General features: G+C 31.2%; 5 protein-coding genes across 5 annotated transcripts; 4 read left to right on the top strand and 1 right to left on the bottom strand.

The window, feature by feature from the left end:
- The first annotated feature begins 8,987 nt into the window (after positions 1-8,987).
- On the top strand, positions 8,988-12,164 carry LOC115698241 (cationic peroxidase 1). Its single transcript, XM_030625442.2, has 4 exons — positions 8,988-9,264; positions 10,190-10,381; positions 11,337-11,502; positions 11,591-12,164. Exons 1-4 carry the CDS (start codon positions 9,061-9,063, stop codon positions 11,974-11,976), a joined length of 948 nt encoding a protein of 315 aa, XP_030481302.1. The 5' UTR covers positions 8,988-9,060; the 3' UTR covers positions 11,977-12,164.
- A 19,771-nt stretch (positions 12,165-31,935) lies between these two features.
- On the top strand, positions 31,936-34,118 carry LOC115697121 (cationic peroxidase 1). Its single transcript, XM_030624028.2, has 3 exons — positions 31,936-32,345; positions 32,474-32,668; positions 33,281-34,118. Exons 1-3 carry the CDS (start codon positions 32,118-32,120, stop codon positions 33,830-33,832), a joined length of 975 nt encoding a protein of 324 aa, XP_030479888.2. The 5' UTR covers positions 31,936-32,117; the 3' UTR covers positions 33,833-34,118.
- A 7,896-nt stretch (positions 34,119-42,014) lies between these two features.
- On the top strand, positions 42,015-44,428 carry LOC115697956 (peroxidase RIP1). The gene is made up of 3 exons (XM_030625137.2): positions 42,015-42,365; positions 42,503-42,697; positions 43,702-44,428. Exons 1-3 carry the CDS (start codon positions 42,126-42,128, stop codon positions 44,248-44,250), a joined length of 984 nt encoding a protein of 327 aa, XP_030480997.2. The 5' UTR covers positions 42,015-42,125; the 3' UTR covers positions 44,251-44,428.
- A 3,359-nt stretch (positions 44,429-47,787) lies between these two features.
- LOC115696908 (aspartate aminotransferase, mitochondrial) lies at positions 47,788-51,755 on the top strand. Its single transcript, XM_030623808.2, has 10 exons — positions 47,788-48,210; positions 48,287-48,372; positions 49,717-49,923; positions 50,010-50,115; positions 50,212-50,316; positions 50,389-50,561; positions 50,655-50,814; positions 50,900-50,995; positions 51,145-51,239; positions 51,330-51,755. The coding sequence occupies exons 1-10, from the start codon at positions 48,022-48,024 to the stop codon at positions 51,433-51,435; spliced, it is 1,323 nt and encodes a 440-aa protein (XP_030479668.1). The 5' UTR covers positions 47,788-48,021; the 3' UTR covers positions 51,436-51,755.
- A 6,218-nt stretch (positions 51,756-57,973) lies between these two features.
- LOC115696248 (cell wall integrity and stress response component 1) lies at positions 57,974-59,055 on the bottom strand. Its single transcript, XM_030623157.2, has one exon. It carries the CDS (start codon positions 58,917-58,919, stop codon positions 58,269-58,271), a length of 651 nt encoding a protein of 216 aa, XP_030479017.2. The 5' UTR covers positions 58,920-59,055; the 3' UTR covers positions 57,974-58,268.
- Between the last annotated feature and the right edge of the window lie 13,034 nt (positions 59,056-72,089).

Raw genomic sequence — 72,089 nt, 5'->3', positions numbered from 1 at the left:
CTAAAACTCACTGAATTGAACTAAGAAAATCCAAATCCTCAGCAAGCTTAATGGAGAAGGTGACTTGGTTTTCTCTAGGTTTTTCCCCCAAATACCATATATAATTTTTTTTTGACATAAAGCAAAGAATAATAATAAATAAAATCAGATTTTATTAAATATACAACTTTACAAAAAGACAAAAGTCTTAACTAATGAAATTACCATTTAGCCCCCTAGTTGAATTTAAAAGCTAAAAGAGTAACAAGGCTAGTTGGTCTTTTCCAAAACTTAACAATAAAATCTCACTATTGACATACAAAAATATACCGAACAAGACTCTCTAACGGCCCAACGTCACTTTCCACAACTTCCAAACACAAACACAGAAATTGAGATATTTACATAAAATAGCATAATAAACATATATAAATTTAAATATATTTCCACAATATGCATTTTATAAATATTAATTAAATCTCATGCATAAACCTTAATTATTAAATAATCCAAAATATTAATCTTAAGCGGTCTTTACATTTAACCATAGACTTTTTAGTCACAATATAAGAATAATAATTAATAATTAGTCACAATTACTTTTTTATTTTTAGTCACAAGTTTTGTTGTGACTAAAAATAAGATTTTTTGTAGTGTTACATAATAATTGAAAAGACCTAGGTCTTCCTCCTCTCTAGGATTATCAAATTCTACTCTACTTATGTGTGTTCGGTTTTTTTTTTTTTTTTGAAATAATCGAAGACACATAGATTCTCTTTACGTTTTTGGTGTTTTTAGAACTGTATATGTCTTTACCTCAAATGATTTCAGCAGCTAGAATAATAATAATAATAATAAAGAAAAAAAATGCTGGTTGGATCTTGCAATGTAAGAAGAATCTTTTCTAGGTGTATTAATGTCAAACAAGTCTAGCCAAATATAGCCAAATGATTTAATTAATATTGAAAAGAGTTTGGCCGTAATGAATAAGACCATTAACCAATTATATATAACTTTTCTAATTTATTTATCTAGTTTTTTAAAATTTTATTTTTTCAAAAGGAAAAAGAAAAAAAAATGAATCTATTTTATTGTGCATATCAAATTTAAATGTCCTTCAATAAATTTAGTATGCATTTTAATTTATGGTACCGCTATAAAAAATTTTGCGGTTTTATTCACAATAAAATTTGTGATTAATAAAATTAAAAAAGTTGTGACTAATTAATAAATAATAATTTTTATATTATGATTAAAATATTTGTGACTAAAGATATTAGTTACAAAAATCACAATTTGTAGTAATTAAATATATTTTTAGTCGTAATATTTATTGTGACTAAACTAAATTACAACTTATATTTAAATACTATATTTTAGTTACAAATAATATTATGTTAAAACTAAAAGTTATATATTTTAGTTACAAAAAAATTATATTTATAACTAAAAAAATTATCACTTAACTATTAATTTCACATTTACAACTATGTTATATATCTAACAATTAACACTAGAAGTTATAAACTGATCGTATATATATATATATATATATATATATATAAATATATATATACATGTGATGATCATAGTGATTGCTTTATATAATATTTCTCAAAAAAAAAAAAAGAAAGTGATATATGAAATATATATAAATGTACCAAGACATGATTCTATATTGACTATATATATAGATCAGTACGTAATATATTTTAATTTGGAGTTTAATATAGGTGATATTAAAAATGTGTTATATTTCGATATCGATATTAATATTATATATAGAAGAATATATTAGTAGTCTTAACAAAATAACGAAAAAGAAAGAAATCTGTACACTAATTAGTACCATGCAATATGGCTTATCACAATTCACAAATCTCAAACCCTAGCATATATAGTTAATTAGGTATCAAAATATTGACTAATTAATCACAATATTTATTATATTCAAGTATAGATCATTTTTGCTTCTACCAGTAGCACGTAGGATTATATGTTTGTGTTTTCCACTTTGAAAAAATTATAGCATAAATAAATTTTAGAGTAATGTTTAATTTTTGGCGATAATATAATACTTAAGTTATAATTTTGGAATTTCTGTAGGTACTTGACTATTATTAAATGTTAAGTAAATTAATACTACGTGGTAATTCTTGATTGATCCAACTCATGAATTTTTTATTTTTATTTAAAAATTAATTTAAATATACTAATAAAAAAATATCACGTAAATATAATCAATCACTTGACATTTATGGCACATTTACTATACAGTATTCAAAATCGGAATAAATTCATGAAGAAGTGTAACGGAATAAATGAAAAATAACCAGAATCAATATTTGTAATATGTTGTTTACTAAATTTTTTTAGAAATAGAATAGTAGTGGTTTATCTTGATTACTTTATTAGGAAACGTAATCGGAATGTTTAAATTGACTAAATTGCCCTTTTGAGTTAAACTATATTATATGATAGTTATTTTGCAAGGCATATTTTAAAGGATAAAATTGTCATTATATATTTAATATTAAAAAATAAAATAAAAATAATTAAAATTCATTACCCTTAATGACATTCCTTACAAAATTGATGCGGAAAGTTCTCATTTTCTTTTCTCCCTTATTTAATTAAGTTTTCCCTTTCTTAATTTTAATAATGTAAGGGAGTGATTACCTTACCATTGATTTCTATTACTTATTAGTAAACATGCTATTAATGACTAGGTACTTACGTAACTTACAAAAATATAACTTAAGTATTGCATGTACAGTTAAAAATTTAATTTAAGTATTTATTTGCAACCGAAAATTAAACTTAAACATATTTATACCGTAATTTATTATATAATTTCTCTAATTTTTGAAAATAAAGGCATCATATATCAGTAAAATCAAATATAGTACTGGTCGAATCTAGCTATTCCTAAATATTTATATAATTTTTTTTTGTTTGCTTGGTTTAAATATGTAATTTCAAGTCATTAATGATGATTTACTGAATCTATAATAAATAGTGCAACGTACTTTTCACTCTTAATTTGAAATCAAATTCAAATTAGTTAGGTTATCGTTATATGTACATATTAATTAATAGTCGACTATATATGAACTATATATATAGCTTTAAATTTAAGTTGTTCAATATTTGATTTGCTTTTGTTATCTTGATCTAATTATTAATTGATGATGAAAACATATTAGAGTTGAAACTAATTGAAAGTGATAAATTATATATACATATAAATTAGTTATAAGAAAGTGATATTTATACAGTTAAAACATATATAATTATAATATTTAGCCGACATTATATTATTGTGATAAACTATTTTAGTATATATGTCAACATTTTTTTTTTTTTTGAAAAGGGTATATACCAATATGATTAATTAATGCACCCTTTAAAATCAAATTTTTCGTCTTATTAATTTTCTTGAAGTTGAAGATGAAATAATTTCCAACGAAAAATTATGTACATTATATTAGAAAATCATGATTATATTTAAAGCAATATATTAACTATAAGGACAAAAAAACAGGCCAAAATTTTCTGTATAATTGTGGCCATGCACATGCATATAATATATATATATATATATATATTTATACATAATAAATTTAGTACAGCAAGTTGATCAGTTTAATTTCTAATATATAGCAACGAGAAAAATTAAAATTAATGTTGACGTACGTACCTTAAAATTTTCTACAGAATTAATTAATATTCATATATATTATAGAAAAGATTTTGTCAGACTTATATTATATATATATTAACTTCTCTACTCTTATATTATTTAAATGAAAGAAAAAAATTATTTTTACCCTCAACCATGCCACTTATAAATTTTACCTTTCGAATAACTATGAAAATTATTATAAAATTTCTTGGTCCTTCGATATTGATTCGTTTTAGTTTCCTAATGTAAGATTGATAATAATAATCTACTATAATTTGGAAGTGCTTATGCAAATATATATATATATATATATATAGATATATTATAAATAGTACTATAATTAATGTGAAAATTTGAGACTCTGCCTAAATATAATTTTAGAATTAATGTTAATTTGAATGTTTAAGGTGATCACTATACAATTGTTTACAGCTTACCTTTAGTTAAATAGATGTTCTTAAGCTTGTTTGGCACGCCGTATTGTATTATGTTGAATTGTATTATATTGTATTGTATAGTATTATTTAATACAATACTATGTTTCGTATTCACTTTTGTACAAGATTATAATATATTTTCAATAAGCTCGACCCAAACACCGACTACAAGTCAGGTTCGGGTCTCAAGTCTCGATTCAAGTTCGGGTCCCGAGTCTTAGTTCGAGTTCAAATCTTGGATCTGATTCGAGTTCGATTCGAGACCGAATTCTTGATATCCTATAGGTTGGCAACATAATAAATTATCTCAAAAAATCAACTCAAAGCTAAAAAATTCTAATTATTTTCATAATCCTACGAGTGTTATTAAATATGTAAGTAGATAATAAGAAGATTAGGTTGAATATATAGAAAAATCTATAATTAATTTAAGAAAGCGTGTGGGTCACACGTTTTCCTGAGATAGTAATTTATTAATTAGTTTTGGTTTTAATAACAATAAAATTAATTATATAAATAATTAAGTTAAAAAAAAAAAAAAGAAGAAGAAGATTGGGCTTTTTGTGTTCACTTTTTCTTCGATAATTTTGTCAAACAATCCCGCGGCTACCTAATCGACAACAACGTAAATAATTGTTTAATATATATTATATTTTACGATATAATATAATAATTATATATCACTAATATTATTAATAATATTGGGATATAAACAACAAGTTAGTTCAGCACTATATTCATTATTCTAAAATCATTTACATATTATATCCTACGAGCATCCTTAAAAAATAAAGAGAAAATTAATTAGTACAAAAAACATTTATGATATCTTAAAAAAATTAAGGAGGAAATTAATTACAAAATTACTAAGAGTGCTTCAAAATAAGTTGGTATACTACTATAATAATTATTACAAAATAGGTAGAGCACCGAAAATATTGAAAAGCTTAATTAGAAATTTTACCTCTTAGATTTTAACATGTACTAAGTCATACTCCTTAAACTTTTTTGGATGTTGAAAATTTCCCTCAACTATTGAGATTATTAGATTTAAAGACTTTTGCTTAATTTCATTCAATTTTACTATTTCAGTGATTGTTTATGTATTAAACAATGCTCCCCAGACTTTGATATCTAACAAATCATGTCCCTCGAACTTTGACATGTACTAAACCATGCCCCTTGAATTTTCATCCATGTTAAATTTTTTTTTACTAAAATTGGACAAAAGTCCTTAAATTCAACAATCTTAATAGTTCAGGGGACATTTTTAATGACATTAAAAGTTGAGGGGCATGATTTGATACATGTCAAAGTTCAGTGAACAAAAATCTTAATTAGCCATAGTAGATCACTAATTTCATACCCTTAACATATTTTGTAGTGAATGTTAATATTTGATTATTAGTTACATATGACAGATGGAAATTGGAAAATTGATAAGAGAATTGAATATACAAGTGTGTTCTTTAAGAAATTAAAATTAAAGGCATCGATCTATTATTAACAAAAAGAGAAAGGGGACAGTGTGTACTTAAAACAAGACAACATTTTTCGTTTTGTTTTAAAATATTTTCAAACTATGCATAATTATATAATTGGTAGATACTAATTACACATATATATTTATATAGCGACATATATAATATTATTAATATCATTCATATTCATGGAAGGTTTTTTTTATGTATTTATTTTGAAATGAGATCTACATCATCCAAAGTTTATAAATTTATGTTTTGACAATATATAAATAATTAAAATATATGCATAAAACTTTAGATGATGTAGATCGATTTTATTCATATAAAATCTTTGAAATAATTCAAATTTTTATTCATATTCATGGAAGGTTTTTTTTTTTTTTTTTTTTTTTTTTTGCGAGATTTATATAAAGGGACTAAGGTAATAAAATTTCCCACTTTACAAAATCTCTCTATATATACATATATTTAAATATATTTATATATATATGCATACGATTAATTTCATCAATAGTTCATAATTGTTTGTTTTTACCAAACATAATGCACGCACGTTATGGAATATATGACTCCCCACCTAATTAATATAATTTTTCTCATAAATAAATTTTTACATGAATAGACACTCAAACATTATTAAAATTTTCTCCGAATGCATTAAGATTGTTAGGTTAAAAGTTATTTGTCTAATTTTATTCAATTTTAGTAACAGACACTTAATATAAATTATACTTTCCAAACTTCCGTCCACGTTAGATATGCCCGTTATAATAAAATTTAATAAAATTCGACAAAAATTGAATCTTTAATAATCTCAATATAGTTTGGAAAAAAATTTTAACAATCTAAAAATTTTAAAGACACAATTAGTAGATATTAAAATTTGAAAAAAGATCCTAATTATTAACCTTAATAAATCGTTAATTTTTAAATTTATATACATATAACATATTTAAAGATTTAGGACCTATAGTGAAAGTAAATTATGCAAATCCTTATTTTATTAAATACATATTTATATTAATTTTTAATTTAATTTATTTTAATTAAAAAGTACTATATATATAATATTGCAACTTAAAAACACATGAATATATATATATATATATATTTTAATAATAGAAGAAAAATATTTGTTTATAATTATGGGTTGCAAATTAATATAGTACTATATATAGTACTACTCCAAGGTCCATGCATGAGAATAATCCATCCGACAAATAAATTTATAAAATTTGACTTTTTTTTTTTTTTTACATATCCGACATATATATTCATTAAAGATGACTTTAACGTAGGAAAGCATGCAAACCACAATTAAACAAAATAGCAAATTAAATGAATGATATTTATATATATAGGAACTTTTCTACCTCAATACACGTTTTTACGTAATCTAAATATCTATAATAATTACAATAACTTAAACCTTACGATATTCTTTGTTCATATCAATAATTTTCTTTCTTGCATTGCATGATATATATTCTTATCTGGATTATATATGATATGTACCCCAATTTAAAGTTTGTTTATTTATATATATATAAATATATATTTAAGGCGGTGAAAGTGACCACCATACAACCACAACCACAACCTTATTAATTAGGGTAAATATTATTTTGGACTTTGTGTTTTGCAAAAGTTACAGATTGGATCCTGTGTTTTGTTAAATGACAAAATGGACCCTATATTTTCTAATTGATAAAAATAGGACCCTGATCTGAATTTTAGACAATTTTTTTTTAATACAACCAACTTGAAGATAATTCCTAATTCGAACAGATACAAAAAATGTAAACAGTTTTGTCATAGCACTTTTACATCGAATTATAATTAAACTTTAAAAATCAATTCAGGGTCCTATTTGTACTATTTTAAAAAATACAGGGTCCATTTTGTCATTTAACAAAACACAGGGTCCAATTGATAACTTTTGCAAAACACAGAATCCAAAATAGTATTTACCCTATTAATTATTATGTAATAATCAAATGTAATGTTACACATGTATATCACAATAACAATTAAACAGATCATACATATAATTTTCTATGAAATAAACATATATATAGTTACGTAAATTTCAATCATTGTCACACAGGTTTTGATCAAATATATATAACTGGAAAATTCTCATAGTACGTACGTGGAGCTTCACAATGTAATTAAAGTTCTATCTCTATATATATACCTTTTACTTATTCTTTACTCTTTCAAATAGAAATCAACGTTGTCCACAGTGATTCTTTCCCCACTAAGTTTTACTTTTTACTTTATTTGTGTTTTAATTCATTATCTGATTTGATAATTAAGTCATATATAATTAATACTCCTATATATATATATATATGTTTTTTTGGTGGATTTTGTTTTTGTAGGATTTTTAGCAACTTATATTATTAACATGTAGCCTCATGTTCTTATTATTCGGATTCAAAAAAAAAAAACTTGAGAAATTAATTCTTCTTTAGAGGCTTTTTTATAGCACATCTGAGAAGACTCTATCACTCATTTAATGAAGTTATATCAGAGTTAAAGGTATATACAGTGGGGGATATATATAAGTGTGAGAGAAGCCCTCATGAAAAGTGGATAAAATATATTAAAAGGTATAACAGTAAATTTATTCCTATTCAGATCGTAACGTAACAGTGAATAATATTTTATAAATAATGATATTAATAGTAAATTTTAAAAAAAAACTTTAAAATTATTAATAAATTTAAAGCATTTATTATATCATATTTTTATTAGTACGATTCTTTAAATTTTTTAAAATTTATCTGTTGTTGTGTTATTGTTGTGAGTGCTCAAATAAAAGATACTCTAGGGATATATGTATATATATTTATATAAAGCTGACTGAGTGAAAGACTCATTAATCATCTTTCATACACAAAATTCAAATTACAGCTAATGAAACCAATTAAAGTGAGAAAAAAAGAATAAAGTTATTAAATGAGAAATGTTAAGGTTTCTATATGTCGATATTACTATTGGTACAACTAAATATTAAGTCTTATATAATTTAATATAATAGCTTTTAAGAAGTAATGCTAGCCAATCGCAACGCGACATGTCGAGAAAGTGCTAAACACTACTAATACCTAATAACAATGCTCTTGTTAAATCTATTATTATTACCATTCTCCAATATTCCAATATATGTCACCTCAGAATTTTACACAGATAACAATATTACACAAACAAAACGACACATACATTTCTTTAATTATTCCCAAACAAAAAGACAAGAAAGAAAAAAAAAAAAAAAAAAAAAGACACATGATTTCTTACCAATTAATTAATAAATAGTTGACTGGGGTGACAAAGTTGACCGAGAGTGTTAACAAAGGCCAATAACACACTACACTTCTCTACTATAAATACACAACAATCCTAGCTACTCTAATATATCCTCATCAAAACACAAACACATACATATATATATATATATATATATATAATCATGGGTGTTAAGTTAGTGTTATTGTTTTGGATTGTTATGATGATGATGAGAATAGGTTCAGGTCAACTATCATCGACTTTCTACTCTTCTTCATGCCCTAATGTCCTTTCCACCATTAGAGCAGAAGTAAGAAGTGCTGTGTCTAAGGAATCTCGTATGGGAGCTTCACTACTTCGTCTTCATTTCCATGACTGTTTTGTTAATGTAAGTTATTATTAATTAATTCATATATATATATATATAATCTTGTGAAGTGTTACTTATAATATTAATGTTTTTACTACTTGATTACTATATATATATGTTGTTAATTATTTTGAGTTGTTATATTAAGATCTAATTATTATATGTTATTATTTGTGAAGAGAGTATTTATATATATTATATATATAAAATATGTGTATATAATGCCTGGATTATATGTATACCTGGGAGCTAAAATTTTAGAATATTATATATATACATTATTCTATACCAACTATATATATAAATTAATAAATATATAATAATCTTTATTATTGCTTTAAGTTTTAGTTTTTCTAGCATACTTTTTTGCCTTGAACTTTTCTTGTTCAATTACTTGCTAGCGGAAAAAAGTAATAATATTAATTATTATTATTATTATTATTATTATTATTATTAGAATAATCGTATGTTATAAAAAAGAGTCATGAAACTTTGACTTGATATATAATTGGGAATTTTGGATTACATGCGTGAAATATAATACAAGGAAAAATCTCCATCACTATAAATTTATTATTATTATTATTATTATTATTATTATTTCTTTTCAGTTTGTTTTGGGGAGTAAGTAAAATTGAAAAGCATTATACATAATTTGACTTTAAGCTTCAGTCTCCAATGGTAACGCGTTACAAATAAAGGTCCTTTTGTCACAAAAAGATGCTTATAGAAAAGGTTCCTTTTTAAATTAAAATATTAAACATAATAAAAATAAGAAAAAAAATGAAATTACTATGAGAGTTGTCACACTTTTATATATTCTTTTAGATTAATAACAACAATTCTTAACATTGTTATTAACTTTCATTTCTTTGTGTATAATTATATTAAATAAGTATATATACTAATAAGAAATTACATGTCGTTTGTATAATTACAACAGGGATGTGATGGTTCGATATTGTTGGACGACACATCGAGTTTCACCGGAGAGAAAAACGCAGGGCCAAATGCTAATTCTGTGAGGGGATTTGATGTCGTTGACAACATTAAGACAAAAGTCGAGGCTTCGTGCCCTGGCGTGGTTTCTTGTGCTGACATCTTAGCTGTTGCTGCTAGAGATTCTGTTGTTGCGGTAAAAATAAATTTATTATATATTTAAATAATAGATTTCATTTTGTAAGAAATATATTTTGATTATCTCCATGACTATTAGATTACGATTAGGTTAATCTAACAATTATATCAACTACCAAATACTAAAGTACTTCAAATCAAGCCTAACCAATTTTTGAGATATTTTATTAGTATAGTACGATCTTGACCTATTATTAATTATTAATAGTGTTGATTGTGCCCTTAATTATAAGATAATATTTTGTTTTTTGGACTCAAATAATTGATTTGTTTTAGGAAATTTATATATTTTTGGATTGTGTAATTTTCAAGACATGACATTCGAAAACCCGAACCTCACCACCCAAAAACCCGATCCGTGTGCAGCTCTATTGTGTATTATTATTAAGCAGAGGTTCCTGGTAGGAAATTCATTCCTGTTCCTGCTCCATTTAATATTTAGGATAATAAATAATCTCCATTCTCATCCCGTTTTTCATATAGACGGGGAATTTCTACTCCATTAGGAGTGGGTTCCCGAGCAGCCATCCCCATAAAAAAAGTGTGCATCCCTACAACATTCACCGTGACTGTAGCCTATTTATAATTTATAAGATAATAATTTTTTTGAGTTAAGTAATTGATTTATTTTAAGAAATTTATATACTTTTGGAGTGCATTAATATTATTAAAATGATTCGTGTTGAAGTGGGAAGTGTCATTCCCGTCCCCACCTCGTTTAATATTTAGAGATAACAAATGACTTTTATCTCCATCCTATTCTCCATGTAGATGGAGAATCTACGCCCCCATTAGGAATGAGTCCCAGTCATCCCCATAAACAAAAGTGTATCCGATATTGACTTTGATTGTGGCTATTTATAATTTATAAGATAATAATAATATTTTTATTTAGAGTTAAATAATTGATTTATTTTAGGAAATTTATATATTTTGGGATTGTGTATTATTAGTTGGGTGGGCCCAGTTGGACGGTGGCATTGGGTAGAAGAGACTCAACAACAGCAAGTCAAAGCACTGCCAACTCAGACATTCCTGCCCCTACTTTGAATCTAACGGCTCTTATTTCTTCTTTCTCTAACAAAGGTTTATCTACTAAAGATTTGGTAGCTCTCTCAGGTACATAATCATTAATTAATCTCTAAACCCAATTAAGACCTTTAATTATATTTTGGTATAATTAATCCTTTTTCTTTTTTCTACTTAGGTTCCCATACAATAGGTCAAGCAAGGTGCACAACTTTTAGGGCACGACTTTACAACGAAGCCAACATAGATTCATCGTTCGCTACCTCAACAAAAGCAAATTGCCCTAATTCTGGCGGTGACAATACTTTGTCACCGCTCGATGTCACAACCCCCAACACTTTTGACAATGCCTATTTTAAGAACTTGGTTGCCAATAAAGGGTTGCTTCACTCTGATCAGCAACTCTTTAGTGGCGGGTCAACGAATTCCCAAGTCAACACTTATAATAGCAACGCGGCCACTTTCAAATCTGATTTCGCCGCGGCTATGGTGAAGATGGGAAATATAAGCCCTCTTACTGGCTCTCAAGGTCAAATTAGGACCAATTGTAGGAAAGTCAACTAATGAAAGTTCCTATATATATAAATGTGTATTTTTCTTTTGAGTATTGCCTTTCAAATGTACCAAGTATTTCTACTTTGATTTTGGCTATAATGTTTGTCTCTTAATGAGTTGTAAGCTCATTATAGCTATAGCAATTGTATTGTTTTCCGTTTGGGTTTTAATTTTATAAAAAATTTGAATTCCTGCAATTTTATTTTTGTAATTTTTAAGGCACACAAGTTTATAAGATATCTATATATAAGGTAACTAGTTATATCATAAGGGTTAGCTAGTTACAATGAAAAAAATAAATAAATTTGAATATAAATTATTTTATATTTGGAAAATGAATTGCAAAGAAAAATATAAGGAAAATTCAGGAAAAAAAATAGAATATAAGAAAAATATAAATTTTCATGTTTGGTAATTTTCATAACACGATTTTTTAATTTTTTTTTTTCTATTTTTCTTATCTTTTTCTATTCTTATTATTCTAGGGTTAAAGATGCTTTTCCATTTTCCTTTGGGGTAAGTTGAGAAATACCATTTTTATTAATCAATTAATCAAATTTATCTCTAATTTTATATTTAATTGAAACATACCTCTTTTTATATGTATTGTACCCAAAATATCTTGACATAAGAGAGTTACATGGAGAGTATTTTGAAGTGACAAGGGCAAAATTGGTACAATGTTTAAAAAAAAGAGGTAAAAATAATAGACTTTAAAAAAGAGAGTAAAAATAAAAGAGGACAATATAAAAAAAATATAGAGTGTAATTTTCTCTTTTCCTCTAATATTTCAGTCTCAACTTTGGTTGGAAACTGAGTCAAAACACATATTCATGATTTTAGAGTTGGGCTTGTACTTTGTGGGATTCTCAACTATTATGTCTTGAGGGATCTTTATTATAGGATATTTTTGCCGCCTATTACAAAAATATCACAGGCCCCTAATATTTTCAAATTTACCATTTATTTCAATTGAAAAAATTGAGGTTTTATATGGATAGAAATGCCACAAAAATATTATTCTTTTTACTTTTAACTTTTTCATGGATTTCTTTTAGCCATATAGTAGTAACTCGTAACTAGTATCAATTTCTTCTTTTTATTTAGTTAGTGATATGATGGAAATTGGTTACCACCTCATCATATTTTAGAAGAACTAATTCATCATAGGTGACTAATTATTTAAAAATTGTTGATAGTAACCAGTTACCAATACTAATTTCTAAAAGAACCAAAAAACAAAAATGAAAAATGTAAAGAAAAAAAAAAGCTATAAAAATGCATTATAAATCTAAAAATCCCATATTTATCACTTTATTATTTTTTTTATTTATTAAAAAAAAACATATTATATCTAATTTCCTCTTTCAAAAATTTGAATCAGGTTACATAATTTGGTAGTTTCGGAAAGTAACACTTAAAGTAGTATATTTTTAGAAAAAACGTATTGGCAATTTTAAGAATTTTAAGATTAACTTTGTACATTTTTTATGAATTTTAATATTTGTATGAGGTCTTTTTTCATATTTTATTTCTTAAAAATGGATAAGGTACCCTGTTACTACTATGTCAATTTTTTCTTTTAAAAAAAATAGTCAGTTACCAAATGTCGAATTAGTTCTTTTAAAAAATTATCACCAAAATTTATATGTTTTTTTTTTAATTTGATTAGTAATAAGAAAATAATAACCAACTATCACAACATCATCTTTGTTAATTTTTGAAAAATTTACCGTATCAAAAATAAATTTAAAGTTTTTTGAACAAATATGATAAACTTAAATATTAGAAATTCTATTTTTAGTATTGTAAATTATTCAAAAATTTACAAAAATTGAAATAAAAAAATATTTTGGCGTGTAATTTTAGGCGCAAAAATTTACTAAAACACTATAATAAGAGATTATAATTAGCACTACTTTAACTTATCCTCTCTCACACTACACTCACACCCAATTACTTAGCTATCGAATAACACTTATTGTAATAGTTTAGTAATCACTAGCTTTCCTTTTCAAAAAAACCTACCATACATATGTAGTAGAAAAAAATTAGTAAAAAAAAGTGACTATATTACTGTCATAACCAAAAAAAAAAATATATATTATATTATTATTGAGAATTTTGAGTGAGAAGTCAATTTTATTTTATTAATTTATTTTGTTTTAAAAAATCTACCCCAATTTCTATATGAGTAATAATATATGTATATATACAAATTTGATACACACTTTTTTTTATGTGGTGATTAAAATCACACATAATTAACAAAGTAGCAATCTACAATTAGCGGCGACACTTCCTCGAACCAAGATATAGCTCATCGTCTAACCGAAGAACATGTTTTACCAAACAATGTGCAGCAGAATTTGCATCCCGAGCCACATGGGACAAAAGTGCCCCCGAAGTTTAGACAATAAAACTATAACATCCTCAAGTAGCACACCCAGCTCATTAAAGAAGACCCTTCCTTTGTTTACAGCTGTGACCAGAGACAACGAATCAAACCTCTTTCATTGGGATTTCGCATGGAAGAGCCCAATTAAGTCCAACCAAAAGTGCCAAGGTCTTGGCTTGTAAAACAGAAATACGACCTGAAAACACAATAAAACTAAAAAAATACCACAATGAAAAGATATAAGTAGAAAACACAATCACCATTTAATCTTCTGAAAATATAATAGCCCCTAAGCCTACTGAACTTGAATTATTCAATATTGATGCATCAACCATAAGTATTGTGTGGCTCTGTTCTTCTTGAGGAAGTCTAGGTAGAATTTTCGAGCTATTAATCCTATTTCTTTGAAGAGTAAGGCTACTGTGCTTGGCTCCATCACGAGCAGATACAATAATTTCATAATAACTGTCAACCCAATTAACAATCTGTTGTGGTTATCTTGATTGTTAACCATGAGTAATTTTATTTCTCTCCGTCCATATGGTCCAAGCACTAATAATATTTTTTTTAAAACAATTCCCTTTCTACCACCTCAGAAGCATATAGTATCACATTTTTAAAATTAATTACCTCTCTCACTTCATGTAGAAATTTAAAATCTTGGAGTTTCTAAATTTCTTGTGCAAAGTGGGACACCAAAAAATAGCATGAGCATTAGACTCTCCTCCAAAACTACATAGGTCACCAGGGCCGGCCAGAGGGTGGGGCGGCCGGGGCATACGCCCCAGGCCCCACTATTTTTGTAATACCCGGTAAAAATATACATATATTTTAAATTTTATTTGTTATACAATTTGTGTGAGAATAAATATTCATTTATTTCTACTAATAGTGAATAGAGACTATTGCTTAGAATAGTATTGATAGATTTCTAAACATAGTTGAAATTATAGTAAGTGTCAAGGTAAAATTATGGTGTTTTTACGAATTAGGATAATTACTCAATTAAAGCCCAATATGAAAGTCTATTAGAGTTTTATAGATTATTTAGTGGGTTTAATCTATTGTATGAAGTGCATTAAATAACATTATAATGGAATTAATGTCACAAAAATTCGTAGGTTTTGATAAATTCGCAGGATTAAAAACTGTTTTACTAAAATGATCATATCTAGAGTTTTAGAGCTCCGATTGAGGTGATTCCAGTGGCGTTGGAAAGATAATTCAAAGATATATAAATTTTGTAGAAATAGCTATATCATAATTCGGAATTTTTCTAGGTGAAAACTGAGCCTAAAGTTACGAAATAAAGGGCTTACTTTTAAAATTTAAAAATTTAGATATTTGTTGATTTAATAATATTTTAGCATTTTATTATATATTATTATTTTTAGTTAACCTAAACCTATCAGAATACGATATCTCATAATCTTTTTATCAAACCCTAAACTATCATAGTTTTATTTTTCCTCTCCAAACCAATTAGTCAAAGCCTCATTCTTCTTCATGTGTTCTCCTCTCAAACCTTCCACAATTCTTCTTATTTTCTACCTTCATTCTTAAAGTTTTGGATTTATAATCAAGGCTTGCGGGCTTGAGACATCGAATAGAAATATGTGAAGAGGTATGAAATATTTTCTTGCTCAATAATGCTAAATGTTATCTAGGGTTCGGATCTATTATATTTTTTCGTTTTCAGAAAAACAAGTTTCAGTAAAGTGATGATATCTCTCTTGATATTGATCCGTTTTTAGAGATTTTTATATCGTTGGAAAGCTTATTCGATTTCCCATAAGTTTTATGAAGAAACTTTTTGTTAATTCGAAGTCATACTATGTCAAAAAGTTAGTTTAATTCAATATCATGTGATTCGTTTCTTGAATCTTGTTCTTGCAAAACTGTTTTGGTAAAATTGTGATATCTCTTTGAATATAATTCCAATTTCAAAGATTTTGGTATCATTGGAAAGGGAATTTAATTTCCTAAAACTTTGATGAAGACGTTATCTTCTAGTTCTGAACTATTCAATGTCAAAAGTTTGTATTTTTGCTAAGTTGTGTAATTCGTTACTCCATATTCTTTCTCAGAAATAGTTTCAGTAAAACAATCATAAGTCCCTCAGTTTTAATCCATTTTTAATGATCTTTATATCATTGGAAAGATAATGAAATTTTCTATAATTTTTATGAAGACAACTTTCACTGAATTAGTATATTTGTTGGTCAAAAATAGTGATCTTTCTGCTGTACTGTAAGAGTACGAATTTTAATGTTAGGGCCTTGAACCATGTGTTGTTATATGTAGTAGTGACGAGATAACAAGTCTTAAGCAGTGGGATTTGAGGATCTTGTCCTCAACAAGAAAATTTATTCAGGTGCTTGGAGTAGCAAGAAGGTGTTCTTAACAACTGAGGTAAGAAGAGTGGACATCTGTGCACAGGGTGTATGTTGAAACATACAACTGTATTATGGGTTTGTATTTACATGTTTTATTCTATGGTAGATTGTTGTTTTATGCTAATGTTATTAGTGTGTGATAGTGATAAGGCTTTTGACTGTTTGTGTGAGGATAGCACTTATAGGATAGGTTTTCTACTGCTGGTGTCAGCATAGCACTGCAGGATATATTTTTGGCTGCTTGTATGGGTTTACTTGTAGGTTATCCTATCATGGGTGAGTACAACTTGTGATAAGGGATTGCCCTATTGGATGCCGAGTGTGAGAACAGCACAAGGCAGGGCAAGTTACACTTCATGTCTGATCAACATGAGTGGGAGTAGATTATCGTATGTGAGGACAATGTGCGATAAAATACTATGTGTTATGTGTGTGAGTATAGCATGCATTAAGATTACATTGTGATATGATGTTATATTGTATTTGAGAATAGTATGTGATATGATATGTTGGTATATGTATGCAAGTATGGTATGAATTGATTTGATGTTGTGATATTGTTATACTTATGACTATGTTATCTGGTTGGGGGGGGGGTTATGTCCTACATAGCTCTTCTTACTGGGCGTTAGCTCACGGGTACTCTGTGTGCAGGTAAAGGCAAAACTATATAGTGAGGGTGGCGAGCTCGAGGCGTGGATTACATGTTAGGGGATTGTCACGATGTTTTGGTTTAAAAATATTTCATTTAAGATTATGATTCAAATAGTTTTTGTAAAGCTTTATATTTTAAGGTTATGAATAAATAAATGTTTTGTTTTAAAAATAATGAGATCTCATGCTTAGTTATTTTTCATTAAAGAAGTCTTTTATTGTCTTTATCTTAAATGATTTTAAACGGACTAGCTAGTGTGACGTCTCGGGAAATCGGGGCGTTACAATTTTGGAGGCCCCCGAAAAATTAAATTGATATATATACACACAAAAGAGTATATATCTCTTTTAGTTCAACATATATCTAGAGAAAGCTGTAGCACAAGTGGAAAGCATGGAAGCATAAATTTGTAGAGATTGATGAGGTCCTGGGTTCGATTCATTGCTGAGTCCAATTTTGGTTATTTTAAATTTTTTTGTATATTACATAATACATCCATATAAGAACAAATACATAGTGAAGAATTAGTTTAAATTTGTAAGGTTTATTTTATTTATTTATTTCTTTAAAATAAGAATATAATATTTTGGACCAAATATTATATTTTGTATATTTTTTTATGAAATTACTTTAATATATAATGTGCAATAGTATTTTAAGGTACACACTGGTACAAAAATTAGAGAAAATATTAAAGGGAAATTACTCCATATACTATTTTTTTATTTTTTTTTTTCAAATTTACGATTTAGGTTTCTAAAGTGGTTGCAGCGCTAGTTGCAATGCTAGTTGCAATAAGGGTTTCTATGTAGAATTTCGTAAAATGCAACAAAAAAAAAACTATTTTAAAGTGTAAAAATAAAAAAGTCCCAATATTATATTTAGTATATTTTTTTTTTTATGAAATTACTCTAATATATAAAGTACAGTAGCATTTCAAGATACAAACTAGTGACAAAAAATTAAAATAATTTTTGATATACTATTTTTTTTTTATTATATTTTTAACAAAAGTACCAAAATATATAGTACTCTAATAGAGATGTTATTAATAATTAAATATTACATCATCGAGTTAATTTACGTGGCAAGAAAAATTATTTGTTACATGGAGATAAAATAGTTAAAATCGATATTGTGTCAAAATTTAAATAATATTTATTTTAAATTTTTGTAAAAAAAAAAGCCTCATTTCAAAATTCGCCTTAGGCCTCTCAACACCTTGAGACGGCCCTGTAGGTCACATGAATTGTTAGAGGCTATATTTCTTTTGTTCAACCCGTTACGTGTAGGCAAGATTTCATGGAAACCCCTCCACACAAAATGTAAAATTTTCATGGGTATTTTTAAACCCCAAAATTGCTTCCAGCATAATGAGAAAACATGATCACTAGCTGAAAGACTTAAAGCACATTATTAGAGAAACTTTTTATTAAAATATGCTAAAAAAAAAATAACAATATACCACCTATTTAACACTCTATCAGAGATGCTTTTCTATATATATTTTTGAAAAAAAATGATACTCAAAGAGAATTAAAAAAAAAATCATCATAAATGATACTCACATAAATAGTGTGATAGTAAATGCAGGATCGACTTTAAAATATAGTGGGTCATAAAAAAAATATTTTTTGGCCCTTATTTAGAAATAAGGGTATACTATTTTGGACCCTGTGTTTTGCAAAAGTTACCGATTGGACCCTGTGTTTTGTTAAATGACAAAATGGACCTTGTATTTTCTAAAATAGTAAAAATAAGACCTTGAGCTTAATTTTTGACAACTTTTTTTTTTTTAATATAATCAACTTAAAAACAATTCATAATACGAACAAATAAAGAAAATGTAAATGATTTTGTCATAACACTTTTAGATCGGATTATAATTAAATTTTATTTTAACAAAAAATCAATTCAGGGTCCCATTTGTACCATTTTACAAAATACAGGGTCTATTTTGTTATTTAACAAAACAGAAGGTCCAATTCATAATTTTTGCAAAACATAGGGTCCAAAATAGTATTTACTCTAGAAATAATGTGGTATTTTAATTTTTAAAATCAGTATAAAATGTATAATATTAAAAGGAGAAATTTTTTTGGGCCCTAAATTAGGTGGACGTGGGCCCTAAGCACAAGCCTAGCCTGCCTATGCTCAAGGTCAGGCCTGAGTAAATAGAGTTAATAAATACAAAATTAGTAATCGTAAAATAAGTGGTTAAATATCATTTTTTAAAAAGTTGTTAAGTGTGATTATTAATATGTATTACCGCAAGTATTTTCATAAAAATTAATGTCTCATTAATATAATCATTAAAAAGCTTAAAACATGAAGTTTTTTTAATTGTACTAGTCATGATTTTAAAACTTAAATATATATCATATCAGGACGGGTTCGGGATGGTATCTATTCTGCCGTTCCACTCCAATCCTGACTCAGTATGAACATTTAAATCTATACCCACTCTGCCCCCGAAATTCGACCCCTGCTCCCGCCCTATTCGGGACGGGAAGGTATAATTACCATCCCAACCCTGCATAAGACATCATATAGTATTACATCAAATATTTTCTAGCATAAGACATCATATAGTGTTATAGCTTAAAATATAGATTAATAGTAGTAGTAGTGGGGTGAGGTTTGTGAAAGCTAGGGCACATGAGAGATATAAAGTGGAGGAAAGAAAAGTTATGAAGAGGAAATCACACGTGTGAAATTGGCAAGTTTATCATTAAATCACTATATAAATGAAAAAGAATATTATATTTATATGTATGTATATTTCAAAGTTAACAATAAATAATGAAACTCTTGTTTAGTAACATATAAGCATTTCATTTGCTAACAAGTTTTCATTTTGACATAAGTTATTAATAATTAAGAGACGCCCATTGATAATTAGGTGAGACGTCGAAAAAGACCTTGTTAGATGAAAAAGACATGTTAATTAATTAATTAGTTTGTTATTGTAATTAATTCTAAGAGGAAACAATAGTATACATCCATATGATTTTTTTCTAATTATTATTATTTTATTTAAAATATTTGTGTAGTATGGAGATGATGACTTGGTAGTTATATGATTAGTTGATTTGGTTATGATATAGACTTAGTCTCCATACTTTCCAAATGGATTTATGAGAAATGAGATGTGTGTCTTCGAGATAATATAAATAAATACTTATTAATTAATTATGAGCTTTTTATTTGAGCAAATTAAGTATTAGCTATATGTAATGGTAATGAGAACGAAGCATTAATTAATAAATTATATTAATTATATTATGGACCTTATATTATGGTTTAGAAGAAAGTCTAAAGACTTTGTTATGAAAATGAGAGAGAGAGAGATGGAAGATGGAATGTGAATTGAAGCTCTGTTTGAAACAGAGAGAGATGCTGGTATTTATACATGAATATGGTTACAAACAGTGTAACAGAAAGAGTACAAAGGACACACACTTTACCAACTAACTAACCCCTTAACAGAAAGCAAATAACAGAATTAACTGACATTAACTAACTGAGTTTGTTATCTCTAACATCCCCCCTCAAGTTACACTCATTGGCAGTGAGTGTTAACTTGTCCCTGAGATAATTGAATTGAGGATTGTGAAGGGGCTTTGTAAGTATATCAGCAACTTGGTAAATGGAGTCAACATATCGAACATCTAACTTGTTTTCCAGCACTCTGTTTCGAACAAAATGAACATCTATCTCGATGTGTTTTGTGCGGGCGTGGTACACGGGATTGGAAGCCAAGGAACCAGCACCTAAATTGTCACACCATAGAATTGGAGTCTGCACCAAAGGAATGGACAATTCTTGAAGAATGGATTCCAACCAAATTAATTCGGATGTGGCAAGTGCAAGAGCACGATATTCAGACTCGGTGCTTGACCGAGCAACAACAGACTGCTTTTTAGAGCACCAGCTGAGAAGATTGGAGCCTAAGAACATGCAGTATCCAGATGTTGATTTTCTATCATCGCTACACCCAGCCCAGTCAGCATCGGAGTATCCTTGAAGGCTGAAATTGGAGGAGGCAGTGAAGAACAAGCCGATGTTTGACGTGCCTGCTAAGTATCTTAAAATGCGCTTGCAAGCACCCCAATGATCTGTTGTAGGAGCTTTTAAATATTGGCTCAATTTGTTGACAGCAAAGGCAATATCTGGCCGTGTCATGAGGAGATATTGAAGGGCACCAATTACACTTCTATACTGTGTAGCATCAGCAAGAGGTTGACCCGAGTTTAATGTTAACTTGGCAGTGGCACACATGGGAGTTGACATGGGCTTGGCATCAAGCATATTGGTCTTGGCAAGTAAATCATGGATATATTTCCTTTGAGTGAGATAGATGGCATTGGTATCACGATAAACTTCGAAGCCAAGAAAGTAATGTACAGGTCCAAGGATTTTAAGAGAGAATATCTGATGTAGAGCAGATATAAGTTGTTGTATTTGAATGGGACATGCACCTGTAACCAAAATGTCATCCACATATATCAAAATCAAGAGCAGCTTGCCTTCTTTCTTGGTGAAAAAGAGGCTTGTGTCAGATGTAGAATTTTGATATCCCCATTGAAGTAGAGTAGCCTTTAAAGTGTCAAACCAAGCTCTAGGAGCTTGTTTAAGCCCATAGATTGCTTTGTTTAACTTGCATACATGTGTTGGATAATCGGGATCAACAAAACCTTGAGGTTGATACATAAAAACATCTTCTTTGAGTTCTCCATTTAGAAAGGCATTGTTAATGTCAATTTGTTGAATATCCCATCCGTAAGTGGCAGCAAGAGAAAATATTATTCTGATGGTTCATGGTTTAATCACAGGGCTGAATGTCTCCACATAATCCAAACCAGGTGTTTGTTGAAAACCACGGGCCACTAGTCTTGCTTTTAATCTGTCCACCGAGCCATCTGCATTGTATTTGATTCTAAACAACCATTTGTTAGTGATAATTTTCATTTCAGGTGTGGGAGGAACAAGGACCCAGGTTTTCTTTTTCTTGAGAGCATAGAACTCTTGATTCATTGCATTATTCCAGTGACTGTTGGCAAGGGCCTGCTTAACAGTTGTTGGTTCTAACAAGTCATTGATTTGAGTGAAATAGCTTTTTGGTTTAAAAACTCCAGCTTTAGACCGAGTGACCATGGAGTGAGTATTGGTGTTTTGGGGAAGAGGAGAGTGAGGGATACTGGTGTTGGATGAGTCTGTTCTTGTATCATTAATGGGATATGGGAGAGATGAGTCTGTGGACATAATGGGACTCGAGTTTTGTGAACTGGCAGAGGGGTAGTGTGGTGACTGAGGTTCAGGGGTGTTAATATTGGAGGCTTGAACTGAGGTGGAGGGATCAGACTGAGTGGTGTGAGGAGTGATAAAGTGATTACTGTGAGAAGTGGGAATTGTGAAAGAATCTGAGCTAACTATGACAGGTGTGGATTTAGGGACAGATGACACAGAAAATAATTCATCATGGGGAAACTCATGTTCATTAAATTTGACACTCCTAGCAACATAGACTCGGCCACTGGGGTGCAAGCATCAGTAACCTTTTTGAGTATTATTGTACCCCAAGAATAAGCATTTGCTTGATCTGAAGGCAACCTTATGAGTGTTGTAAGGGGTTAACAGAGGAAAACAAGCACAGCCGAAAACCTTTAGGAGAGAGTAATCGGGTTTTCTTTTGTACAGTTTTTCAAAAGGTGAGACATTGTTTAATATAGGTGTGGGGAGTCTATTTATGGTATAGACAGCAGAGGTATATGCTTCCCACCAGAAGCTCAAAGGCATATGAGCTTGAGCCAATAATGTGAGGCCCATATCAACAACATGGCGGTGTTTTCTTTCAACACGACCTTGTTGTTGATGTGTATGGGCGCAAGATTGCCTAAGTTGGATGCCAAGTTCAGTAAACAGATTATATAAGGGTGAGTATTCTTTGCCAAGATCAGTTTGCACGCTCTTTATCTTTGTGTCAAACATTCTTTCCACAAAGTTTTTAAAATGAGTGAACAAAAGTGTGACTTCAGACTTTGATTGCATCGGATAAATCCAAACAAATCTAGTGTAATCATCAATACAACTAAGATAGTATTTATAGCCATCTCGAGAAGTATAAAATGAGGGACCCCAAACATCGGTGTGAATTATTTCAAAGGGAGAACTGGTTTTATTCATTGTGCTTTTGAAAGTGAATTGGTGCATCTTGCCTATTTGGCAAGCATCACAAAATGGAACATCTTTATGTTTAGATGTAGGACAGACTTGAGATAACACTTGAGATAATATGGGCTTGGCTGGATGACCAAGCCGACAATGCCATACAGAAGTCAATTTTGATTTATCAAAAACAGTGTTACTTGCTGTACTACAATTGAAAACAGGAATATTACATTGAACATCAGTGTCAGTATGCTGAGTTCTTGATGAACTTGGGGCAGTTTTAACAGGAATTTGAAGTTGATATAGGCCATTACTGAGGGTACCCGTGAGAAGAACTTGGTTCGTGGTCTTGTCCTTAATAAGACAACACACAGAGTCAAATTGGAGAACAACATTATTATCTTTTGTGAATTGGGAAATACTTAACAAATTCTTTGTGATGCGAGGGACATGAAGAATATCTTTAAGCAGTAAAGATTTGGTGGGAATATTAGTGGGAAAACTGTTAGAACCAACATGAGAAATTGAAATAGTTTGGCCATTACCTACAATCACTTTTGCCTTTCCTTTGTAGTCAACTGTATTGTTGAGTTGTTGTGCATCTGCAGTAAGGTGATTTGTCGCACCAGTGTCAAGAAACCAAGTGCCAGGAGATTCTTCAGTGATGCTTGACTCAGTAACATGAGCTTGGGGATTTTCTGGTGTGGTGTTAGAGGTAGAGGCACCAGTATTTTGTGTTCCTGTGAAGGTGATGTCAAAGCGGTGATAACATTTTTGTGCCGTGTGTCCAGCACGGCCACAGAGCTGACAAATTGGCCTGTTGCCTCGACCCCCACGGTTTGAGGGTTGTCCTCTGCCTCCACGATAAGAACCTCGGTATCCACGGCCACGGTTGGATCCATTGACAGAAAGATTTGCAAGATTGGCTTGCACATTGTGTAGAGCAGATGCTGAAAATTGTTGGAGACGAATTTCATGACTATGAAGCATGAATTGTATTTCTTGAAGGGTCAGTGGTTCAGATCGAGAGGTGAGATTCACCACAATTGATTCATATTCTGAACCAAGACCTCCAAGAATATACAGTCCAAGATCTTCATCAGATAGAGGTTGGCCTGCTGCTGCAAGATTGTCCGCATATCCTTTCATCTTAAGAACATATTCATCAATGGTGGAGGATCCTTTCTTGGTAGATTGGAGAAGACCACGGACTTGAAGGAGCCTCGCGCGAGATGTAGTGGCAAACAATTGCGCATAGATAGTCCAGATCTCCGACGAGGTGCGACAATTTATCACATAACCAAGCATGGGTTCAGTAATTGAATTCATGAGCCAATGCATCAAGAATTGATCAAGACGAAGCCAATTTTGATAGGCAGGATTTGGAGAGTTACCTGTAAGAAATTCAGGTGGAGTTGTAGTTGTGCCAAGGATGAATCCATCAAGGTTATAGGCACGAACAACAGCTAGAACAAGGGAACGCCAGATGGTGTAATTCGATCGATCTAATCGAAGATTCAGGGGAAGGAGGTTGTTGTTTGGAAGGACTTGTGTTATCGCAGCTGCAGCTGGTGGAGCTTCTGGTGTATCACTTCGTGCAGTAGACTCGGTTCCTTTGGACGCCATGGGAGCCTAAGCATCTGATACCATGTTATGAAAATGAGAGAGAGAGAGATGGAAGATGGAATGTGAATTGAAGCTCTGTTTGAAACAGAGAGAGATGCTGGTATTTATACATGAATATGGTTACAAACAGTGTAACAGAAAGAGTACAAAGGACACACACTTTACCAACTAACTAACCCCTTAACAGAAAGCAAATAACAGAATTAACTGACATTAACTAACTGAGTTTGTTATCTCTAACAGACTTGAATAAAAATGAAGTACATCCATTTGGCAAAGGAAATTCAAGTATAGCATCATTCATGTCATATTGTTGAGTTGAGTCATATCATATTGTTGTGACATTCTAAAAATTAGTTAACATGCCTATCAAATCAAAGTTGTGTTTTGTATATGTATTTTTTTTATGAAATTATGTGAGTTTGTGTTAAAAGAAGGAAAAACAACCTCTTGCCACCTTGAAATGAATGCTATGCATATAAGGTATATAAGTTTCTTAGTGTATAAACAAAGGTAGTAACACTTATAATTGTTATATTATATAATTAAGTGTGTGATAAATTATTTGTTGATTTTATTTTTAGTCAACGATGCTAAGTCAATAAAACAAAGATATAAGTGTTTGATAAATGAAAATAATAAAGAACTATAAACGATACAGAAGTTATAGAGGTTTGGCACCTGATTTCAAGTAATGCCACTCTTTTAGACATCTTGAATGACCTATTTTGTAGAGAATAAGGAGTTGGGATGAATCTAGATATTTCCTTGGCGAGGATTAAGTTACACATACTAATTAAATAAGAATTTATATTTTTTTTTTGAAAATTTTGTTTATAAATAAAATTAAAGTTAGATTTTATGGTCATTACTAAAGATATTAACAGGCATAGTAGATATTTCTACCATGCCCGTAATATTGTTGACAAGCACCTATTTGGCCACATTATGGGCCGTATAGTTACAATTTCTAAAAATACAAGAAAAATTACAATTAGTCATAAAAGTAGAGAGGAGCTTGCAATGTTGCAAATAGTTCTCAATCTTCCAAATAGAGTCATCCCCTTTTAGGTTCTTGATAACATTCTCTGAATCACTCTCCACCAACACAAAAGGATGATGATAAGAACTTTTATTGTTTCATTATATATAGGTGACCGAAATATATTGTAGTATTAGTATATATATAGGGACCTAATAATCACTACTACGTATAAATACATATTTCCCCATCAGGGCCGGCCCTGAAAATTTATGGACCCAAGACGAATTAAATTTTGGGGCCCTCAATAATATATCAAAAAAAAGAGTGTCATGGGATTTGAACCCATGACCTTGGACATTATGTCTTCCACCTCAACCAACTAAGCTATAAATATTTGTTGTTTATATTACACTTAAATTTTTCTTAAATAAAAGCCTAATAATTTTTTTTTATTTTTTTATTTTGGGCCCCCGGAAAGTGTGGGCCCTAGGCACGGGCCTAGCCCGCCTATGCCTAGGGCCGGCCCTGTTCCCCATGCACATGATATATAACTGTTCTCAAATACTCACAAAATAACTAGAAATAGCTAGCTTATATAATATAATAGAAATTTTCTCCCCTTTAATTATGACTGTTAGGGCTTCTTTGGTACATTGAGATGTTTTGTACTATAGTATAATATTGTGTTTGTTTGTATTATATTGTATTGTATAGGGTTGTTCAAAAAAAAAAGTACAAATTGTACAATTCGAATAAACTGTTCAAACTAAATCAAATAAACCGACAAAAAATACAACTTGAATAACTTTACAAAAAAATTTAAATTTCCCAATGAATATATTGGGAGGGTTGAATATTATTTTAACCTGTCCAAATAACCCGAATAAACAGATTAAATTGATTTACATATTTTTTTATACTAAAATTATATCATTAATATAATATATAAATTACGCGTTTGATATAGTTAAACTACTTTATATTTTATTGTATTTAATTTAATATTTAAATTTTATAATTGATAATTTTGATTGTATTTGAATATTGAAATTGAAATTTAAAATGTAAATATGAGTATATTTTTTTATTCTATTTTTAAAAAAATGTTATTTGATATTTTAATGTTTGTTCAATTTATATTTACTTTTTAACATTAATTTAAACTATAACCCATTTTAATCTTGAAATGTCTATACTATATATTTATTTTTGAAAATCAATTATTTGAGCATCAAAAACTAATAATAATGAAAAAATAAAAAATAAAGATTTGTTTAAACGGGTTAACCCGACCAAACCGACAAAAATCATTAGGCAGGTTATACTTTTTTTTTTCATTGGGCGGGTTACAATTAAATGTTTGTAGCCCGATATTTATAGTGGGTTGGTAATAAAATACACTACAACCCAACCAAACCTATGTACACCCTCTGTATTGTATTATATTAGTATTATTTAAATTTAATACAATATTATATTTGATATTGACTTACACTAATAGGTAGTATAAAATTATAAATTCTTTATAATAAACTCGATCCCAACCCAATCCATGGCCTGGACTCAGACTTGGACTCAGACCCCAAATTCGCAAAGCCCTAAACTCGGACCCGAACACGGACCCCAACCCTAGACCCCAGACCCCGGCCCCAAACACTAGCCTTGGCCTCAGACTCGACCCGATCCAAGACCGCAAATTGAACCCGAACCTGATCCCCAACCCTGAACCCTGAACCCGGACTTGGACCTTGGACTCGGACCCAAACCGTGACCCAAACCCAAACCAGTATCTAGATCCAAATCTGAACCATGAACCAAACCCGAACTGAGACCCAAACCCCAGACCCAAACTTAGACCTCGACCCGAACCCGAACTTGAATTGGGACTCAAACCCTAGGTTCAAGTTCGAGATCTAAGTTCAGGGTCTGGATTTCGGGGCTTGGGTTCGAGGTCCGCGTCTGGGTCCAAGGTCTAAGGTTGAGTCTGGGGCCAGTTTTGGTTCTAGGTCCTGGGTATTCGGGGTTGGGGCTAGGGTTTGGGGTCTTGATTCGGGTCAGGGGTCGGGGGTCTGAGGTCTGGGTTCGGGTCAAGGTCCAAGTTGAAGTTCCAGTTAGGGTCTGGGTTCAGGGTCGAGATCGGGGTCAGGTCTGTGTTTGGTGTCAAGGTCTGGGGTCCGGGATCCGGGGTTTAGCTAGGTCCATGGTTATAGTATGGGTCCAGGTCCGAGCGCTGGGGTCGAGGTCGGGGTTGACCCTAGACCCTCACGACTCACATTGTATTAAAATGTGTGGTGGTAATAATTGATGTAATATAATGTTTTATCCAAACATAATGTCATTAGTTATTTAGTACAATACGATCTTTATATGACCTTCCGAACAAGCTTTTATAAAATTTGATTTGTAATTTTTTATTTTATTTTATTTTTGGAAAAAATTCCATCCTAACATTAAATCATTGCAAAATCCATATCTATTACATTTTAATTTTTTTTTAAAAACAATAATTATGGGGACCTTAATAATTATATAAAATTTTTTAGGTATCTCATTGCAATAAAAAAGTTTAATTTAGTGAAAAAAGTCTTAATGTTTTGCCTTAAGGTTATGGGTTCGATTCATGGTCTTTTATTTTAATTTTAATAGAGAACACGGTTGCCACTACATTAGCTGAATAATTTGTTTTGCATTATTATTGATTAAGTTGGGAAATTTACATCCTATACAGATTTTTTCCATTTTATTTCTTTTGTACTGTTACACGGCAAACGTAACTTTTTTACTGTGTAACTGTTTTTTTTTAATTTTAAGTCTAATTAATTTAACTTAATAATATATATATATGTGTTTATATATAAAAAAAAAAAAAGAGGTTTGTAAAAGTTGATTGATGTCTTTTACATTACTTTTATGTTAAATTTTTTATTTTATTTTGTTACTTAAATTTGAAATTTAAGTCCAATCACTCACTTGATTTCATTTTTAAAAATTTATATATTTATTTATATATATATAACTATTTATATGCATTTAGTTGATTGATGGGACAACTTTTTTTTTACTTAAATTTGAAATTGAAGATAACCCACCCACGTGATCCCCATTCCCAAGCTTATATATGTATTTTGTTTCTTTCTCTATCTCTTTTTGTGGGTTGATGTCTATAGAAAAATTCTTGCGATTGGTGTCAAGATAAAGACCATCAACTAAGAACTTTACATAAAACCCTTCTCTCCATTCTTCAATGTTTCAAAAACTTACAAAGCTCATTCCTTTCAGTCATTTTTTTACTTAAGTTTTGAGAGAGAAAAGTAAGATATATATATATAGAGAAAGAAATTTTTTGCGGGTGTGCTGAGAGAAAAAACTTGAAACGATGATGAAGGAGTGTGGAGGCTCTCTTGATGAAGAGAACATATCTCAGTGAGAATTTCTTTAAGAAGAACAATACAGAGGAAAAAGAAGAACAGCAGACAAGTTTTCTAAGTAAAAAAAATCTCTTTTTTTCTTTATTTATTTTTTCTAGAACGACATAAATTTTACTGGGTTTTTGTTTCTTTGACTAATTATGTTTTTTTTTTTCTTTTTTGGGGTTATAGTTAGCTCTTGTTTTGTGAGTGGTGGTATTATATCTTTTGATGGCTATGGCTTATTTTGTTATTGTTTTTTATATTCTTTATTTTTTTTTAGTAGTGTTTTCTTATGTTTTTTTTATAGGATTGGGAATCCAAGTACACCCGATCGGAATACTACCACTCCAGAGTTTTTTTATACTTGTTTTTATGTTCTTTATTTTTTTGTGTTGTTTTAGTAGTGTTTTCTTATATTTTTTATAGAATTGAAAATCTATGTACACCCGATCGGAATACTACCATTCCAGAGTTATAAACTCTGATTATTACTTAGTTATTGAACATATTAAGAAACTTCTTACTGAAACCCAATTAAATATATTTTCAAAAATTGTATTGGAAGTTGTTTTTGATTGCGTAGTAGCTGTAAACATTCTTCAGTGTTTCCTTGTCTTTGTATGCCTAACTTTTTTCAACTTCTAGTTGGTGTTTGTCTATTATTAGCTTCGCGTTGTTGATGTTGATTTCTGGATCTAGTTTTTTACTGTTGTTTTTAAGTTTTTCTACCATTTTTTTAGCAACCACCTTCGCTTAGTCAACTATGTCAAATTTGTCGTTTTCAAATTCTCTTGTTTTTGACTCTACTCCTTCTTCTAATTCACAATATTTCATTTACGTGACATTTTTTTCATATTAAAACAACAGTAAAATAACACTACAAAACAGTAATTTGTTGTTGATTTAGTAATTTTTTCTCTTTTCCATATTTTATGGTTTTTTCCTGGTGTTTCTATGATTCCGATGTTGATTTATCCGTCCCCAACCACGAAGGAGAGGTGCCATTTGTGTTTTGTTACTGTTTACAGTATAAAAGTAAATATATTGGGTCTGAGCAGTATAAAAGAAATAAAAATAGGCTTGGACAGTAAAAATGTAAAGTTTGCCGTATCCCAGTATTTTTGAAAACATTTGGTAAAAAAACAGTATTTTTATAAGTTTCCCATTAAGTTTTATCATGTAAATATGAATTAACTTATTTTTAAGGCCCTGCTGGTAGAGCGGGGGCCCTAGGCACATGCTTACTTTGCCTACCCATAAACCGACCCTAATTAAAAGTACATTTGCAGTGATACCAATATTTAAGTTAGCTTAAATTTAATATATTTACATTAAATATAAAATATTATTAACTCTCAAAGAATATATATATATGTAAAAAATATATATATATGTAAAAAATATATATATTCATAGAATTCGTTATTAGACTACTAATTATTTATATACCTCTTTTTGTTGGATTCTTAATCATGCGTTAAAGATTAATGTTACATTTTTACTACATCAACCAATTTTATTTTAAATGATAATGTAATTTAATGGGGATATTAATTATTTGTAACATTTTTTTAAAGTTAAATATGATTGTTTGTCCCGAATTTTGACATGTATTAAATTATACCATTTGAATTTTTTAAACCGTTAAAAAATTCTCTTTAAACTATTAAAATTGTTGGATTTAATGACATTTATCCATGTACTAAATTATTCTCCATAAATTTTGATATCTACTAAATTATGTCTTTCTAACTTTAATTGCACCAAATCAATCCCCATGAACTTTCATCCATATATGTTAGACTTTCTTTATTATAAAATTGAAAAAAAAAATCCTTAAAATTCAACAATCTCAATAGTTCATGGGAGATTTTTAACGGCTTCAAAAGTTCAGAGAACATAATTTGATACATGTTAAAGTTTAAGAGACAAAAATCCTAAATATTTTTTTTTAAACAGTAAGGGACTTTTTCAAAAGAAAAAAAAAAATAAGGGGCAAATCTCTACCATTATAGTTCGGAGGAACAAATCTTATCTATGCATAAATTAATTGATATATTATAGCGATTACTTTGGTGGTGATGGTGTGAAATAAATATGAAAAATTATAAAACATTATGGTGATAGATAATTAATTAATACATTTGCTTCTGACAAACAATTTAATAATCAATTAGTTTAACTTGATTGACTTCTTCTTAATTAAAGATTTCTTGCAATTTGAATTAGCTTACTTAATTAATTAATTAATATATATATCCAGGAATTTCTATACATTTGCCTTGATCAATATATATAGTACTATAGTATTAAAAGTTTGTCCAAGTCCAAAAGAGTGACAAATTAATTTACATATTAATTAATTCTCTCCAATCTCTTAATTAGTCTCACCATCTATACTATAAATATGCTAAACATAATGTTTTAGGATCATATCATCACTAAAAACTATAAGCAGTTCCTTATACAAATAAAGATCTTACTCAAAATTAATTAATTATTAAGAAAAATGGGTTCAAAGAGAGGAATAATTTTGTATGTGGTGGGATTAGTACTCACAATAATTTTGGCTTATGAAACAACAAGTTCCTCAGCTCAACTCTCTACAAACTTCTATGATTATTCATGTCCAGCTGCCTTACCAGCTATCAAGAAAGTTGTTGAGGCTGCCGTTATGAAGGAACGTCGTATGGGAGCTTCCCTATTACGTCTTCACTTTCATGATTGTTTCGTCCAAGTATGTCACTTGAACGATATATGCTAACTATATAAAGGGTCGGCTCTAAATAAAAACGGGTTTGATTCTGAATATACTTGTACTTATTATATATTATCTAATTTTATAACTTGTGTCATGATATGTAGGGTTGTGATGGATCGATACTTCTTGATTCGACTGACACGATTGATAGTGAGAAGCTAGCGAATCCTAATGTGAACTCCATTAGGGGATTCGAGGTCATTGATGACATCAAGGCTGAGGTCGATCGTGTTTGTGGTGGCCCAGTTGTTTCTTGTGCTGATATTTTGGCTGTTGCTGCTCGTGATTCTGTAGCTGCGGTGAGTATATATATATATATATATATGTTAATTTACTATAAAATGACTACTTAATTAAGATATATTATGAATATATGCTTTTTTTTCTTAAATGATTAATGATCAATCAAAGTATGACTATAATACTTGGTTCTTGTTTTGAATTTATCAGACCATTGTGAAAATTGTGATACATATATCTCGAAAAAAATTACAATAATAATTTATGTACACATCAATTTTCGGTAAAAAAAAAAAATCATCTTTTATAAAATGCTAATCTCAAGACAAATAAATTTTAAAAGTTCATTTTCACTTCATATTATTACTCTTATTTGTCATATGATGATAATCGATATAATAATCAAATTAAATCAATGTAGAATTATATAAAACAAACTTTCCATTTTATTTTATTTTTTATTCTTCATGAAAAATAGTCTTTTTAAATTGAATATATTAATCTTTATTTATATTTATAAGCTAGCTATAATATGTGACACACGCATATCTTATATTATATATATAAAAAAAACCCTATTAATTTTCTCATTTATTCTCAAAGTGATCAAAATATATACTCAAATGTTTTAAAAAAAAATTAATATATAATTTGTCTAATTATTTAAACAGCTAGCAGGCCCCTCTTGGGAGGTGCCACTAGGAAGAAAAGACTCAACCACAGCCAACAAAAACCTAGCGAACAACGACATCCCACCGCCCTTCCTAGACCTTCCGGCACTCATAACAAACTTCAAAAACCAAGGCCTCGACGAGAGGGACCTCGTCCTCCTCTCCGGGGCCCACACTCTAGGGTTTGCTCAGTGTGTAACCTTCAGGGCTCGCTTGTACAACGAGGCCAACATTGACCCAGCTTTCGCAGAAATGCTCAAAAAAGCATGCCCTAACACCGGAGGTGACTCAAATCTCTCTCCCTTGGACCCTTCACCGTCCGAGTTTGACAATAGGTATTTCTCCCAATTGACTTCCTACAAAGGAGTTCTCCACTCCGATCAAGAACTCTTTAAAGGCGGTTCCACGGATGAATTGGTCAGTCATTACAGCCGCAATGGCGAAGCTTTCACCTCGGATTTCGCTAGGTCTATGATTAAGATGGGAAATATTAAGCCTTTGACTGGATCTCAAGGTCAAGTCCGTGTCAATTGTAGGAAAGTCAACCAATAATTTCTTCAATTGTTTTTCATTCAATTTGTGATGTAAGTGTTTTATATGAATTTGTTAAGGTGTGACAAATAAGAGGGTATACAAATAATGATTCAAAGTTATAATTATGTTATATATAGAGAGTATTTTATATAGATAATTAAATTAATTACCCTCATGAAGATAATAACGATGAATTGTTCAATTTGTAATTTTATATAGGCACATGCATGCATGCACGCTAGCTAGTCGTGACTTGGTGTGATCTTTTCAATTTGAGTAAAAAGTCTTTGTCTTGTCTAATTAATTTTATATGTTCCGTAATTAAGAGAATAAACCATGCTTATATTTATATTTCTTAATTAATTTATATATATATATATTTATATATATGGGTGCACTTTTAATGAATATCCATGAATAAATAATATTAGAAAATTTTAAGTTTTTATGATTAATTTTTCTATTTAATTAGAAAAATTTCTCATTTTTATATTATATGGGCTGAGATTGGTCCATCAACTGAAAAAAAATAATAAAAAAAAAGTTTTCGACAAAAAGTAATAAAAAAAGTTGAATTTGACTTAAATATTTTTTCATGTAAACATATTTTTGATATAGTGTAAAAAGAGGTATTTTTTGATATTTTCTTTAATTAAGTAGCTAAATTAAGCACAGAAATTCAAATTTCTCTTATCGGACCCAAATCTAATGGTTTAATATTTTTAAAATTAATATTTATAGTTAAATTTGTTTATTACTCATTAATAGGTAATACCCATCTAGTATTCCATATATATATGATCTGCTATGTTTTTTTAGCATCTAAAAGGGCATCCTAATGTTCTTTGGATTAAAAAAATAAATAAGTCTTTTTTATTTTTATTTTTATTTTAAATTTAAAAATCTTTTTGGAAAAAGTTATGATTTGTACGTAGTTTTTTTCAAAAGGATTTTTGAGAAGCTATTTTTAAAATTAAAATAATTTACATAATTATTTTTAATTTACTCACAAAAAACCTTTTTTAATGGTATTCAAACACTTTATAAAGTATTTTTCATTAAAAAAAAATCATCATACAACAGTTATCCAATAGGTAAAAATGAGTCAAAACTTATATATATTTCTAGCTATAAATAAAAGTAAAATTTTAGCCAAACAAGGCATATAATAGTTTAAAGGTGTCAAAAAAATGTATTCATTGGCCAATTTTTATCGGTCAATTTACCAGCAGAAATTACTACTAGTAAAGGCTTAATGACGTTTAGACGAAAATTTTTATTGGGCAAACCTTCATTAGCACATCAGAACTCAAATTTATTCTATTGTAAGTGTGCTTAATTGGATAAAAATGAGCCAAAAGAGTAAATTTGGGAGAGCTAGGTACATTTGGAGAAAACAAAATTAATGGGATATTGTGGAATTAGGAAGTTTGCATTGTTAATTAATCATAAGGGTATCATGTTGTTACGATTTGACCTATGGTTTTTTCTCTAGGTATTGCTTCTATCGCCACCTAATTTATTCTCTTTCCCTCTCCAGCCAGGGTTTGTCGACCTCTTTTTGGGCTTGGTTTGTGGCTAGGTTGGGGGGATGGTGTGTTCACACTTTGATATTAGGTTCAATGTTGGCTATTGTCAAGGTTTTCTTCTTCGTTTCTTGCGATGTTCTTGTTTGGTTCTGATTTTTCTTTGGCTGGTTTGTGTTGATTCTTGGGCAGTGGGTTTTCGTCAACTATCGCCGAAATTTTATTGGATGTCATTTTTGGGATGGATCATTCGTTGAAGGGTTTTTCTTCTATGATGGTCCAACTCAGGACTGGTTTGTCTAAGTGGTTTTAGTTGGCCTCTTGCAGTTTAGTCAATGGTGGTGGTTATTGGTTTAGTGGTTCCTTGGCTTGGATTTTATGGGTCGCGGTTTAGTTTTGGGGATCTCTCGAGCTTTGTTTAAAGAGGTTTGGGGTGTATGCAATGAGACAAGGGTCGTTAACGAGGTCCCTTTGGTGATTAGTTCATTTGTTTTTTGTTCTTGTGTCTTATTTTTCTTTATGTAAGGGTCTTTGTTCTATATTTTTTAATAACAGTACTGTATTTACACTCCTTTTTTATCTCAATTTATTTGAGACATGACTTGATAGATCATTGAATTAGGTTTGAAACTCATGTTGAATCGCGTCAATCAGATCAATTGAGTGAGTTATGACCGTTTTACTGAAGGTTGTTCACAACCCAATGCCCAGGTTGACATCTAACACCACAGTACACCCAAGTTGACATATGACGTCAATCTGGATGCTAGGTAAGTGGAAAAACGTTTGAGGGATGTACTTTATGATACATAAGTGATATTTTGACAGCACTTAGTTTGTTTCTATGTTATGGTAGAGCTGGTCACCAGTTCTCGAAGATGTTGTTGTTTTGCGGAAATGAGAGACTTGGAACTCTTCATTTCCGAGTGAGTTTCTCATGTTGAAAATAAGAAATAGAAAGTTGTGAATTTAACTTCTCTAACTTCATGGATTTAGTTATTATGAAAAACTAGACGGACAATCGAATTGGAATCAAAATCGCATAAGCAAAACCCAACGCACCAGGCCATTTGTCAACCTGGGCATTATGTACTTCATTTTCGGGCTCCCAATTTTTCATTTTCATACTTCCAAAGTTCTCGAATTTAAGTGCGAGGTCTCCTACCCCATTTTGGACCATTCTGGATTCAATGGTTGAATTAGATTTGGTATTTGAATGATTATTGAAACCAGCATATCAGGTTGATTGTTAACTTGGGCACTGGGTTCTTGTAATACCCTAAGGTTTATGAAATTAGATTAGCAACCCTAACTAGTTTAATTATGTATTAATTTGGAATTATATTATTATATAATTTAATAAGTGAAACTATGCTGATAAATTGCATTTTAAGACCTTATTACTATGGGCTTTTTTCGTAATTTTGACCCGAGAAGGGTAAAATTGTAATTTTTATGATATATCGTGCTTGTGGACTATATTATTATATAGTTTATTTATTCTATTTTTCTGCAGGTATTTTTCGACAAACTGGTGCGGTATAGTCATAATTGGGTATTTTGGGCCAAACCGGGTTTGGGGCCCAAAATACATTTCGAGATTTGTTTATAGCCTTATTTGATAAATATGAAAACCTAAAAATTATGTATTATGTGTTGTTTGACAAATGTGTCATTACTTATATATGTGGATATAATTGCTTATGGGGATATTTCGGTCCTTTGACCATTTAGTGTATTATTCATCAAGAAAATCATTTTTTGGAAAGTGAGAAAAAACATTTCTGGTGTGAACCTCTCTTGTTTGAACCCCCTCTCTCCCCTTAACCTCTTCATTTTGTTGAATTCTTCAGAATTGAAAGAAAGCTTTGAGTTTGGAGTGGATTTTGGGTGAATTTTTGCTTGAACTTGTGGAGATTGTGGTAAAGCTCTCCAATTTCTCTTGTATAAATTAAATTCTAATTTTAGCAACTATGAAACTTGTCTTGATGTTCTTTTAGTTTTCAAATGCATGTATATGAGAATTGAATAATTTGTGTTGTTTTATGCATGATTATGTGGGTAGGATTGTAAGGTATGCATGTGGGTTGTTTTGATTGTTTTTAGGGCTAAAAAAAGAAGGTTTGATTTCTGGGTATGGCCATGAAAATTTTGGGTTTCCTTGGCAGTTTTGAGCTTGGATTTTTTTTAAGCTTGTGAGTTATGTGTACCCATAGCAATTGTGGTATATCATGAGTTAGCTGTTGTTAATTTTGATGTGGAACTTTGTTTTAAATTTCTAATCATGATTGTTGATGAATATGTTTGGCATGTATTGAAATATGAGATTATGTTTAGTTTTGGGTGAGTTTTGGCAAGGTTGGTATTGATTTTCAATGGTTTTGAAAATGGAAATTTTTGGGTTACAGGGCCCCTCGTCGCAGCCACGGCTAGGCCTTTTGCGGCGAGAGCAACCTACAGTTGCTTGTCGTGGCCGTGGCCATGCTCGCCGCGGTGAGGCCCTGTTTTCTCAGGAATTTTTTGAGTTTTGTTTTCGCCATAATTTTTGACTTGGGACTCTATTTGAGACGTTCTTTATATCGTTGGAAATCTTGTTTCGAGCTCTATGTGCTTATCTATAATTGGAATTCAAATTATGTGACTATATGGAATTGAATTTTGAGATTAATCCTATATGTGAAATCTCAAGAATTGTGACTAGGATCACCAGCGCTTGCTCAGGAACACCTGGAGGTTTGGAATCTCCACATACTTGGGATACTAGGTAAGACAGTAATTTATACGTAGAGTTAAGTGCGACGGCACTCATGTTAATTATGATTTTTTTCCCCCTAACCTTTGACATGTACCGAATCATGCCCCCTAAACTTTTCTGAACGTTAAAAATTCCTCCTGAACTATTGAGATGATCGAATCTAATGACTTTTGTCTAATTTCATTCAATTTTACTAATTTAGTGATTGTTTATATACAAAATCATGCTCCCCAGACTTTAACATCTATCAAATCATGCTCCTCGTACTTTGACATGTGTCAAATCATGCCTCCTGAACTTTCATCCATGTTAGACTTTCCTTACTAAAATTGGACAAAAGTCCTTAAATCTAACAATCTCAATAGTTCAGGGGAATTTTTGATGACCAGAAAAGTTCAGGGGACATGATTTGGTACATGTTAAAGTTCTGGGGGCGAAAATCCTAATTAGCCTTGATATTATGATTGTGATTAAGTGAAAAACCGGGATTAGGATTATTACCCTAAAGTGAGCGGTTATATGGTCTGGGGTTATTACTCTAGTAATTAAATGATTTTGAATGCAATGTCATGCTATATATGTTGATATAAAGAATTATGCAGGTAAGGCATAATTAGGTTAGACTTGGTAATCAGAACCGAGATAAACCAATCTAAGGCCTTATTGTATATAGACGAGTGAGCGCAACACGTAGGTCTATGCTAAATAGACAATAGGTGTGGTGACATCAATATTTATTTGAATTGAGAATATATATATTACATATTGATATTTATACTGTCTTGTTGGGCTTAGCTCATAGGTGCTCTACTGTGTAGGAAAGGGTAAATCTATTTGTGATCAACCATGAGTTCGAGGGCTTGGCGATGGATTTTACATGTTCGGGGCATACTAGACAAACGTGGATTGGGTTTACAAGCTGATGTATTTTGTATTCTCAGTTTTGTCGCTTAGGTCGGCATGTAAAAATGACTTGTAATATTTTGTGAAAATTTTTATAGGATCCCAAAACATGAGAAATCTTTTTGGAATGGTTTGTAAAGTTTAAATAATTACAAGTTATATTTTTATTTCGTACATAATTTAAAGTTTAAATTTTATTCTTATTTCTAGTAATCCCAGTTTAACGGGATTAGGTTATGTTTATTGGAAATCGTAACGTTTGTTAGGACATTACAATTTGGTATCAGAGCACTAAGGTTTTTAAATTTCTTGTAGATCAGTTGGAAATGTACAATCATCATTAGAGACAAGCTCGACTCGTGGTGCAGTAAATGTTGAGAGTAAATGCTTATAATTACTTATGTGATTATTCATTTACCGCTTTCTATTTTAGGAAGTATATAAGCATCTAGAATGAAGGTTATATGGAAAGCATGATTAGTATTTTAATTGATAAATGTTTATTTAATTAGAGAAATAGAATGTATGAGTTAGGGTTTAAGGCAATAAGTGTGTAAGTGTAGTGTTGGTGCCTAACTCACAAGGTTGTTGATTTTAGGGCTATTTGTGAAAATGGACCCTCCACAATCATCTAGACCACAGGGCAAGCACGTAGAGCCTGATAATGACCAAGCCAATCTATCGGCACCGCCTGCGCCTCCACATAATTTGGGGAATAATGCGAGGGTTAATAATACTAATCCACCTGCCAATTGGCAGTAAATTTTCCTTGAAATGCGAAGCAGTACTTCATCAAGAAGATAAATTGCGTCGGTTTAGGCAACCAACACTGGAAGCTCCAGCAGAACAAGTGTTACCACCAGTTCCTATTCTAGTGGTGGGTAACCTGGGATCTATTCTACCACATCAAGATTCTGTGTTCGAATGTTTTGTGAAGCTGCAACCTCCAACATTTATGGGAGGTACTGATATTATCAAGGCTGAACAGTGGATGAGCACTATTACCCACATCCTAGATAACATGGGGTGACGGGGACGGAACGAGTTAATTGTGTTGCATTTATGTTATAAGATAATGCCTGCGTCTGGTAGGATATTGTGGGTCAAACCCGAGACGTTAGTACCATGTCTTGGGAAGAGTTTAAGACCCTGTTTGAAGAAAATTTTTATAACATTGCTGCAAGAACTTCACATATGGAAGATTTTGTGAAGTTGACCCAAGGGATAGACGATCGAATTCTAGGGTATACTCGGCCACTATCTTCTTCCCTTGGGTCAACTTCACAAAATCTTCCATATGTGAAGTTGACCCAAGGGAAGAAGATAGTGGCCGAGTATACCCTAGAATTCGATCGTCTATCCAAGTTCGTTGGTGATCTGGTACCAACAGATTTCACCTGGAAACAAAATTATGTAAGGGGACTGAATGCTGCTATCAGTCGGGACTTGAAAATTACCACCGATCACGACACATTTTACATGATTTGGACTTCTTTTGGCTTTTTTAGAGAGGGCATTTCGAGTGCTTTTATTTTTTCAGGATCGGCCTCTATTTCCCATATATTAACTATAAATCTCAAGAACTTTCCCGATGACACCCCTAATGAGCATTTATTCGGATTGAGCCTCATCTTGTATTTCCTCAAAATTGAAAAACACTCAACAAGGTGAGCAACATGATTATTAAATATAGAATACGCATTGTTAAGAAGATTTGACAAACTGGAAATTAAAGAGTAGTTTAAACTACTTTTGTTTCGGTAACATATCTTTTGAAATTGAGTTTGCATATACACCAATCAGGCCAATGAAGGTGTTGTTTAGTTTGTAACAAAAAAGTTTTAGTAAAACACAATTTTCGTAATTTTTTTTTTAAAAAAAAAGTGTGATTAATATGTATCAAATCACGTTTTTTGAATTTTGATAAGAATCAAATCATGTCTTCGTCGAATTTTTTCAGACGGTTGAAAAATTCTCTCTAAACTATTGATATTGTTAGATTTAAGAATTTTTGTCCAATTCCATTTAATTTTACTAGTGTGACGTTTGTTCATGCACTAAATCATGCCCTTTGAAACTTTGATATCTATAAAATTGTGTTCACTAAACTTTAACATGTATCAAATCATGTCACTTGAATTTTCATTTACCTTTTGTTCATAAAATATAACAAAAAGTTCTAAATCTCAATGAGGAAATTTTTAGACAAAAATCTAATTATTCTATAAAAACAAAAATGTAAACGGAAAACTATATGAATAATTAACTACAACGGCCGTCTGTCATATTGAATATATTCCACTATTTGTTAATCTGTTGATTAATTTTCTTTTTTATTATTAATATACTTATTCAATATAAGTGATTATGAAGATGAACTCCTACCGGTCACATTTAGTTAATTAATTAAAAAAAACCATTTACTTGGCCAGAGTCAAAACATTTTTTTTTTATATTATCATTTCTACATTATTAAATATTAATTAAAAAAACTAACCAAATTAATCAGGAAAATTAAGTACTATAACAATTGTAGTACTCTTCAATCTAATTCCTTGATATTCAAGCTATATATCTCTGTTATTAAACAATTTAGTAACATAACATACATATGAAATAACTATCAAAAGTTGTTAAAAATGATAACAATATATTCTTCTTATTATTAATTTCAAGTAATATATAATTCTATGAAAAATGTGATGTGTTGTCATTCAATATTATATATATGATCCTTAAATTAAGTGAAAAAAAAAAATAATATAAAATCGTCTTGGATTAATTTCTAGGGATTATCATCATAAAGTTAATTTAATTTTGTTGTATATATAATATTAATTCATAAGTGGTGAGATCACTATTTTGACTAGTATTTTATTTCAATAACTTGACTAGTTCTAATTTATATATATGATTTCTTGTAAACATGGCTATTGAGTCTGTGATAAGTTATTAATTATAATCCAATATAATATAATGTAATTTATCAAAGGAATAAGCTAATTGGGTCTTGTAGAATTTCTCTCCCTTGATCTCTACCTATAAATACAATAAAAAATGTCATGTAATATCGATCAAATTATTAGGTATATATTGATTAAAGAAAAATCTCATTTAATTCTAAGAAATGGGTTCAAAGAGGCCAATATTGTTGAATAATATGGTAGCTCTACTAGTGTTGATCTTATTAGCTCTTGAAATTACAAGTACTAAATCCTTAGCCGAAGAACTTTCTCCAAACTTCTACGACCACTCGTGCCCCGCCGCCTTACCGGTGATCAAACGGGTTGTGGAGGCGGCCGTTGAGAAGGAACGCCGAATGGGAGCCTCTTTACTTCGTTTACACTTTCATGATTGTTTTGTAAATGTAAGCAAAACGACATGTCGTTTCTCCCTTTTCTATAACTATATATATGCATGTATATGAATTATATTAAGCTAATTAGACAATTAAAACTTTTCTTTTTTTGGTAATTAATGTTGTCAAAAATTATTTATAACTAGGGTTGTGATGGTTCCCTACTTCTTGACTCATCGGAGATGATCGATAGCGAAAAGCTAGCGCTTCCAAATGTGAACTCAGTTCGGGGATTTGAGGTCATAGACAACATCAAGGCGGAGGTGGATCACTGTTGCGGTCGCCCAGTTGTCTCATGCGCTGATATCTTAGCTGTTGCTGCTCGTGATTCTGCTGTTGCGGTGAGTATATATATTCACAATTTGTTCAAAGAGCAAATACAAAATTTCTGAAATAAAACACCGTATAGGCGTACCATGTTTATAATCAACTTTAAAAGAAATTAACATCATAGTATAGATATAGACTGCAATTAAAAATTTAAAACAATAATAATTAATGTTCAACAAATACTAGCGAATCAACTTCTCATGAGACTAAATACTCTTAATGCATGCATATATATCATTTTTACAAATCAAGGTAAAAAAAAACCATTTAATTAGTACCATGTGTTTATAAAAATATAAATTTAATATAATATGGTGGCGTTTGGTAATACTTTTGTTTTTAAATTTTTTAATCATAAAATTAAAAGTAAAATTTTTGTTATTAAAATTTTGTTTTTGAAAAACAAAAATGTGTTCTATAACCATTTTATTTTTCAATTTTAAAAATAAAAAACAAAAATGGGGTCTGTAAATTTTATTTTTATTTTTATTTATTGATTTTATTTAAGTTGGATTCGAAGTTGGGTCTGAGGTCGAGACCAGGGGCGATTCCAAGTCTGGGGCTGGGTCCAAGTTTGATTTTCAAGTTCTAAGTTAGGGTTGGAGTCTAAACTATTGCTTAAAAAAAATTTGAAAGTGATTTTTTTTTTGTTTTTACAATTTAGATTCTTAATTAAAAAATTGAAAAGTAAACACAATTTTATAGAACATGATTTGAAAAATATTCAATTTTTTAATTTTAAAAACAAAAAATAGATTAAAAAAGTGTTACCAAAAGTACCATATATTTTAACAAATCACAAACTAAAGAAATCAATTACAAATATGTTTTATGATAAAAGAATTAATTTGACTTTTTTTTTTCTAATAAACAATTTAGTTTGGCAAAATAATCAACTCTCTTTTATAATTATATATTATTATCTTAATACATTTTGATCCAATTTAGTTTTTACTTTCTAAACATGGTGAGATTAAGTAATAAATATTTTCTTTTTATATATAAATATAAATAGTTAGGAGGCCCCTCATGGGAGGTTCAACTAGGAAGAAGAGACTCAACCACTGCAAGTAAAGACGATGCCAATCTCAACATTCCACCTTCATTCCTTAACCTAACACAACTCATCCAAAACTTCAAGGACCACGGCCTTGATGAGAAAGACCTCGTCTTGCTTTCGGCTGCTCACACTCTAGGGTTTGCTCAATGCTCCACCTTCAGAGATCGCATATACAATGACACAAATATTAATCCAATTTTTACTAAAAAGATCAAAATGTTATGCCCTAGGGTTGGTAGGGACACGAAGCTCGCCCCTTTGGACCCAACTCCAGCTAAATTCGACGGAAAGTACTTTGACAAATTGATTAAATACAAAGGACTTCTTCACTCTGATCAAGAACTCTTCAATGGCGGATCTACTGATGAGTTGGTCAAACATTATAACCGAAATTTGGAAGATTTTTTGTATGATTTTGGTGTTTCGATGATTAAAATGGGAAATATCAAACCTTTGGTTGGACATGAAGGTGAAATTCGTATCAATTGTAGGAAAATAAACTAAGTTATTATTTTCTTGTTTATTGATGTGTGCTTAATTTTATATATTTTTTTATTTGGATTAGTGTGTTTAATTAACTTATCTATTGAATAAATCAATAATTATGCAATGCATAATTATGTTTCCATTTGTATATGTTATGTGTGATGATGAATTGAAATCTTTCATTCCCATTGTTAAATTTTTTACAGGTTAATTATCATTTTTAAAAATAATAATATGTCTGCATAGGTTTTCAATTTGCCTTCAAATATGTATGCAAAAGCCTTTCGTTATAACACAAATATAATATTTATGACTACAATATAATGAGGAAAAAAATTATTTCTGTGCAAATTACCAAATTAATAAAGAATAATTGTAATTTTTATATGTCAATTGGGGTTTTTTAGGAATGCATATTTTCTTTATGAGGATGGCCTCACGGGACCCGCCCCTAATGGGGTAGGGATTACCCGTCTAAATCGGGAATGCATGGGGCAGGGTGAGAATTATTTATTGTTCCCGAATAGTAAACGGGGCAGGAACAGGGATTACATTCCTCGTACGTCCCGATGGGGACCCACTTAATATATTAGTTATCTTTTTATTAATATTTTATAATATGTATTTGTATTTTTTTTTTGTTATATTATGTCATTTTTATTATTTTTAAAGTTGTGCTTTGTATAAGAAGTAGTATATTGAACAATAATAATGTGTCATATTTTAATTTTTATGTAATTTAATATTTTGGTACATTTTAATTTGTAAAATAAATTTTATTTTTATATTAGGGAATTTCTTGCTCCGTCCTCGCCCCATTAGAAAATTCTCCACCCCATCCCTAATGTGGAATAAGCCGTGATAGGGCGGGGATGGGGACAGGGGACCACTCCCTGTCAATTCTTTACCCGTGTGCATCCCTAAGTTTTACTCATCATTTGAAATCCTAATAAAATTAGGGAAATTTGACTTTTTATGCTTACAAATACTTAATATTTTTTCCCTAAACACATAACATGTAATATTTGTGGGATATTGTTGTGATAAATCCAACACGCAAGTATACGTATCGTTTTCAACAAGTAATACTCAGGTAAGTGAGATCGTTCCCACGAGGACTGCAGTTAAGTACCAATTAATTAAATTCTTGTTTCTATTTGGCAATCGAATAAATAAACTTTGAACAAAATAAACTAAGCAAAATTAAATAAAACAAACAAATAAAAGGTTTAACAATGGATGTGAAATTAGAGATATGATTTCAATTGCTTTGATTACCAAATTATTAACACTAATTAATCATTCTTCTTCCTCCTATGTGATGACAGATTATAAATTAACCTAAACTCTTTTCAGATCATAAGGGTCCTAAATTTTATGCCAACTACTGCATCTCTGAGATAGAACAACATACAATTTGCATTAAGCAATAATCTAAAAGTCACATAAGCTATGTGAATACTCTCGTTTCACATCAAAACCTATGTCTATTCATTTAGAGCATTCTCAATACTCACTTTTAAGATTTTGTATTGAGATCATAGAACATGCAAAAGGTGATCAAGCTTAAACATGAAATAAGCACAAATATGAATAAATCACAATAATATAGGAAGAAAGAACAATCAAATAACATTAATCCATAGAATAATCTCAGTCAATATCCATCAAATCCCTAAATAGAGAGTTTAGCTCATAATCGAATCCATAATTAAACTAAACACAAATAAAAACATAAAAAAGTCAAGAGAAGAGAAAGAAACTAGATGGAGGATTGTTGCAGATCGCCCATGCTCGCTCCAAGAGCCTTCTTCTTGTGTTTTTAGGGTTCCATATGGTCTCCCCTTTTTAATTTGCGACCCTCTTTCCTTTAAATAGAGTTTTTCAGCCCAAAAACGAGAAAAGACGAAGTTATCCTTGACCTGTACGAAGTCGGAGCCGCGGCGGGCAATATCCTCGCCGCGGCGGCTGTAGAAAAGTGAAAAAACGGGCTTTCTGTAGTCCCCCGCCGCGGCCAAAAGTGGTCTCGCCGCGGCCACTGGACCCAATTTTTTCTGCTTTGACCTCTTTCAGTAAAATTAGCATAACTTTCTCATACGAACTCCAAATGAGTTGATTCAAGATGCGTTGGAAAGGAAAAAAAAGAGATCTAAAACTTTTATGTTTTGACTTTATCCAAAATTTGATTAGAATATAGTCGAATTTAGGCTTGAAATTTTAGCTTTTTTTCTCTTTCAAAATTTCCTCTATTTTATAGATCACTGTTTTCCAAAATTTGTCCAATTTATACATTCCAAGTGTAGAAACCTGAAATCAAAGAAAACAAGCGTAATTCTATTCCAAAAATAATAATAAAGAAGAAAAACAACTATAAAATGTGACCCGAAACTTAGGCTAAAAATAGCCTAACAGATATGACATTTTATAATATCCCTAAAATAACCCCATTTACATTATCCCATATCCCCTCTCTTCTTCTCTCTTTCTTCATACCCATCGGACCCGTTGGACCCAAATTTTTTTTTACCCAACACATGCATCGGACCCCAATCAGGGTCCCCATCGGACCCGTCGGACCCAAAAGTTTTTCCAGCACATGCATCAGACCCCCATCGAACCCGTCGGACCCAAAAATATAATTTTTTCGCACATGCATCAGATCCCATCGGGCCATCGTCTTCCCCAAACTGCGATTTCCCCAAATCGCAGATCTGAACCTTGGACATTATTGGGCATCGTTCGGGTCTCCTCCGTGTCGAAGTAGGTCTCCTCCGTGACGCGGTGATGAGGGTCGGAATGGTGGGTGTGGGTCTCGGTCGGAGTGGTCAGTCGGAGTGGGTTGTGTGGGGGGGTTGTGCGATGTGGGTTCAAGCGAAGGGCGGTGATGAGGGTCGGAATGGTGGGTGTGGGTCTCAGTCGGAGTGGGTTGTGTGGGGCGTTGTGCAATGTGGGTTCGGGCGAAGGGGAAGAGGCAGAGAGAGTTTGAGGGAAGGAGAGAGATAGGGTTTGAGTTTTTGAGAGGGGTATTATTGGGATTTTGGAAAAGTGGTCGTATATTTTCAATGTTGAAAAGTATTAGTTTAGGCATATAATATTAAGGTATTTTATGCATATTTTTTCAAATTTTCCTAAAATTATAAGAAGTGTGGGGCACACAAAAATATCATATCTTCATATGAAGTACAACATTAATTGAGCCACTTCAAATAATTTTTTAAGGAAAAATTGCAGCAAAAGTCTTTAAAAAGTTCACTTTGATGTAGATATAAGTCTCCAATCTCGAAAAATAGCGGCAATACTCCACAAGCTCGATATTCTTATAAATCTGCTGGTCCTCTTTTTAATAGATTCGTTAATTCCACTTGTTGATATTAAACTAAAAATAGGTACTATTTTGAATCTTATTTTTGAGATGTTAAATTTTTTAAAATTTTATAGGATATCTTAAATAATTAAGACAATCGTAAAAACAAAAAAAAAAAAAACAAAAATATTTTGACATAAGAGTACATTTTTCAAATATATATAGAAGTAAAGGGTCAAATGAATTCATTTGACGACATGTAGATAGTCAAACCTATTTTGTATTGGTTAATAGTAATATATTAAGCCTTTTTGAAACTAGGTGCTTCACTTTACTCGACAAAAATCCAATACTATGAAACCAGCCCACTGGAACATCAACACAACAAACCATATTATATATAAAGCTTAACAAGAAGAAATTGATGATGTTATCACTGATTAATTATGTATAGTTAAATCTAAATTAATCAAAGTAATATTACGATGATGATGATGATGATGATGATGAAGTTGACAAAACGGTGCGTTTCTACTTCAACCAGAGGCAGAGCAGCAGCAGCAGCAGTTGGTGATTGGTGGGACCATGTTAAGCCTTCTCCTAAGGACCCCATTGTTGGTGTCACTGAAGCTTTTCTTCAAGACCCAACTCTTAAAAAGATCAATCTTGGAGTGGTATTGCTTCCTATTCAATCTTTTTTCTGTTTTAATTGTTTAACCATTTTTTGATTTGATTGGTTTGGTTGGTCAGGGGGCTTACAGGGATGATCAGGGTAAACCTGTGGTTCTACAATGTGTTAGAGATGCTGAGACCAAGATTGCCGGTTCTGATTTCTTGTGAGTGTTTTTTCAGCTTCTTTGATTGTTGAATTAACATTAATTAATTTGTTTTGTAAAAATTGCTTTTATCAAATTTTTTATTAGCAAAATAATTTTGTATGGTCACAAAAACGATCATAAATGACCATTATGGTCGCAAAACAACTATAAACGGTCGTATGGAATAAATTAAGTGAGTTTATTTTGACAAATTTCACTTAAAGAAATTTTGGTTTTTGGGAAATATATTTGTTTCTTATTTGGTATTAAATGCTTCTCTTTCTGTATATGCACATTTATAACATATGCAAATTGTTTAAATTATTGGAGTAGTTAAGTATCGGGTTTATTTAGTTTTGTTTTGATTGGTCACCTTGCACACTTGCTGTAAATATATATATGTGTGTGTGTTTATGGGCATGGGTATTCTCTCACTCTGACATGAATCAAAGTTATTTGATTAGTAATTGAATTGATTGTACAGTTGTTAATTATTAGAAATCTAATCTTTTGGGTTTTGTCCTGGAGTTGGGAAAAATTCAATTATGTATTTTGAGCTTAGTTTTATGCATTAACAACTGTTCAATTGGATTATGTATCAATTTGATTAACCTTAATCTTCCATTATTTTTTCTAAACTACTAACACAAAGTGTGTGTGTGTGTATGCTTTTTATATCTAATTAAGCCAATACCAATAATTAAGATGTCTAATTCTTTAGTAGCTTGCAAACTGAATTGCTCTGAATTGTTGGTATATGGTCTAAGTCCCTTAGTCAATTTACAGATGGCATTCTCTCTTTGGCTCTCCCCTTGAGTTAGTTAATTCAGTTAAGCCTAACCTACAACTATAAAAACTAACTTAGAGTTCAAACACTAGAAGGGATCAGATTTAGAGTTCATTTTCTTGGACATGTGTATTTTGATCATGCTCTTCTCAGTGTGATGAATCATTGTAAGGAGTTCAATTTCCATTGATGAGTGATCTAGCTACCTTTAATTGTGTAATTGAATTCTTGAGTGATTAATGAAGACGATGAATACCATGAAGGCTGTTTTTCTGCAAGTTCAAAAACAAAACCGTGAGGGCTTATATTGAAGTAGTCTACTTGATATCGGTGTTAGGACCTGTGTCGAAATTCTTCTTAATAAAGATCCCAAGTTCTACATCAGAAAAATAAGCAAGAGTTGTCTTGAATATATGTGCAGATTGAGGCCTAACAAATCCCTATCGAGCAAATTCTTCTCTACTTGTCTCTTTGATTTCTTGTCTTGCTGAAATTTTGTGTTCTTGAATTCTGTTTTTGATCTCATTAGTGTGATTGTTTAATCACAACAGTGTTAAAATAATTTCTATTGGCAGGGAGTCAATTTCTGCTGCAGCCACTTCAAAATTCATTCAAGGAAGTTTAGAATTGGTGTATGGCAAGGATTCAAATGTTATAACTGAAGGTACATTTGCTGGAATCCAAGCTCTTTCGGGTACTGGAGCATGTCGCCTCTTTGCTGAGTTCCAGAAGCGATTTTACCCCGAATCACGAATGTACTTATCCAATCCAACTTGGTCTAAGTAAGTCCCTCTGTAACATAACATGTCTTCCAATATTTCTTGTATTTGATACATTATCAGTAGAATGATCATATGCATTTGTACAGCCACCAAAATATTTGGAGAGATGCTCATGTTCCTCAAAGAACATTCAATTACTATGATCCAGATACTAAAGGTTTGAACTTTGCTGCACTTATGGATGATATCAAGGTATGAAGAATCTAAATTAATGCCATGATTTGAGATAGAGTACATAGAAGCTCCCTACATTGAAACTTAAGACATTTACAAACCTTTTTTCTGTAGAACGCGCCTGAAAAATCATTTTTCTTACTCCATCCTTGCGCGCATAATCCAACCGGGGTTGACCCTACTGAGGAACAATGGAGAGAAATCTCTTATCTGTTTAAGGTACTCAATGTAAAAAGGTTCTTTAGCCAAAATCTCTGAACATGCATTAATCTATAACTCAATGAATTTCAGGTAAAAAACCATTTCCCCTTCTTTGATATGGCTTATCAAGGTTTTGCAAGTGGGGATCTTGACAATGATGCCAAAGCTATTCGGATTTTTCATGAAGATGGACATTTGATTGGTTGTGCTCAATCTTATGCAAAGAATATGGGATTGTATGCACATAGAGTTGGTTGTCTCAGGCAAGTAATTTCTATTAAACTTTGTTTGCATGGTTAAAAGTTCTATCATTTGATGTATCTTATGTTTCCACTTAATGTTTGAGTCTTTTTTAGTGTTCTTTGTTCCAATGCAAAGCAAGCAATTGCAGTCAAAAGCCAACTACAGCAAATTGCCAGAGCAATGTACAGCAGTCCTCCTATTCATGGCCTATTACTAGTCTCAACAATCTTAGGCGATTCGGATATAAAATCACTATGGATCAAAGAGTTAAAGGTAGAAAATTATAATAACTTCTAACTACTTTCCTTGCACTTGCTGTGATTTTCAAAAAAAATATACACTTTTCTTTCCATACCAGATCATGGCAGATCGCATAAAAAAGAAACGGTCTGCACTACGCGATAGCCTTGAAAAGTTAGGCTCTCCTTTCAACTGGGAACACATTACAAACCAGGTAACAACAACAATTCAATCATGTTGGACTGAAAACTCATTTTAACTCCCACATTAGTATATGATATTGTCCGTTCTTCTGATATGGAACTTGGGTTGATACCCCGAACAAACCATGAAACAACTTAACATGTATGTAAAAAACTACAGGTTGGAATGTTCTGCTTTTCTGGTTTGTCACCTGATCAAGTTGATCAGCTAGCTAGAGAATTTCATGTATACATGACTCGGGACGGTCGCATCAGGTAAGATTGTTGTACTGATATCTGCATTAGCTTTGCTCTTTGATTATGTTGTGTATGTATGGATGGTGAATATGGTGATGTTGTTGGCAGCATGGCTGGTGTGACCTCAGGCAATGTGAATTACTTGGCAAATGCTATACATCAAGTCACATGTTGTGATCAAGAATCCATGAATAGTGTCTATAATATTCTTTAATCACTCATTGAAGTGCTTGGCAAAATGGTCTCTACTCACTTTGCCCAGTAATCTTCTTTGGATAATTCTTTGTAAAATAGTTTTTTCTGTTTGGAAAAAGCTATTTTGCAAAAGTTAAAAGAAATTCATTTTGCAAATTAACATTTAGAAAAATGTCAATCTTTACCCTGTATAATATATACCAAGTGATATATTTACTATTTAGATAGTAACTATATAGTACGTGTGTCACTTTTGTCACTACCAATAAAAGTATTTCGGGATTGGAAAAGTTATAACTCAATTTTTTTATATGACGATTCACATTATATTTATAGTAATCATCTCACTTGTTTTTTTCTTTTAATATATTAAACTGAAAATAAATTTCAAAGCCTATTTAGAATTTTTGTACTCATTGAATTTTTTTAGCCCGTTAAAAGTAGTTTATGAACTATTTACAATATTGTAAAGTGAATTTTCTATCATGTTTGGTCTCACATGACAAATATAATGATGACATAGATATTTATATCAAATAAAATATTTATTTTTTATAAATTATTAAGCAAACAAATCAATTAATGATTTTTAAAAAAAATTAAGTAAAATTAAATTAAAAATAAATTATTCTTTTCAAATTAATTACACACGTGGCGTCGGCATGGCATTAGTCTAAACCACCACATCATCATTATATTTGTTACATGTAACAAAATTTGATAAAAGGACCACTTTACGATACTATGAAATTGTTTAGGGAATCATTTTTAATGGGCTAAAAAATTCAAGGAGCACAATCAAACATAAGTCATAGTTCAAAGGGCAAAACTTTAAATAAACAAACTTTAAAATAGTTAATTACAGACATTCATAAAAGGCTAATTAGTAATTTTTTCCTCCCGAACTTTGACATGTACTAAATCATGCTCCCTGAACTTTTTTAGCCGTTAAAAATTCCCCCTGAACTATTAAGATTGTTAGATTGTTAAAAATTCTAACATGGATGAAAATTCAGGGGGCATGATTTAGTACATATCAAAGTTTAAGGGGCATGATTTGGTAGATATCAAAGTCTGGGGAGCATAGTTTAGTACATAAACAATCACTGAAATAGTAAAATTGAATGAAATTAGACAAAAGTCCTTAAATCTAACAATCTCAATAGTTAAAGGGAAATTTTTAACTGCCAAAAAAGTTCAGGGGGCATGATTTGGTATATATCAAAATTCGGGGAGAAAAATTGATAATTAAGATTCAAAAAAAAAAAAAAAAAACTTATGCAACTGAATATTTGAACCCTATTCGCAAAACAAATAAATTATTTCAAATATTTCATAAACAAGTAAAATGTTTGTTATAACTACAATGTGTACAATTTGAGTTATAATTTTTCAAATTTAAAGTGATTTACCTTAACAATTAAAGGGAAGAGTAGTAATAATTCTATTTTGTATTTCTTATGTTGTCTCTCTCAAATATTAATTATGTAAATGGAATCTTAAAGAAAAGAGTATACAAAGGAATTCTCATACTCAATCTTAGTGACTAGACTAGAGTCTATAAAGTCTTTAGAGGTCAATTTAGAGAAACAAGAGAGTGTTTTTGTTGATGAAATGAACATATCATGTGAGTCATGGCTTAAATGAGATAAGTCATACCAAACTAGAAGACCCCACAAAACACAACACAATGGTTTTTGCCCATTGACAGGTTGCTTCCACTACCAATACACACTCATACAAAACACTCTTCTCTTCACTTCTTATTAGTGCTGCCGACAGTTGAAACTTTGAAGTGTTTTTTGTGAGTTGATGAAAAGATGTAAGAACTACTATTATGACCACCTTAATTAGAATAGACCTATCTTATTCAAGCTATTGGTGAAAAATCATTGAAACTTTGAAAAGCAATTAGAGTTTTCTTTTTGTTTTGTCTCCAAGCTATTTGGCTTTGCTACCTAAAAACATTCTAGTACTGTTTTTGAACAGTTAAATTTTGATTTGAGTTAAGTCATTTTCAGCTTAACTTAGTAACTGATCCATTCATTCTCATCATTTGATTTGATATATAATATTTTTTAATTGAGTGTTAAATATGTAGTCTATTGCTATATTTTAATATTATTTTAGTAAAAAAATTTACTAATTGGAGTGCTATCAGGGCCGGCTCAAGCGTGGGGCAGCAGGACCTGCCCAAGACCCACGCTCAAGGCTAAAAAAATATTTAATGAAAAGATTATAAATTAATTTTTAAAAATACCATATTTTGTATTTTAACTTTTATTTATTAAAAAATATAACTATTTTCTAAAAAAAATACCTAGTTTATTTTTTAAAATTTTTTTGAGTGTAGAGTAATAGTATTTTTATAATCAAATAATAACTTAATAGCTCAAAAGTCCGAGGTTTGATCCCATGATCTCTTCTTTTTTCCTATTCCTCCCTCGCCACTAAGCTAGCCTTAGTAGCTTTTATTTTTTAAAATAATACATTTAATATTTTATCAAGATAAAATATTCAATTATGTTTCCAAAATATTATATTTTTAAATTTTTACTACTATATATATAAAAAAAAAAGCTCAATTAAGGGGTTGTTTTTGTGCTTTGAGTATCCCTAATGGAGATTAAATTTGGTAATCTATTGCTAAAATATAGTTCATTTTACAAAAAGTTGCTCTAATAGTATGTCAAAAGTTGATTTAAATTTAGATCCCAATATAGCAAATGCAAAATTTGTATTGCATTAAATTATAAACTATTTACATTTATTTTTAATTTTTTTTATATAATAAAATTAATGATAAAGTTATTACTTTCAATATTTTTAATAAAAATATTAATTACACATTAAATTTTGCAATTATATATTAGAGTAATATTTTAAAATCTGATATAAATATATCACAAATACATTTTCTGTATCAAATATAGCATAAATTTTACATATTCCATTGAAGTTTGTTGTACTAAATTTGGCACATATTTAAAATTAGACTAAATTTGATACATACTGAACATTATCATAAATTTGGCACACAATAATTATTATTTTTTTTATTACATTTCACTTTTAATCATTACTGACACTATAATGCATATTTTTTAATTACAATATTACTATTAATAATTTTTTTAATATTTAATTTAGGAGTTTTTACAAAAATATTAGATTTTGGACAAAAGTTTACAATTTTACTCTCACACGGATTTTTTTTACAAAAATACTATTTTTTTATAAAACAATCGTAAAACAACAAAACAAAATAATTAAAACAACAGTGGAATAATTAAAAACAACCGCAGAATAACAATGAAAATTTAACATAGTACACAATATAAAATTTACACAATTTTTTTGATAAAAATACAGTATATTTGGAGAAAAAAAAAACACCGTCCTACAGTTAAAAAATTAAAAAATTAAAAATTTCAGTATGTAGTGTAAAAACTCTTTGATTTATTGATATTTATTTTTAGACCAATTGGCATGTTAAAATATTATGGGTAAATACTATTGTGGACCCTGTATTTTGTAAAAGCTATCAATTAGACCTTCTATTTTGTTAAATGATAAAATGGACCCTGTATTTTCTAAAATGGTACAAATAGGACCCTGAATTAATTTTTTGTCAAAATAAAATTTAATTATAATCCGATCTAAAAGTATTATGACAAAATTATTTACATTTTCTGTATCTGTTCGTATTAAGAATTGTTTTCAAATTGATTATATTAAAAAAAAAAATTGTCAAAAATTAAGCTCAGGGTCCTATTTTTACTATTTTGGAAAATACATGATCTATTTTGTCATTTAACAAAACACAGGGTCCAATCAGTAACTTTTGCAAAATACAAGGCCAAAATAATATTTACCCAAATATTATTGAGGATGGTATCACAATTGTAAATGTTTTGTTAAAGTATAATATTTATTTATTTCTTGTGTTAGATGTCAAATTTAACTAATTGTCATGTTATCTTTTTTCTTTTCTTTTATTTTTTTATTAATAGGGTACAAGATAGAAGTGTTCATAAATGTTTTATTTTTTTTATTTCTTTTTAGGGTCCCAATTATTGGTAAAATAAAATAATTTTTCTCATTCTATCATATTTTATATTTAATACACATTAAGGCTCCATCCCATCCTTCTTCCCAACAAATTTTGTTTTGTTATAATAAATTGCAGCAATTATTTCATCAATTTAAGTTTTTCCAGTTATCCATATATAATTTTAATTAAGCTCTTAAACTCACTTAGTTTCAGTAATATTTATTAATGTGTTAAGCCTTATTAGGCTAAGACAAACTATAGCTTTTTTCCTTTGACTAATTCAAAATTTGATAATCTTTTTTGAGATTATGTTAATAATAAGGACAAATCAGACAGAACTGTCCCAAAAACCAATAGAAGCCAAGAAGATCTGACTTCCATGATGGAAACCTTTATTTTCTATATAAATATTTATAATATTAATGAAAAATTTTAAAATGCACCCATTTAAAATAGATACACTAATACATTTATTTATTTTAGTATCTGAAATAATTTTTTAATTTTATCATGATCTGTACGTTATAGTTATTTAAGATATTTTATAAAATTTTGAGAAATCGAAAAAATTTCACACTAAAAATTAGGTTCAAGCAGAGTATTGCATGCGTGACTATTTTATTTTATATGCGTGTGAAGTAGACTGTTTGAACACTACTTTCTATCTTATAAGTTATTCCAAATTTTTTAAAATTTTATAGGATATCTTAAATAACTATAACGTACACGAATATGAAAAAAAAAAAAAAAAAACCTTAGACTAAAAAATTTTTCTAGATACTAAAATAAATAAAATATGTATCAGTGTATTCCTTTTAAGGGCTGTATTATAAAATCACCCTATATTAATATATTACAATTTGATTAACTACCCACTTCAAGACCAACCAATTCATAAAGAAATATAAGATAATATTGTTAGCCAAAACTTCTAATCTCAAATCTCCTTCTAGAAATTCGAATTAACTACCCATTAAACAATTTGAAATGTGTAACACACTTGTTTTTATTTATAAAAAGTTTAGTGAGACATAATTGTAATTTGCCTTTGAAATATTTTGTTAGAGGCAGTTAATAATGTTGATTTAAAAAGGTAATGAATTGAATAAAATTGTTTGTGGGGCTAAAAAAGAAGTTATTAAAACTCATACAATACATTACAATATAGACCACTTTTAATAAATTGAAATGAAATTGAGGCCACCTTTTCTACATTTGTCTCTCTTTGTCATCAACTCTATTTATGACACAAAATATAACTCTGCTATGCTTTTAGCATCAATAAATATGGCTCTTAATTATCTCACAACTGGTCTAAGAATACCACTCATCCACTCAACACAAATTTTAACTTGTTACCATGAGAAAATATATAACACGAGCCAGGCTTTTTTTTAGGTCATTTTTAACAAGACACTAAAAATTATTCCCACTATATTACAATTATTTTTTTATTTTAATAAGGCTAATTAGGATTTTTACACTCAAACTTTGACATGTACCAAATCATGTCCTTTGAACTTTTAAGGTCGTTAAAAATACCCCTTTAACTATTGAGATTGTTTAATTTAAGGACTTTTGTCTAATTTTAGTAAAAAAAGTCTAACACGGATGAAAGTTCAGGGGACATGATTTAGTATATGTCAAAGTTTGAGGGACATAATTTAGTAGATTTCAAAATCTCGAGAGCATAATTTTGTACATAAACAATCATTGAAATGGTAAAATTGAATGAAATTAAACAAAAGTCCTTAAATCTAGTAATCTCAATAGTTCAGGAGAAATTTTTAACGGCAAAAAAAATTCAAGAACATGATATGGTACATGTTAAAGTTTGTAGGGTAAAAATCCTAATTAGCCTTTTAATAATTAAATAATAGTTAAATAATTAAATTTTATTTAATATATATATAATAAAAAATATACATTTTTATGTAATTTATAATACTGTAAAAAATTTAATGTATTATTAATTTTAACACTAAATTTAAGTTTTAATATTATTACAAACTATCCATCAATTTGAGAGAACTAGATGAGACATATTTTTATTTTAATTATATTATAATACTATAACTAACTTTATTATCATTATTATTAAATTCAACTATGTAATAAAGAAAACAAAAGTGATGGTAATGACCATGGCTTATATATTATTATTATTATTATTATTATTATTATTATTATTATTATTATTATTATTATTATTATTAATTATTATGTGATACCCATACAAAACAAAAAAGACAAAATAATTTGATAATAATTAATCTCTTTATTTCCGGATTAAGAAGAACCTCTACCATTTACAAACATACATTAAATAAAACCTTTTCGCAAATACAACTCATTGGGACAAAATGTCCATAAACCAAATAAACCAAAACAAATTATAATGATCAACACACACTCAAATTACACATTTTTTTCACACAATAATATGTATAATAACAATGTGCAATTTAAATGTGTATCTACCATTACTCCAAAACAAAACACATATACAAGATAGGATATTTTTCATTAACAAGTCCTTGAATTACACCACTCATTACAATTTGGTCCCTAAAATTTCAAATAAAACCAACTAAACCTCCTTAATTTTTCTTTTCTTCCAAGTTTTCTCTTTTATAATATGAAATTTTAAGTACCAAATACAATTCAAAATACCCACTAAAGTAAAAAACACATTTACCTTTTTCTTTTTTCTTTTCAAAATTCATAACAATTTTGAAACCAAATTAAAAAAAAAAAAAACTTCGATATTTTATTTATCTTTTGAATTAATTAATTAATTAAAAGCGAGCACAGCAACCACCTCGAATACTTTTCCGAAACCCGAAACAAAGAGGAGAAGTCGGAGACTTATTACCGCCACCGCCGCCATTACCGTCACCAACACGGCCATATTCATGATCTTCTCTTCCACCTCCGGAATCGAAAGACGAACTCGAACTCGAGAATCGGCTAGCAGTAGTGGACCAGATCGCCGATGAATTATTATTATTAGGCAAAGAAGAAGAAGAAGAAGAAAACGGCGTCGTTTTGTTGAGGTAATTGAATTTGGGGAATAGTGTGTTTAAGATAAGACTAGATCTGGATCGTTTCTGATGAATCGTAGATGAAGATGAAGAAGAAGAAGAAGAAGAAATAGTTCTGTTGATGTAATTATTGTTAGTTATGGAATGGTATGAAGGAGGAGGAGTTAGAGGTGGAATTAGGGAATCGTACTGTTCTGAGAATCTTGATTTTGGAGTTCCTGGACATGTTTCCCATAAGAAAGGTACTGAACCAGGTCGACCGCCATAGTAAAGTACTGAAGCTGTTGATGATGATGATGATGATGTTGAGATTTCTTTTGAAGCTTTGGGTGGTTGAATTTGGAGCTTCAATATCATCTTCTTCTTCTGGCAACTATTCTCATCATCACCTGTGCTCAACATCATGTGTATATATATATATATGTCTATATATGTGTATGTATAGTTTGGTTATGTATGGAGAGAGAGATGAAGGTAAGAGTAAGCTTTTTGGTTTGTTGTTGGTGTTATAAATAAAAGTAAAGAGCTTTGCTCTGCTGAAACAGAGTATATAATATATGTATGAATTGATGTATTTAACTATTTATGCATGTAATATAATTTGACTTTTTTACTCTTTTTGCTTGAAATAAAAAACTATGGTAATTTATTTCAAAAAACAAAGAAGAAAAAAACAACTATGGGTAAGTGTATAGTACACTTCTAAACAAGTGTTGCTGTAGACTCTAATTTTTTGGTTTGATTTTTTTTTATCGGATATATTATAGTTATTTAAGATTACGGTGTAGTTAGGGTCGCTCTTGAAAATATATGGGCCTAAACTATAACATTATATAATATGTTATACACTTCAACCAATTAAATTATGTCTATTTGTTGTTTACAATACATTTATTTTACTTTAATAAAAACTTAATAATTTTTTTTTATTTTTTTATTTTGAGCTCCGAAAAGAGTGGACCCTAAGTACGGGCCTAGTCTGGCTATGCTTAGGGCCAGCCCGAGTGTAGTTTATGATGTCAAAAAATAAGATTTAAATATTTTATTATATGCGCTACTATTTTTTTTATATATGTAGTAAATAATTGTGTGAATCTTATTTTCAATATTTTAAGTTATTATGCTCAAAAAAAATATATATATTTTAAGTTATTCAAATAAATTTATAAGAGATTCTAAATAATTACAACATATACAATTATGAAAAAAAAAAAAATTAAATTAAAAAACAATTCGAAGCTAAAATGAAAAGAGGTCTACTAGATATCCCTTTAGAAAGTGTACTGTAAAAATGTCTTAAAATTACCACTTTTAAATCATACTTCTTAAATTTTTATTATATGTCGTTAAAAGTTCTCTCGAAGCATTTTTACTACTCGCTTATGTTTATTCTGTTAATTTTAGTCGTAAATGGCTAAAAAAATAGCTATGGCATTACCATATCAATTATTTACGTATACATGTATAAATACAACTAAATCTAATAAAATAATTGATAAAGAAATTTTAATTGAATTATCCATATGAAATTTAACATACCTTACTCACTTAAATTAATTGCATTTTGTTAGTCACAAATGATTAAAACTGAGAAAAGGAGCATAATTCAATACTAGGAATAGTTGGGTAAAAATTTTAAAAAACAAGAAAGTTCGGGTACATAAAAAATGGTAATAATTCAAGAAATAAATCCTATTTATTAATTAATAAATCCTTGAGGCGTTTGGTTGGGAGGAATGAAAATATAGGAATAGGAATGGGAATGGGAATGAGAATAGGAATAGAATGGAATAAAATTTAAAATGGATAAAAAAAATTGATAAAAAAATAATTAAATTTTTTTTATTGTTACATTGGAATGGTCATTCCTTCTTTTTTAAAATGGAATAGCCATTCCACCAAAATGGTGGAAAGAGCATTCCATTGGAATGCCATTCCAATACTTTAAAATGCAACCAAACAAAGGAATGGAATGAAAACTATTTCCTTTCCATTCTATTCCATTTCATTACCTCCAACCAAACGCCACCTTAATTAATTAATATATTTTTTTTTAAGAGGAATATTATCCTATTGTTTTGGATTTGATTTAATATAGAATTATGTATATTTTAATTCAATAGATAGTATAGAAAAATATTGAGCATTCATAAAATGTCACTTCTTATTATGTTTGATATCTTAAGATGTTTAAAAACACTTGCAATATATTCTAAAAGAGAGTAAATCTTTAAAATGAATAAGAGAAGTGTAAAATCTATGCTACATCAAACAAAGTATTTTAAAGAAGAGAAATATTAAAAGGCATGCACTAGTGGTGTGTGTTATATTGTTATTGGTACAATTAAATATCATGTTTAATATGATTTAGGCCCCGTTTGGAGGAGCTTTTTAAAAAGCTAAAATTACTTTTGGAAAAAATTATGAGTTAATATGAGTTTGGTAAAATTTAAAAAATAGCTTTTTAAAAAAATTTAAGTGAAATTTATAGCTTTTAGGAAAAGTTGGTCCACCCTAGCTTTGGGATTTTAGCTATTAAGGGAAGCTACAATTTTGGTTTAATGAATTTTTTAATTGACCTAATTGCCCTCATCTAATTTTAAAATTTTCCATTTACCAATTAATTTTAGGGCTTCTTACATTCTTTCAATCTCATTCTTATTTAAAAAAAAAAATGCTTCTCTGATCAAAAACTACTCAACAGTCATCTTATTATTATTATTATTAGTAGTAGTAGTAAAAATGTAATTTATTATTTTATTATATAAATATTTAAAAGAATTAAATATTAGAAGAAAAAAATTATGGTAAGTTATAATATAATAAATAATATTTATAAATATATTAATATGTATAAAATTATTTAAATAAATTAGATAACAAATGTCATACCTATTTTAGTAATTATATATTTAACAACTATTTAATCGTTTAGTTTACCAAACACTTATATACAATTTTTTCAACTCACATCTGTTTTAAAATTATATTTATCAAACAGTCAGTAGCTTTTTCTCACAGCACAGCTACAGCTGCTTTTTCTCACGGCACAGCTACATCTGCTTTTTCTCACAGCACAGCTACAGCTACTATTTCTCACAGCACAGTTGTGTCAAATTGGCCTTTAATGTATTAACTTTTATGGAATATCGCTAATTAATCACAAGACATTACCTCTAAGTGGTGCTAGACACTATTGGTGTCTTATAGCAATGCTCTTAAAAGAAAAATTTGTGATTCATGCTAAAAAAATATTTTATATTTATTTAAATACTATTTTATTTATATTTGATAAATATATATATTCTTTTTTGAACATAATAAATATATATTAAAAAATAATATATTAATATATGAATAGTTTAGAAAAAAAAAATAAAGAAGCCATGAAATTTTAATAATGTATTTTAAAAACTAAAATAAAAAAATTTATAGATGTGCACTTACTTGTATTTATACAGAAAGCATTTTTATTTTTTTTGAATAAAGAGAAAGCATTTTTATTAGGTACATACTACTGTAAAATAATGTCTTGTAAATGATTATTAATAATTAAATTATATTAAATTTAATATTTAATTATATTAATAATAATATATATGATATTATCTAATGACGTGACAGAAATGGATATGCTTTATATAAATGAAAATTAGAAGTGTGTCCAAATTTATTCTTTTTCACTGATTTGGTTAAAATTAATAAAATATGCATCTCTTAATTAATTAATAAATAAATATGCATCCATTAATTATTTTATATATACTTTAATGGTTAGTTTTTTTTTGAAGAAAAGCGTACTTATATTAGACTAGAAACGGTTAGACCTCGCGGTCATTACAAAATATAATATCAGGCATAGAGGAAATTGGCACAGAGCCAAACATCTGATGGGAAAATGCCCAATTAGCCACATTATGGGCCATAAAATTACACTGTCTACGAACAAATTGAAAAGTACAACCAATAAAAGAGGTGGAGGTATTTTTACAAAAAGAGACATAGTTATCAAGCTCCCAACAGGACTCCTTCCCATTGAGAGCGTTGATCACCACCCACGAATCACTCTCCACAATAAGGAACTCAATACCACGAGCTTTAGCCTCCTCTATAGCCAAACAGCAAGCCGCCGCTTCCCCACAGAGAGCATTAGAAAAATCCAGTCTTTTTGTAGAAACCCAGATCACCTTGCCGACGTGATCCCTTGCAACCACTGCAGCGCACATGCTATCCATCCCCACTCTAACGTCGCAGTTGAGCTTCAACCAATCCTGTGGGGGTGGACACCAAGATTCCGTCAAGCACCGGGTTGGACAAGGGAGCAAGTAAGCATGATGATCTGCAAAAGAAAAACGAACAGAGTCTATACATTTAAAGATATCCACCGGACTATTATTATGTACCTTTTCATTCCGAGTCCGCCAGATTGTGTCAATGATGATCGAAGCATATAAAAAGGTCTCCTGCTCATTAATTCCTTTGTTTTTGAGATCCCATAAGAACTTAACCCAATCCCACATTCTTATACCAGCGTCACATATAGGGAAGATACCCCAAGGAGATGACCGCCATAGGTGAAAGGCAACATTACAAGAGAGAAATAAATGCTCCATAGTTTCACTTTCTGTTCCGCACAGGGGGCAACTCTCATCCTCAATAGGAAACCTTCTACCTAGCACGGATCGAACTGGGAGAGCCTTGGACAGAATACACCACCAAAGGACCTTGAGTCTCTCTGGAATTTTACTATTCCAAAGCTTGTTCCACATAGAGGGAGCAACCTCTCTAGGGCTCGAACTATCCACAGTCTGGGCCAAATAGGCTGATTTGCAGGAGAACCGACCATTACTTTCCAAGGTCCAGAACCAGCTATCCTTGCCTCGTCCAGCAGGAATACCCTCACTCAGGATAGCAGAGATCGTTTCTTGATTAAACAAACTGTGGAGCTTTTGGATATTCCATCCACCATTCTGTAACAGGAGCTCGGCTACCTTGGTTTCTCTACTCACTACCCGCCCACTAGAATGGGGAGTGAATCCCTTTAGATGCGCAATCCAAGGGTCCAACCAAATGTTGGTATCCTGGCCATCTGCCACACGCTTACAAGCCCCTTTACGAATGACGTCTCTTGATTTAGTTACATTCTTCCAAAACCACGAGTCCGAGGCTTTCGGAACACAATCTAGGAAGGACTTTCCTCTAAGGTATTTGGCCTCAAGGATACGGCAGCATAAAGACTGGTTCCCTGTCAGAAGATTCCACCCCCACTTAGCGAGGAAAGCTTGGTTCATTTCTTTGGATTTTCGGAAGCCCAAACCCCCTAGGGATTTGGGGAGGCAGAGTTTGTCCCAGGCTTTTAGGTGAATTCCTTTGTTACCCTTCTCAGAACCCCACCAGAAATCGCGCACCAATCCATCAATCTTCCTGGCAAGTCTATTAGAAAGTTTGGTAGTTTGCATAGCATACAGAGGAAGAGCTAGACCCACAGACTTGATAAGAGTTGCACGCCCCGCTTTAGATAGAGTTTTTGCTTTCCAACCATGCAATTTAGTCGTCAGGTTATCCAGAATAAAGTTAAAATCTGCATCCTTTTGTTTTGATCTGAAAAGAGGAAGCCCCAAATAATTAACATTACCCTCTGGCGATCCTAAACCCAACATCTCCCTTATCCTCTGCTTCATGTTATTAGGAGTATTCTTACTAAAGAAAATTGAGCTCTTCATTTTATTCACTTTTTGTCCCGACCAAGAGCAGAATTTCTCCAGACAATCCCAGTAACCCTTGGCCTCCTCCGCGTTTGCTTTCCCGACTAGAATGAGATCATCGGCAAAGAAAATATGAGAAAGAAGAGGGCCCCCCCTACTCAGCCTGATCCCCTTAATGATCCCCAAATTTTGGGCATTTTCCAGAATCCTAGATAGTATTTCAGCCGCCCAGATAAAAAGATAGGGAGATAAGGGGTCACCTTGCCGGAGGCCGCAAGAGGGAAAAATCTTACCAACAGGTCCCCCATTAAGACAAATATTGAGGGAGGTAGTAGAAATACACTGAGAGATCCAATTCCGAAACTCGTGGGGAACATTAAAACAGGACAACACATGATCTAGGAAGCCCCAACTCAACCTATCATAAGCTTTCATTAGATCAATCTTTATAGCAAACAATCCCTCTCTGCCTTTTTTCCTATTGAACGAGTGGATTATTTCCTGAGCAATCACGTTATTATCCTGAATATTCCTTCCAGGAACGAACGCAGCTTGGGTAGGGCAGATAATCTTCGGTAATAGTGGTTTGATCCGATTGGCAATGATCTTAGAAATAACCTTATACACCACATTGCAGAGAGATATTGGGCGGAAATGATTAGGTCTCTTCGGATTTTGAATTTTGGGGATCAGGACAATGTTAGTAGTATTGACTCCTTTATGCATACGCCCTGTTTGAAAGAAATCCACAACCGCTTCGCAGAAGTCAGACCCAACAGAATCCCAGTAGTGTTTAAAGAAAAGAACAGACATACCATCAGGACCCGGGGCCTTGTTACTACTCATAGCAAACAGAGTAGTTCGAATTTCCTCAAGAGAGGGTCTTCTAATAAGATCGGCTTGGTCTTAGAAGACAAACAGTCCCGGACTAAATCGTTGCAATTAAGAGCAATGCCATTGTCCGTTCTAGTGAAGATGCCTTGGAAGAACTCCATGAATTCATTCCCAATAAGCTCCCTTTTGGAAATCCACACATTGTCTTTATTGAGGATGCTGTCAATGGCATTCCTCCTACCTTTTATGGCAGCAGAGAGGAAGAAAAATTTTGAACATTTGTCCCCTTCCTTCAGCCAAGAGACCCTGGATCTTTGTTTCCAATACACCTCTTTCCTCACACGGGCTTCATTAAGGGTAGCGCGCAAATTCCTTTCAGTCTCCCACTGTCGAGATCCCACTGGCAAACTCTGAATGAGATCAAGCCTTCTTTCCAGATCACTAATGAGGGTATCCAGTTTACCAAACTGGGACCTATTCCAATGCATAAGAGCGACCCGAGTAGCCCCAATTTTCTTGAAGACCCTAGCAGGGGCCCAAGGGAAATCCACCGATTTCCACGCAGAATCAACCACCAAATTGCTACGCACATCCCTAGTCCAGGCTTCCTCAAACTTAAAGCTTCTTCGGGTCTTCTCCCCCAGACCATCAGAGAACAGACACAACGGTCGGTGATCCGAGGTGGATGTTTGGAAGGAGCAGAGAACAGCCTTCGGAAAAAGACGCATCCAATCACCATTAATTAGACCCTTGTCTAGCGCAGACTTAACATGGTTGGACCCAGAACGATGGTTGTCCCAAGTCAACCTCTCACCCTGGATAGGCATATTAATGAGACCCCTGGCATTAACCAAACTTGAGATAACCGGGACAAACTGATCTCTGCCTTTAGACCCTTCACGCTCAGAGTCGCTTAGAACAAAGTTTGTGTCACCCAAGATAAGCCACGGGCCTCCAAACCTATCCCCAGTTTCCATTAAGGTTTCCCAGAAAGTTCTCTTAGCATGAAAGTACGGGGGACCATAGACACAAGAAAGAAGCCAAGGATGCGAAGGAGGATCCGAATACACAATACCAGAAATGTGGTTTTGGGAGTAAGCAATACACTCAAACTCAAAACCAATTTTCCAAGCCAAAATAATACCTCCCGCAGTACCCACTGCCGGAACAATAATATGAAAATAAAAATGGATAGAGTGAAGAGTACGTACCAAAGCCGTAGCATCGACTTTAAGCTCGGTCAGAAAGATGAAATCAGGGGATCGCGACCGAATCAGGGACTTCAACTCGCGAACTGTAGAGGTCTGCCCTAACCCTCTACAGTTCCAAGCAATTCCTCTCATGGCTCCTGTGGAGGAGTAAAAACCTCCTCCACAGGGGTATGAGAATGGGCCGACCCAAAAGAACCAGAGTCCTCCACCACGAAAGTCCCCACCATTGGCCTTGATGAGATCACATTCTTTCCTTTAGTACACCAATTTTCCGGGCCGATGGATTCGCTATTGGATAGAGAGATATCCCCAGAGGGCTCGTCCTCCTTAACATTGGTAGCATTATTACTTTTCTCTGTGTTCCAAGAAAAATCACTAATAGCCCAAGGAAGGGGCCGAAGAAGCTTCCAAGGCCGTGGGCAGAGGGAAGTGGAAGCCCCATCAAACTTTCGCTTTTTGAGCGGAGTAGATCTTGCAATAGTCTCAGAAATGGTTGGAACTCCAAAGTCTCCACCAATGGCTTTAATCTCATATAGATCCAAGCTTCCAAAATTCTTAAGCTCTTGCAAAAGGGTATTCTGAGTTTGAAAGAAATTAGACAAAGCTAATTTTTCATCATGGTGAAGTTTAACCTCTTGCCCACAAATAAAGCTCTCATTAGAAAGAGTCTTGGGTGGTCCATCACCAAAAATCCCATTATTATTTTTACAAATAAACAGCCCCTTTTCCTTTTCCTTGGCTAACGGCCCAATAGAAAGAAATGGGCTCACAACTTGACCTTTTCCTTGCTCTCTCAATTTGTTCAACAAAGAAGGGGCGGTCCCACAAGCTGGATAAGTATTTAAAAACTGTCTAGGCCCAATGGTCATACACGGCCCACTATTGTTTTTTTCCTTAATAAACTCATTAACTTTGGCACGTGAGGACTCTTCATTGGCACAAGGAATTTTAAAATTCAAACTATCCTTGTTAAAATGAGAAATAGCAGGACTCTCTTTTACCATCACAGACGAGTCATCATTAGTCAACATACCAGAAGAGGCAACCATGGCAGCAGGCGTGCCAAAGGGTATCTCGGGGGACCAAACGACCCGTTTCTCCTTGCCAACGTAAGACCGAGACCCCGAACGCCTTCCCGCAGACAGCATCGCTGTCGCCGAAGTAGCCAAGCTACTGCCGTGCTCGTTTCCAATCGGACGACAAGAAGAGGGCGTACGGAGATGAATGAAGCACAAAGGACGAACCACGGCTGAACCACCACCAAAGCCGGACACTCTCACACTTTCACTCTCATATCAGAGCAATCTCAACTTAACTCACAGATACTCTCTCTCACTCTCATCTCGCAGCCTCTCGGCACTTACACTCTCATCTCACAGCACTCTCAACCCAACTCACAGCCTCTCACTCTCTCTCTCATCTCACCAAGAACAGACACTCTCTGAAAAGATTAACCTCTCATCTCACCATGAACAGACACTCTTACCAAAACCTTCTTTCCCATACCTCTGATTCCATTTTATCGTTTGTATCCTAATAACCCCACCCAAAAAATTGATTCGCTTCTTATACATGTACTAACACAAATATCAGTTATAAATAATTGAAAAGAAATTCTCAATCAACAGCTTTTCTTCACCAAATACATGATAATTAAACTACATTCAAACTAAAAAACAAAGCTTTCATCAATCTCGAAAATCAATCGAGTAAAATTACTAGCACCTCAACTGTAACACTTCTCAATACCCACATTCGGATTCGAAGTGAGAACGGTGGAGGAGAAGAGGCCGCGAGAGGGAAGGAATGAGAGGAACTTGGAAGCACCATTAGAAGATGGATTCGAAACAGATGGTGGAGAAGAAGAAGCCGTCCATGGCCGCCATCACCACCACCACCGGGCTTACCGACTTGATGAGGATGAAGTGGTACTCGAAGTTGACGTGAAGACCTGTCTTTTTCTTAGGAACTCTCTCTCTCTCTCTCTCTCTCTCTCTCTCTCTCTCTCTCTCTCTCTCTCTCTCTCTCTCTCTCTCTCTCTCTCTCTCTCTCTCTCTCTCTCTCTCTCTCTCTCTCTCTCTCTCTCTCTCTCTCTCTCTCTCTCTCTCTCTCTCTCTCTCTCTCTCTCTCTCTCTCTCTCTCTCTCTCTCTCTGGCTTTGGGATGCTTCGTTACTGGGCTACATCAATGGTTATTACTTTAATGGTTAGTTAATATCATATTTCATATTATTGATGGGTGGTTATTGTGCTTTAGATTAAATAGAACTGTCTTAACTAATAGGGTAGTTGGCCAAAAAGATTATGACAATTAATTAGCATTTTTTTAGTCATTATGGACTAGTGCGTGAGATAGGAAACACATAATTAATTGAATTAGATTAACAAAATATGTTAAAGTAAAAGGTCAGACTTTTGTTTTTATCACTAATAAATAATAGTAATTATAATAGGCCTAAGCAATAATATAGTAGAAAAATCTACAATGGAAAATAAAAGGAATTATTACATGAAGCAATCAGAGTGGCGTACTCGTGTATAAAAGTCATTATTTCGTAAGTGTAAGAGTCTAATGGAGGTTTGAAGCACCAAAAATGTCCCCAACACCTCAAAACAATCCCAAACTTCCTAAAACCTTCCAGAATACCTATAGCAACCGGTCGACCGGTTGGTCCCCAAAAAACCCCATCAAACTGGAATTCTAGTTGGGGAACCGGTCTACCGATCTACCTAGTTTTTCCCCTTTTAGGGAATTATCATGTTATTCATCGATGGGAATATTTCTAGTTTTGATTTTAAATCCCCGGGAAGTGTCTTAGCGTGTCTCATCGAAATTTTGAATGTTATGATTTAGGACCCTGTAAAGCGTCGAGTTGCAGTTCCACTCAAACTGACCGACACACTTGAGCACGGAAACGAGGTAAGATAGCATAAAGTATACATATGTGAATGTATGTATGTTATTATTTATTTACACTACTAGCACTGTTAAATATGTAGTTATAAGGGTGTTAGTATAGTGTAGAGTTTTAGGGTGATTATAGTGTTACCAACACGAGTACCAGGGGTATAGAGTGCATGTGGTACAACACTCAGTTACTCCCGGAAGTACAATAATGGCCTTACCAACACGAGTACGGAGTCGGTACTCTAGTGCATATGGTACAGTGGTCGTACTTTCATTGAGAATGTTCTTAACCATTTGGTGAGCTTAGCATTTGGGCTCAAGACGGCTTAAGCATAAAGCCGGTGTTGCATTGTTTATGTATATTTTATGCATATCTTACTGAGTCGGTCGACTCATCAGTTGCTACCTTGTGTAAGTAAGGGTAAAGCCAAGATGGAGGAGCAGTGAGTTGGGCATTGGCAAGGATTGTACATATCGCGGCAGTGCAACCTGGAGAGTTACGGTCTTTCAGCATTTTGAGCTATATTTTTGTAGTTGCCCTGTAGTTTGTAAAAAAAAATATCATGTAACTTTATATACAATATATGTATTTTCAACAAGTGATTTTTTTTAAAACTTGGGATCTCAATTTACGAGGTTATATAAATATATTATAATTAGATTATTTTCAAATTAGTATGTTTAAAAAGTCAGGCATTACAGTTTGCAGTGGAGCGCAGCGTTGGGCCATTAGAGAGTCACATTTTATATGGTTGAGAAGTTTATTAGTAGGGCATCATTGTTAGGCATTAGAAGTATCGGGAATTGTCGGGGTTTTGAAAGTAACCAAACTACCCTTGGGTTTCATTTTGGTATTTGTTTTATATGTCACGGGCAAATTGGTCAACATGTTAAGGTGTCTCTTGTCTTTTGTGAGCTTTATTATTCAGGTTTAATAAACTCTTTAGTTAATTGATCTTTTATTTAGATAAACATATGCATAGAAAAATCTAGAACCTCTCTCTCTCTTTCAAATTGTCAAGAACCAGCAAGGAAGGGAAAGAATTTCATTTGTTATTCAAGGAAGTACAGTAGAATCTAGGTGTTTCAATCTAAGGTATATCTTTCTAACCTAGCTATTCCTTGTTTTCATAAGCTTTAGTTGTTTGATTTTGAGACTTTAGGAGTTGTGAATGTGTAACTTGCTTGATTTCGTGTCCTGGAGTTAGATTAGGTTTTATGATGGTTGATTTAAACTGAGTTGGTAGGTTGTGGTGTGGTTTGAGCAATGTTGAGGTTAGAAAACTCAACTTGGTACTTTTAATGGTGTTTTGATTTTCTGAGTTTGTTATTGAAGTTTATTGATTGAATTGGGTTCATTATGGTATATACAGGTATTTTAGAGGTTATTGAAGATTTTGGGGTTAATTTGAGGTGTTGGGGATGATTTTGGGGTTCCCTATACTAAACCGGAATTCTTGCTGGGGAACCGGTCTACCGGTTGGGACAATTTTGTGAACCTTAATTTTTCCAGTTTTGGAATATTTAGGGTATTTTCATATTATTCATCGATAGGAACATTTATAGTTTTGATTTTAAGTCCCCTGGAAGTGTTTTAGCGTGTCTCTCATCAGAATTTTAAATATTGTGATTTAGGGTCCTGTAAGCGTCAAGCTATTGTTCCACTCAGGTTGACCAGCACACCTGAGCACGAAAACGAGGTAAGATTAGCATAGAATATATTATATATGCATGATGTGTTTGTGATTGTATATGTTTTGGGTGATATCATAGCGACACAATCATTGTGCCGGTTCGACAATCATCACGAATAACTCCACAGTTAAGCTTGCTTGACCTTGGGAAATTTCAAGATGGGTGATCTCCTGGGAAAACTTCTCAGGAAGCGTACGAGTGAGGACAAAGCACGTTGGAAATACTCATGTTGGTTTATAGGGTCAATCATCAGTCCATGAAGTAGCCAGAGTGACGTACTCGTGTATAAGAGTCATTATTCTATGGGTGTAAGGGTCCAATGGAGGCTTGAAGCGGGAACGTTACAAATGGTATCAGAGCCTTGACCCAACTGAAAGTGTGGTTGACGAGGATGTCGAACCCCGCAAGGAGGGTGATTGTGACAGTCAGTAGTCCCGTGATCAGTAAGGGGAAATACTGGGTAAGTTGTGCAATCTCACACTGCCTGGGGAAGGTCAAGTGTGATGATTCTGAGACTGTGTTGGTATGGGACTACACAGTTGAAGAGAGCTTAAATGGATTGATGAAGCAACCAGAGTGACGTACTTGTATATAAGAGTCATTATTCCGTGGGTGTAAGGGCCCAATGGAAGCTTGAAGCGGGGTCGTTACAGCTTTTGTACACAGTGGCAGTCCACCTTGACACTTAACTGACTAAAATAGAAGGGATAGTGGAGACCAAAACGGAACTGGAATTCGGGAAGTTTTATCCCAAAAATTTAATAATGAGGGTTGGTCGTGCTAAACCTAAAAAATGTAAAGAGTTTGGCCACAAATTACCCTTACTTATTTATAAAAGTTGATGAATTTTGTTATTGGAATAAATTTCTAAATTATATCCTGAAAACTTGATATAATAATAAATATATAATATATTTGTCAAAAATAAAAATTAGTGAACTTTTTAAAATTTTAAAAAATATTGCATGCGTTTAAAATTAAAACAATGACATTAAAAAAAAAAAACAATGAAATAATGTTGTATATATATAAGAAGAAATATTTTTAAACTATATGAAGTTACATATTATTAATTTATTTTTGTTTGATTTTAGGATTGTAAATAATTGTCAATTTCATACACAATTTTATAGATTTAGCAATATATTTATTCTATCTTATTGCAAAATTGTATAATTATTAATTAATAATGTTTGATATAATTAATAACCTAGTAATAATAAT

This window comes from Cannabis sativa, chromosome 7 (genome assembly GCF_029168945.1).
Source record: "Cannabis sativa cultivar Pink pepper isolate KNU-18-1 chromosome 7, ASM2916894v1, whole genome shotgun sequence".
Taxonomy (NCBI): domain Eukaryota; kingdom Viridiplantae; phylum Streptophyta; class Magnoliopsida; order Rosales; family Cannabaceae; genus Cannabis; species Cannabis sativa.
Note: the sequence above shows the minus strand (reverse complement) of the source record. Positions and strands in the feature narration are given on the sequence as shown.

Coding starts and splice junctions, on each gene's coding strand:
- LOC115697121 (XM_030624028.2), top strand. CDS start 32,118: ATGGGTTCAAAGAGAGGAATAATTTTGTATGTGGTGGGATTAGTACTC. Junction 32,346..32,473: donor TTCATGATTGTTTCGTCCAA/GTATGTCACTTG, acceptor CATGATATGTAG/GGTTGTGATGGATCGATACT. Junction 32,669..33,280: donor CTCGTGATTCTGTAGCTGCG/GTGAGTATATAT, acceptor TTATTTAAACAG/CTAGCAGGCCCCTCTTGGGA.
- LOC115696248 (XM_030623157.2), bottom strand. CDS start 58,919: ATGATGTTGAGCACAGGTGATGATGAGAATAGTTGCCAGAAGAAGAAG.
- LOC115697956 (XM_030625137.2), top strand. CDS start 42,126: ATGGGTTCAAAGAGGCCAATATTGTTGAATAATATGGTAGCTCTACTA. Junction 42,366..42,502: donor TTCATGATTGTTTTGTAAAT/GTAAGCAAAACG, acceptor ATTTATAACTAG/GGTTGTGATGGTTCCCTACT. Junction 42,698..43,701: donor CTCGTGATTCTGCTGTTGCG/GTGAGTATATAT, acceptor AAATATAAATAG/TTAGGAGGCCCCTCATGGGA.
- LOC115698241 (XM_030625442.2), top strand. CDS start 9,061: ATGGGTGTTAAGTTAGTGTTATTGTTTTGGATTGTTATGATGATGATG. Junction 9,265..10,189: donor TCCATGACTGTTTTGTTAAT/GTAAGTTATTAT, acceptor TAATTACAACAG/GGATGTGATGGTTCGATATT. Junction 11,503..11,590: donor AGATTTGGTAGCTCTCTCAG/GTACATAATCAT, acceptor TTTTCTACTTAG/GTTCCCATACAATAGGTCAA.
- LOC115696908 (XM_030623808.2), top strand. CDS start 48,022: ATGATGATGATGATGATGATGATGAAGTTGACAAAACGGTGCGTTTCT. Junction 48,211..48,286: donor AAAAGATCAATCTTGGAGTG/GTATTGCTTCCT, acceptor TTGGTTGGTCAG/GGGGCTTACAGGGATGATCA. Junction 50,116..50,211: donor CACTTATGGATGATATCAAG/GTATGAAGAATC, acceptor TTTTTTCTGTAG/AACGCGCCTGAAAAATCATT.